Source organism: Rhinolophus hipposideros (assembly GCF_964194185.1).
Source record: "Rhinolophus hipposideros genome assembly, chromosome: 2".
In the NCBI taxonomy this organism is placed as follows: Eukaryota; Metazoa; Chordata; class Mammalia; order Chiroptera; family Rhinolophidae; genus Rhinolophus; species Rhinolophus hipposideros.
In genome coordinates this window covers 8,048,971-8,121,059 of record NC_138048.1, presented here as the reverse complement: position 1 = coordinate 8,121,059, position 72,089 = coordinate 8,048,971, and the positions used below count along the sequence as shown (strand labels likewise).

Sequence of the window (72,089 nt, the reverse complement as noted above, 5' to 3'; positions counted from 1 at the left end):
CAGGGACAATAAAAGTCTGAAGAATGGCAGGACTTGGGAGGAGAGGTTGGATTACAGAAACAGTAAGGAGGAAAAATTAGCTACATGTGGTAGGAGACAAGGAGATAGCTAAATAATTCTCAGGGTTTTGGTTGGCTACAAATGCCATTCACAAAAGTGGGGAAAGAATGAGGGGGAAGAGCTAGTTTGAAGGTAGGGTGGAACATCTAGAAAGTTAGTTTGTTCAGCTGGAAATATGAAGTCAGAGGTATGTTGGAAGTTAGGTCAACTGAGAGCAGCAGTTGGGATTTGAAATCCTGATGATCAGCAAGGTCAGAAGTAAAAAAGTCTAAGTATAATATCCAGGGGGCAGCAACCTTTAAGGTGGCATTTATCAAACTTACTAGCTCACAGAAAACTTTCATAATGATAATGCATCAACAGAACGCACATAGGAGCTCATCACTTCTAATACATGCTAAGGAGACTCTAGAAAGCAATATATGGTTTTTCTGGTAAATTAATTGCTTCAATATATGAAAAAATGGTGTTCATATGCATGTTTTTACTTTGAAACAAGTTACCATAATAAAAACTTAGAGAAATTATTTTATTTTGATGACAGTACAATATGTCAAAATTTTTACAAAATATAAAATATTGGATTTTTATATATTATATAATATATTGGATTTTTTTTACATGGTAGTGATATCTGTATGTGTGTTTTATTTTGTTTTGTTGCTTGTTTAGGTCTCACACACATTATTTGTTAGGGACGTGTTGCTGAGCTGGACTCTCATACCGTGTATCCCAGAAAATAAGACCTAAGCAGACAATCAGCTCTAATGCGTCTTTTGGAGCAAAAACTAACAGAAGACCCAGTCTTATTTTACTATAATATAAGACCAGGTCTTACGTAATATAATATAATGTAATATAATATAACGTAATGTAATGTAATATAATATAATAAATATAAGACCAGATCTTATATTAAGTTTTTGCTCGAAAAGATGCATTAGAGCTGATTGTTCAGCTAGGTCTTATTTTCGGGGAAACACGTTATTAAGTACCCCCTTAAGACTACTTCCATATTGGGCCTTCATGGCAGGGCAGTATGAACACGCTGTTTTATGCAAATTTATTGTGGGAAAGGTAAGAACATACACAGTTTTGAAAATCTTGCTGCTCCTCAATTAGGCTGATTAAGAATTTACTAATTGCTTCTTTTTTGGAAGCTCACTTTCCCAGGTTTTTTTTTTTTTTTTCCCAAGTGAAAAAAGAGTTGTGATTATTTATCTTCATTTTTACTTGTCGAGAAGACATTTTGAAACATAAGGTTTTTCTTTTATTCAAATATTTCTTCTCCCAGCCTGAGTTTGTACAATATGAATATTTCACATATAGGAAACATTGTATGATACTATGAGTTGTATAGTATAAATTTTTAATATAGGATAAAGATTAAATAGTATTTATTCATTTAATAAATATTTATTGCATGCTTACTTTGTCCAAATTCTTTTAGATATTTGATATATATCCATGAATAAAATAAATGAAAATCTGTGTATTTACGAATTTTATATTTTGGCAGGGAGAAACAGAAAACAAATAATTTCTGTACATATTACATTTTTGAGTGTCCGGTTTTGTTGTCGTCCTTTAAAGAATGTTTATGGATCAGCTTCATTTTTTCCAACTTTAGTTTTAAGTTTTGTTAGGGAAGATATAAAGGAACCTTTATTCTTTCTAGAGCTAGTTTCGTCCCACTACCAAAGTGTGGCCCATTTTGGGGTCTCTATTAAATGCATTGGGTGTTCCAGGAAGTCTCCCCACTCTGACTGGTTAAAACTGGAAAGTCCCTGGCCCTGTGCAAGCCTTAGAAACTGTTCACTTTTAACTCTACAGTAACCCTTTGCCTGTCCTTGTGGAGATTCACCCTCTGCCTTCACAGCTTAGTATTCAGATGAAGATTCGAGAAGACTCTTCGGCACGTTTCTAGAGCTCTGTCTCTGCCTAGCTCCCTCATCTGCAGATCCTTGATTTCTCAACTCAAAGAGACTGCTGTGCTTTGCCTGAGGACCCCGTATTTGGGCCACAAATTTCAAAGTGTCTCTAGGCAGAAACCCAGAGCAATGGAGGGTTCACTGAATTTGTTTTCCTTCTCTGAGGTGTCGTTGTCAAATGTTATGTATTTTGTCTAGTTGTCCAGTTTTTTGACGTGGAAGGACAAGTCTGGAGTCTATCACTCTGAAGCAGAAGTCCAACTGGACCCTTGGAATGTCACTTTCCTCACTGCAGTGCAATGGATTTAATTTTTTAATGAAAAACATCAAAAAATAAATAATAAAACCCAACAAAATAACATTTTAAAACAACTTCAACAAATTTTCTGTGCCTCAAAAAACACAAAGCGACACGAAAATTAGCATAAAGGCAATATGGGCTCAGTTCAGAAGGGAAGATGACAACTCCGGAGTGACCTAGGCAGGATCTGCAGAGGAGAAAGGGGCAGAGGCCAGAGACACAAACTTGGGCCAAAACATTTAAAATACAAAGCCAACATCCTGTGTGACTCTGTGTGTGTGTGTGTGTGTGTGTGTGTGTGTGTGTGTGTGTGTGTGTGTGTGTATGTGTGACATGCTCCAAATTGGCTGGAGTGGACTTGCAGGAAAACAGGTAGTGAAAAGTGAGAATTAAAAGTCAGGACAACTGTAGCTGGGTTTGTAGACTGAGTGGAAAGGACATTCTGAGTATTTGCAGAAGCCACCAGTCTAACAGGCTTGGAGAACATGTAAGGCCTTCTCTTGGTCTGTTTGGGCCAGTCAATTCTGGAACACAGGGAGAGATGTTAGTTCCTGAAACATGCTTCCACTGGCAGTGCCATCCTCATCCCTAAGTCTGTTTTGCATTAGTGATGTCAAGCAGTAATAAACATGTCTTAAAATAACATCATGCCTTTTCATACAAAGGTTCTTAGTGTACCCTTTGCTCTCTATTTAAATAAATAGTGTAGGAGCGCTCAATCCATAATATAATGAAAGGCAACCATTTCTGGGAAAGAGAGAGAGACCCAGTAGCTGCTTACAGACTCAAAGTAATAGCAACAAATAGAAAATGTGTCTTGTGACTCTGCTTAGCTTGGGGCTCTCCTTTCTCCACCAATGCCGCCTGTTGCCTATTTCCTGAATCTTCCTATCCAAGAGAATGAGATGACTTTCTATGTCTTAATCTCATTTGGTGTCCTTTATAACATCTTAAGCTGTTTTATTCACATGTATCTTTTTGTTTTTCTATGTAGATCTCACACACACTTCTTATATTTAATCCTGATCATTTTTTTCTTTTTTTGTGGCTGTTGAAAACAGAATTTTAAAAAATGTATTGAGATATACAGTGCATTCAATTCTCTTTTGTACCAATTTAAAATTTACAAATTGATACATTATAACAAGTAAATATGTTGTGTAACAACCAACACAATTATAATATAGTATAGTATATTTCTATCACCCCCAAAATTTCTCATGTGCCCCTTTTCAGTCAATCTTCCCTCACTCTAACCCCTTATCTTGGGCAACTACTCACGGCTTTCTGTCTTTACAACTCTGCCTTTCTAGAATTTAATGTAAAGGAATTATACAGTACATAATCTTTTGTGTCTGTCTTCTTTCACTTAGCAAGCATATTGTTTTTAAGATTCATCCATGTTGCTGTGCAATAGTTATTTACTTTTTATTGCTGAGTATTATTCCATTTTATGGGTGTATACACCACATTTTGTTTATTCATTCACCAGTTAATGGATAATTGGGGTTGCTTCCAGCTTTAAGCTATTAATATATTAATTAAGCTATTCTGCTATGGACATTCAAATACAATTCTTTGTGTAGACATAGGGTTTTATTTTTCTTGGGTAAGAATCTAGAATTGGGATTGTTGGGTTGTATGATAAATGTATATGAGACTTTGATAAAAATTTCTAAAATATTTCCCAAACATGCTTGTATTATTTTGCATTTCACTAGTAAAATATGTCTTCCAGTTATTCTGCATCCTCACCAACACTTGGTGTTTTCAGTCTTTTAAATTTTAGCCAGTCTAGAAAGTGTGTAATGGTATTTCACTGCGGTTCTAATTTGTATTTCCCTAATTAGTAATGATGTTGAGTATCTTTCATCTGCTCATTTCTTCATTGAGTTAATTTATTATTATAAGAGTTTATATATACCGGAGATAGTTCTTTATCAGATATATTTTTTCTAGTCTCTTGCTTCCCTTTTTATTTTCTTAACTGCCTTTCAAAAAGCAGTTTGATGAATCCCAAACTAAGAAATATTTGCCTAACCTAATGTCACAGAGAGTTTTTTACATGTTTTCTTCTAAAAATTTTACACTTTTGGCTTTTATGTTTAGGTCTATGTTTTTTTTTTTTTAAATTATTATTATTATTTCATTTCTTTCATATGATGTAAGGTAAGGGTGAATTTTTGGTTCTTTTGGTAGGGGCACCATGTGTAGATCCAATTGTTCCAGCATTATTTTGGAAAAGACTGTCTATGGGGACAGAGCCAGGAGTGCAGTTTCCAGGCTCTCAGCCTCACGTGGAAAGGTGCTGGCTCAGGTAGTAAATGGCCATCAACTGTGATTGGGTGGCCAGCAGCTATGGCTAGTTGGCTGTCAGCTGTAACCAGTGAGCCATTGGCCACTAATATAACTGCCATGGCTATGCTAGCAGCAAAATGGGAGCTAGCAAGAAGATGGTGGCTGAGCTAGCAAGTGCGGACTGCAAAAAGGCGGATGCTGCCAGTGAGACTATAGTGGTATGACTCCCCTACTTATGGCTCCGTGGGTGTTCCTTTTTGGCCTCACCATGTCCTACTTCCTTTCTGATATACGAGTATATGTCTTTAATTTTCTTTTTTCTTGCCTATTGCACTTGGCTGGACCTAGAGTGCAATGGTGAATAGGTATGGTAAGAATGGACATGCTAGCTTTGTTTCTGAACTAGGTAGAAAACATTCAGTTTATGAGTGAGATAAGATATCAGTTGTGGGTGCTTTGTAGATGTCTCTTATGAAGTTGAGTTTCTATTCCAAATTTACTGACAGTTCTTATCTTGAATGGATATTGAATTTTGTTATATGTTTTTTTCTATTTCTATCAAAATCCTACATTTTTTCTTTTTCTTGTCTTTTAAATTGTAAATTACATTGATTGCCTTTTGAATGTTAAACTAACAGTACATTACTAAAATAAAACCGAATTCAACATAATATATTGTCCTTTGTATTTATTTCTAGATTCTAGTTGCTTCAACTTTTTAAAGAATTTTTGTGTTTATGTTCATGAGGTATACTTGTTCATAGTTTTTTTTGCTTTTAATATCTATTTGCATTTGATATCAAGGTAACAAGTAAGGAAGTTCTCTTTTATTTTGGGGAAGATTTAGTGTAGACTTGGCATTACTCTTACGTAATGTTTGGGAGAATTCGTCAGTTAAACTGTCTGTCTGGGCCCAGATTTAAATTTGTGGAAAGTTTTTAAACTTTGAATTCAATTTTTTAAATAGATACATGGTTCTTCAGGTTATCTGTTTCCTCTTGAATGAGTTTTGGCAGTTTTTATCTTTCAAATGATCAAATTTATTAAAATAGAGTTTTCCCTAATGTTATGTTATCATTTTGATGTTTGTAAGACCTCTGTAGTGAAATCTGTCTTTAATTTCTGATGTCAGAAACTTGTGTCTTTTTTTATCTTTAGTTTGGCTAGAAGTTTATGAATCTTATTTACTTTTTTAAAGATCCAGCTTTTGGTTTCATTGCTTTACCTCTGTTCTTTCTTTTCTAGTTTTTTTTTTTTTTTTTTTTTTTTTTTTTTTTTTTTTTTTTTTACGTATTGACTTATTTTCTTATTACTTTCTTCCTTCTAGTACTTTCACTAGGTTTAATTTATTATTCTATTGGTTTCATAAGGTAGAAGTGTAGGTCATTTATTTTGATCCTCTTTTCATTTAAACACATGTTCAAATATATAAATTTCCTCAAACTACTGCTTTAGCTTAACTTTACGAATTCTGATAGATTACATTTTCATTCATTCAAATGTCAAATATTTTTTAAATTTTCTTGTGAATTCTTCTTTGACTCTTGGGTTATTCATAAGGATCTTGTTTAATTTCTCAATATTTGGAGGATTTTTCTAAATACCTTTCTGTTAATCATAATTTTAATTTAATTCAAGAGTGGCCAAACAACATATTTTGCATGATTCTATACCTTTCAATTAATGAAGACATTTATTCAGTATTCATTAATTGTTATCATCAAACATACAATTTTTATTTTTATTTGTGAATATTTCTGTTTTTATTTGTGAATATTTATTTGTGAATATTTTTCTTTGTGAGTATTTGTGCACTTGGTAAGTATATGTATTCTGCAGTTGTTGGTTTGAGTGTTCTATTTATGGCAGTTACGTCAAGGTGGTTGATAGGAATGGTGGAGTCTTCTATATCCTTATAGATTTTATGTCTGCAGTCTGATAATCTGACACTTTAATTTAAGTGTTTATACCATTTACATTAAAATCATTATCAATATTGTTCTAATTAAATGCACCATTTTGCTATCTATTTTATCTGATATTAATATAGTCACTTTTGCTTTTGATTAGTATTTGTATATCTTTTTTATCCTTTATCTTTTACCCTGTGCCTTTATATTTACTGGAGGAAGTATATATTTGTGTTTAAAAAAAAGTGAAAATCTATGCTTTTAATTGGGCATGTTATCTACATTTGATACAATTTTTACTATCATTGGTTTTAAATCCATTTTGCTTACTTTTCTATTTGTCCCATCTTATTTTTAGTCAATTTCCCTTCTTTTTCTCCCTTAGTTTCTATTATTTGAGAAAGAATTAAGTTTTATTTCTTTTGCAATACAATTTTATCATCACCATTATCTTTTTACCCATACTTCTTAAAAATAATTTGGTGGTTGTCAAAGGTTTATAATATAAAGCTTTAACTTATCACTCTTTACCTTCAAATAATATTATACCACTTCACATATAGTGCAAGAACCTTAAAACAATATATCTCCATACACTGCCTATCCTTTGGGCTTCTGGTGTGATACATTTTTCTTCTCATATCCCTTAAACCCCACAATATATTGATGTTCCTTTTGATCGAACAGTCAGTTATCTTTTAAAGAGATTTAAAAACGAGTAAAAACCTTTTATATGTGACAGCGTAGTTGCCACATATTTGTGACTTCCAGCATCTCCTTCATGACATTTTGTATTAATAGATAAGATTTCCATCTGGTATAATTCATCTGGCATGATGAATTCTTCTTTAAACATCTTTTATGTTCCCTTTCCCAGTTCTCTCCTTCTTATTCTGGGATTCCAATAACACTATTTAATATTTTAATATTTTATATTAAATTAATATAATATAATATAATATTTTATTATATTATATTATATTTTATATTATATATAATATATATATTTATATTATATTATATATATTAAATATATAATATATTTATTATATTATATATAATATTTTATTATTATATTATAATATAATATAATATTTTAATATTTTTTAATATTTTCCCACAGATTACTTGTCATTTTTTTCATTCTTTTTCTCTCTGTGCTTCATTTTCAATAGTTTTATTCATATGACTTCGAGATCTTTTTTCTCCTGTCTTGTCTAATGTGCTATTTATTTTAATTCCATGTATTTAATTTCCGATATTGCATTTGCATTTCTAGGCAATCTACTTGGATCTTTTTTATATCTTGTATTTCTCTCATCATCATGTTATGTTTTTCATTACCTTAAATATTTGGACTGTATATGTAATGGCTTTTGAACATCAGTATCTGCTAATTCTTTCCTCACTATCATTTCTTATTCTTTTTTTATTGATTGCTTTTTATCTTGGTTATGGTTCATATTTTCCAGATTATTCACATGCTGGGTAATTTTGAATTGGACGGTGAGTATTGTGAATTGTTGAGTGCTATATTTTTCTCTTATTCCTTTCATTTATTTTGGATTCTATTACTGAGTGGGGCAGTTTTTTCAAGTGGATTTTCTCAAGGCTTACTTTTAAAGCTCTGATAGGGTGGTTACAAAGCAGCCTTAATCTCAGATTAATTTAGTCCTACTACTATGTCTATATTTTTCTGACTATTCTACCTTATTCCTCGTGTATTAAAAGGTCTTCTCACTCTGACTGGTGTAACACAACTTATACTAGCCCTGTGTCATCTCCAACAATTGTTCTGTTTACTGTTTACTGTTTACTCAGTCATAGACGTGAGAAAACCTTTCGTAATTCCTCATTTTTTTCTTTGTTAGACTCCACTTCTTTGATATTCTGCTTTCCCCCCAGTTTTATTGAGATAGAATTAACATGCATCACCGTATATGTTTAAGGTGTACAGCATAATGGTTTAACTTACATATATAAGTTTAAGTAGCACCTATCATCCCATATAGACACAATAAATGAAAAAGAAAAACACAATTTTTTTCCTTGTGATTATGACTTTCATATGTATCACACAGCAGTGTTAACTGTAGTCATCAGGCTGTACATTACATTTCTAGTACTTATTTATCTTGCAACTGGACGTTTGTGCTTTTGAAAATTGCTGGTGCCTCAGTCTCTCCAAACTCTTATTTCTGACTCTTCAATTAAGTGAAATGAGCAGGATCTGCTCGGGTTGCCCTTCCTTTCACTGCATTTTGGAAAATGCCTCCACACAGTAAGGTGCATTAGTATGGCCCAGCTGAGTCAGCTTCCCTTCTCTCAGGGGTCATGGACTTATGCTCTCTATTGCTCAACATCTGAAAATTATTGTTTCATATATGGTGTGTCATTTTCTGGTTTGAAGGAGCCTAAATCCTATCCCTGTTATTCAATCTCTTCTAGAAGTGGAATTAAATGGACTCTTTTACTTTATTAAGATATCTAAATGATTGTTACTTGTATATATGAATACGTTTGGTATCTGCCTATTAATTTCACACCCATCGATCTCACAGATTTCCTTATGTTGGCAATGGTTGTTAATGAAGCAGAGTTTTCCTAGTGCATTTGTCATTGTATAAAGAATATTGCCTATTTTTTTTTCCAGTTTACTTTTACTTTTCTCTTTTATCCAGTTGCACTGGATAATACTTCCAAAATAGTATTAAATGATAGTAATGATAGTACATAATCTATCTCTTTTCATGTATTTGTAAATCTAATTAGCGTCAAATATTTTGGACACAAATTCTGAACGTATGCAATCTACTAACTAAAATAGTACTTACTTTTATTTTCTTAAAACTACCTTTAAGTTTCAAGCTAACTTATCAAATATATATGAAATTTGTACCTTATCCTGAGCCCTCCTTCCCCCCAAATAGGCTTCATTTTTCCTATCTGAAACATTCCTAATTGTAGTCTTTGCAGAACAGTCCCTATTATTGTGCTTTTTCCTCCAGATAATTTAAAAAATCCAGGATTAAATTAAAATTTGTTTCACGATTTTTCTAATACTGCATAGCTTATTGTTGTTGTTTTAAAACATATTTTCAGAGAACAATTTATAAAAACATGAGATTCCTTTAGGGTGCTGCATTTGGTAGTTCTGAGCCTGTTAAAGGATTTTAAGCAATTTTGCTATTTAGTTCTTTTTTTGTCTTACATCTACTCTTACAGAAAATCACCAGCCTCTTGTTTGCCCATCTTTCCTTTCATCCAGTCTTATAACAGGATGTAATATTTTTACATTTATATTGTGCTTTAATACCCTGGAATATCTTTTCTCTCTGTGGCTGGGTAACTGTTATCCTGAGTCAGCTGGGCTCAAGTAACTTCCTGGCATATACTGTACCTTTAGTAGCCTCCTACCTGACCTCTTCTCCAGGAATTCCTGATGTCCTGGATAAACTTTAAATACCTTGGATCTAGAACAATTTAATTACTATTACAATGTTGTAAATATTTACCTTGGTTTGGAATTTTATTTTACATGCATAACCCATGTCATTTACTTTTCAAATATATTATTTTCTAATTTCATATTAGTAAAAAGTCACAAATTCTGTTCCAAAATACAAAATCTTAATACAGGAAAATTTAGTTTTGTTAATAAAAATAAATCCCAAATGTAACTTTATTAATAAGTACACACAGTAATCTAAATAGTAGCAAACAAGGATTACAACTTGCAGTCTTTGAGGGAGCCAGTTAAGGAAGAGAAAAAATAATTTAACTACTCATTTGTAAGTAGGTTCTACAAAAGTGACTAAAGTCTTTTGCTTTCTTAAGTAGGTCATAGTTACTCAGAAATTTGGTTTTTACATTTTCTTCATTATCAGAATCGTATTTTTATAGAACAAAATTAAACTTGAAAATAATTTTAATGTTATAAATTGTTACATATCTGTCCCTACACATTGTTAAACAAAAAAAGAATGGGGCTTAATGGCATGAATCTATAGTTATACTGTTGACTAAGCCTCCTATGGTGACACAGGCTTCCTCGTGTTTTTTGGTTGGCATATTGATAAATATAATAAAAACATTTTAAGCCCAACAAGTTCTTCTGAAAATAATGTAATCACTCACCAAATACCCATTGTGGAAGAATGCATCATTGGCCTTAATTCTTTCCTCCCTCTGAGTCCATGGCCTTTCTCATGCAGCTTTTTGGCATCCTCCATTTGGACTCTGGATTCAGCAATGTGATTTTCTTTAGCCAATGGATGTTAGAAGATTTGATGCAGCAGAGGATTGAATGGAATGTTCTTATTTCCACTTTTTGGCATTGCTGTAAGAAAATGCTGGGATACACTTCGGAGGATCAGAAAAATGTGTAATAAAGCTCACCCAGAGATAGATAGATAAATAAGCTAGCCAAACTACATAGGTCTGAGTGAGCCTAGCCAGGGCCATCCCGGATAAGCCGACCAACCTAGGCAGCCAACCCCAGATGAATAAGTGAGTTGTTTAGAGCCGATGAGCAGCAGGTACTTATTTTATGTCACTGAGATAGTCTGGTTGTTTGCTATGTAGCATTATTGTAGTGATAGGTAACCAATATGATCATTAAATGAACAAATCTTGTTTGAATTCTTTCATTATTTTACACATACATTTATTGACTTTCTAAATACGTAGAGGAAAATGGAGGTCAAGAATTCTGCTTCTTGAAATCGTATATTTCATCCTATCTTCATCATCCTACTCCATGCTCTGGTGAACTTTCAACAAAATTGTTACCTCCACCTGTCAAACTATTAAATTTGTTTATTTTAAACACGTGGTTTTAAATTTTAATAGTTTCTGAAAGATTCTTTTTGGAGCTCTTGATTCTTACTGCTTCACTGTTGTACCTTTTTGAACAAACTTCTATTAATTAAAAAATGAAATTATATCTTATTTAACATTTCAAGCTATTTAGTCAACAGAAAATTTTAAAATACTTTAAAATTATGCATTTAAGTTTCTATAACTGAAATTAAATTGATATAAAAATATACATACACATGCAAACACAAAACATATATACCGGAGGTGCCAAAAAAATGTGTACATATTTTAAGAGATGTTATCTATGTATTACTTTTCAAAGATGAATTGAATTACATAGCAATGTGTAGTATGACTTTGGTCAAAAGATGGCATTAATCAATGAATGATAGCACCATTCATTGTATTACAATTTTAATACAGTTTTTTCCTTTCTTAAAATGTGTATACATTTTTGGCACCTTCTGTATTAATATAAATAAACAATTAAAATATTGAACTGATTTTATACTTTTTTGCATTAAAAATTGCCACACTTGCCACTTAAATTATTTTATATGAATCCTTCAACCAATAACCAACTTTTGCTAAGAGAATCTCACCTTGCATTTTCTATTTTCCCCTTTAATTCCAAATATGCAATCTCAATATTATATTACCATAGATTTTTGCATTTAATATGCAATAAAGTGAGTTGGTAAACATTAAATTGTAACAGTGATAAGCTTTTAATGTAGTTAAATATGGCAAAACAAATCAGTACTTGGTTCTTAATTGATTTTGATTGTAATGTGTAGAAAATCTCATTGGATTATGTGTTCATTATGGAAAAGAAAGCAAAATCAAAACAAACAAACCAGCCCTCCAGCATTTTCAGCCCTGTCTGCATCCACATGCACTCTCCAGTGTGAATATTAAAGGGAATTAATTTTGAGCCACTGACACTAATAGGTGTCATTTCCTGAAGAATGTGTTTAGTTATCCTGAAATGTAGAAATAATTTGAAAAAATTCTAATGCAGATCAACTAATTACAAAAGGAGATGTCCTAGATTCAAAGGGATGTAGATAAGTACACTAAGACAATATTGAAACACATTTACATTACTGTTCAAATGTTGAATAGCCATATGTATCTCCCCTCCGCTGTATTTTGTGTTACCTAAAAAAGGGTAAGTATCAAGCAATCATGGAAATTCTAAGATATTGGTTCAAAATTATATAGTAATTTTATTGACTTTAAGGGGGTTTAAATATGTCATATTCATATTCTAAATAGTTTTTTTCTGAAAACTGGAATGACTAATTTGATATCAATAATTCTCAAATGTACTTAAGATAGAATTTCACCAGAGCAAAAGTAAAAGTGGAAAATTGAGGAATTACCTGAGTCATTTTATTTTTCTCATTAAACTCTGTTTTAATGGGTCTCAAAATTCTGTGACAGATTTTTGGTCAAGTTGTTTCCATTAAAAAGCACCAATTTTAAAAATTAATAACTAAATTGCCACACACACACACACACACAAAACAAATGGTCCACAAAACATTCTCCTTTTCTTCTGAAGGTTTTATAATGCATTGTCATCATTAACAAGTCTTTCACTATTAAACTTAAATGGCCAACTGAGACAAACAGTTCTGAGAATGTTCTCCTACCACTGATTAACACTGAGGTGGCAGGTATTGGGGATAATACTCATTTAGCCTTCTGAGCTTTCTGGGCAGACGTGGTGACCTTGCCAGCTCCAGCTGCCTTCTTGTCCACTGCTTTGATGATACCAATAGAATTGTCTGTCTCATGTCACGAATAGTAAAACGGCCCAGAGTCAGGGAAGCGCTCAACACACGTGGGCCAAGAACCATGTCAATAATGGCAGCATTATCAGACTTGAAAAACTTCAGGCCATCTTCCAGTTTTTTCCCAGAACGACGATCAATCTTCTCCTTCAGCTCAGCAAATTTGCAAGCAATAGCAGTGTGTATCCAGCACTGATTTGGCCTGGATGGTTCAGGATACTCACCTGAGCTGTGAAGTCAGCTGCCTCCATTGGTGGGTCATTTTTGCTGTCACCAGCCATACTGCCACAATGAACATCTTTCACAGACACATTCTTGACATTGAAGCCCACCCGGACCCCAGGAAGAGCTTCACTCAGAGCCCCATGACGCATTTCAAGTGACTTGACTCCTGTTATGATGTTGATGGAAGCAAAGGTGACCATCATGCCGGGTCTGAGAACACCAGTCTGCACTCAGCCCACAGGGACAGGACCAATACCACCAACTTTGTAGACGTCCTGGAGGGGCAGACGCAAAGGCTTGTCAGCTGGACACGCTGGTCGCAGGATGCAATGCAGAGCTTCAAGCGGCGTGGTTCCGCTGGCTTTGCCATCTTTACGGGTGACTTTCCATCCCTGGAACCAAGGCATGTTAGCACTTGGGTCTAGCATGCTGTCACCATTCCAACCAGAAATCGGCACAAATGGTACTGTTGTCCAGGTTGTAGCCTATTTCCTTAATGTAAGTGTTGACTTCCTTAACGATTTCCTTGTATCTCTTCTGGCTGTAAGGCGGCTCAGTGGAATCCATTTTATCCACACCAACAATTAGTTGTTTTACACCCAGTGTGTAAAACAAGGGCATGCTCATGGCTCTGCCCATTCTTGGAGATACCTGCTTCACATTCACCAACCCCAGCAGCAACAATCAGGACAGCGCAGTCAGCCTGGGAGGTGCCCATAATTGTGTTTTTGATAAAATCTCTGTGTCCTGGGGCATCTGTGATGGTCATATAATACTTGCTGGTCTCAAATTTCCACAGGGAGATATCAGGGGTGATTCCATGCTCACGTTCAGCCTTCAGTTTGTCCAAGACCCAGGCATACTCGAAGGAGCCCTTTCCCAACTCAGCAGCCTCCTCTCAAATTTTCGATGGTTCTTTTGTCGATCCCACCACATTTGTAGACCGATGGCCAGTATTGGTAGACTTGCTGGGATCTATGTGTCCAATGATGACGATGTTGATATGAGTCTTTTCTTTTCCCACTGTGGCTTAGATTTAGCTGTGGTTTTCATAGACACCTGTGTTCTAGCAGCAAACCTGTTGTGAAAAAACCCTGAGTCATTTTATATTTCATGATTCCTTATGCCCAAATATCAGGTTGGTTGATTGTTGCGAGGTCAGTTTCCCTAGACCAGAACCTAAGTTGGAGATTTCTGTGCAGATGGTGATGATGAGGATGATGGTGATGATGATGATTTTGAGAACATGCTCTCAGGAAAAGAAAACTCTAAGGAAGTGACAGAAGATGATAGAGTAGATGAAGAAGCTATAAAAGAAAAGATGTGCTTTCAGCAGAAGTCTAGGCTCAGCCTGATCCCAGGTGGGATGCTGGAGAGCATAAATGGCACCCCAGAGTTGCCCCATTGAGACAAATTAGATTTTGTACTGCTTTATCAATTATTGGTTGTGGGCAAAGCTCCTTCCCGGAGTGAGTAGGACCTTCCATAACCACCAAGAGGCGTCTTCCCTTGGTCCAAGACAATTATTATCTGGAAAAAGGAGCAGCTGTGAGCCGTTGTAATAAAAACTTATAGCAGCTGGGGGAGTGGTACACTGTCAAATAAGGGGGTGTGGGAAAGGCATTAATGCATCTGCTATAGTTGCAATATAGTTCCAAACACTTGGTCAAATAAGTTATTTTGTACATTACCAATGGTCTTTTAGCCCTCTCTGTTTTCTCATATTTCTTATTGCTTAAGACATTTTCCTATTTGTTTATTATTGTTTCAAACTAATTCTAATCTCTTAAAAGATGTCTACATTTTGAGATGACTATATCATGTTTTTGAATATTCAGTTCAGCACTATATCTAGCTGTCAATTCTTTAATCATCTACTATTGCTAATGAAAAGTAAATTTAAGCTTTACCAATGACATTTATTAATTCATCAAAAACATATGGTGAGAGAATCCTTAGTTCTTTCTAAGAAAACATTTTTCTTAATCTAGCTTTATCTATGAGGGCAGAGGTTCCCTTATAAAGGAAATTTGGAATAAGTGCAGAAATAACCTTTTTCACAGAGGATACTCAATGAGCTATATTTGCTAGGAAAACTGGCATATTATGTGACATTTTTTATTATCTTATATATCAAACTGATCATTTAAAAACTACAATGAACTGATATGGTCACATTGAATTTCTATGGAAACAAGCATTTTGTTTTTTGTTAAAGGTTTTTGTTTTTTTTTCCTTTTCCTCTTGCAATTTATGTTCATCCTAGAAGATTTAGGAGAAAAATGTCTATTCTTTAGTGCTCAGGGAATATCAGTGAAAAGGATCTTTATTTGGGGATCTTTATTGGTTAATTTCCTTTTCCGGAGATATTTGGAAACCCTGAAAATATCATAGTGAAATTTGAATCCTTCATACATAATTAAAGCATTGCATGAAATCATACATTGGTCTAACGACTTCTAAATTCACATTCAAGATTGAAAGTGAAACCCATTGAACATTTTCTTGATGAAAGTTCAGAATAAGATTATACATGTTTCCTCATCTTTAAATAGTCAGTTTTTCTCCCTTTTTCCTTTTATATCTTTGTAAGAAAAAGAAACCTTAGCTATAAAGGAGGAAAACAGTGCACTTTAATAGAATGTATACCATTTCGTGATGAACCCAAATTAAGAGTCTTGTATCTTATGAATAACAACATGATTACATTACCAAACCCAGTATTTCCAGGCTGTCGTAGAGCGTGGTAACTCAAATCATTCGCAGAGAATTACACCCTAATTCCAAAAGGAAGTGTTACTGTGCTGCAGCTGGTGGCGCCCACAGTGCCTCCCAAGCCCCTTCTGGAACCTCCGCATCAGGTTGGGGGTGGGGGCGCAGGGGGCAATGCTGCCTGCCCTGCCTGGTGATTGATGGAGTGGGAGGAGGGGCCTCACCAAGGCTGCTGGGAGTGGTTTTGTGGCACTTTCATACATTTCCTTTTCCCGTGGATGGGAATCTCATTGCTCTTGCGGCTAATACAGTGTCATCATTATTGCATACACATATTTTACTGCCAAGCAACCATTAGGAATTCGGAGCCCATGTTCTGCTACGTTTATTTTGCTCATTGTGTATTTACTTTCACCTTCAAGTACTATAGGGCGACTTTGTCTAATCACATGTCACTTATGGAGAAAGAGGCTTTGCATTAGAAGTGACAAAGGAAGTAACCAGCATCAGGCACACATCAATTCACCATGTAAAGCTTTTGTCATCTGGAAGAGACAGATGAACTTCATTGGCACGTGATGACCAAAAGCATGACGTTTCTGACATATAATCTTGATTTAATTTTATAAACACCTGTGCCTATTAACCTGAATATAAACTAACTTTCAGTTTTGATAAAATAAAACTAATTTTGTTTTCTAATATTTATCTGTTTGGCTATCTGGACCTTCTTTAGAGGTAGGTCCAGTGACAATGAACCGGGGGTAAATATCAATGCAAGCCCTTTGACAAAGCAGCAATCTATTTGTACCCCACACTTAGGTGTTTCATATTTTATATTTTCAGTTTGAAAAAGTGTAAACTTTTGAAGGTAGGGGTCTTTTATTTCTTTGTCTCCACTCCAGTATCTGGTATATTGTTAGCTATGTTCACACCAGCTTTTGGTTGAACTGAATTGATTTTGAGAGAAATGTGCTTTATTGCTATATTATAGTTTTTGCAGGATCAGTATGTTGGCATAAGTTAGTTGACATGTATTCAAAGTCAGAACGTAGAGGGTCAAAAATTCCAAACACTCTTGCTAAAGCTGATGGAAGGAACCGTGATTACCAATGTACCCTCTAGCACAGTGGCTGCTGGTGACGGGCTGAGACCACGGCATCATGTAACAAGTACCTTTTGTGTTAATATATCAATTAATAATAGCTATGGTGTGACCTCTGTCAGGCTGAAAAATTAAATTTATGTCTAACGGTGGCATATTTTCTCTGTTATTACGCTCTGTTACAAATGCAGAAATGTCTACTGACACGTAAACATCAAAATATAAACTTTCTACAGCACTGAATTAAAACACTTCTAAGAAACTTTTTGTAAACTGATGTGAAATAGAGTTAATAGTTCTTTCTAAAGGTGAGCTTCATTAAAATTGCAGAAGAGTGAAAATTTTCACACCAGTCAAAGAAGAAGACACAATGGATGAATTTAGTTTTGCCCTCTTGAGGTTAACACCATCATTTTGTTGAACAGTTTCTGACATTTTAGCATTTCTACACTCCTTTGGTGGAAAGAAAGGAAATAACTAATAGCTTAATTACTGGAAGTCAACTGTTTGAGACAAAACAGATCTTTAATGCTTTTTTTTTTTTTCTTTCTTCCTGAATGCATGTCCTAGCCAGTTTCTTCTGAGGAGTGAGAGCATAACCCTACATATCTGGAGATAATGCTGAAATCCACAGTTTACCAATCTGAGAATCCAGGCATATATTAATGTAAACTGACTGGCCTAGCAGTAGTTTCTAAAATAATGTTTCTTTTATTTAAGTAAATTTAATATTTGTTTTCAATCCTTTCTCATTTTAATACAACTAGTTTTTAATGTCTTTAGTTATCATCGTACTGGCCATTTGAACTATGAATTTTAAAGGATATCAGACCTTTTGATTCAAAAATTTTTCTTGTTCTGATTATGTTAAGTGGTGACATCAGAATTTGACCTGGAAACAATGAATGCATAATTGTGTGATCGGGTCAGTGTAAAATTGTCCAAAGCTTTTTTGGTGGTAGAGAAAATGGCCTCCAGCAGGCTGGGATGATAGCTGACGGAGGAACGGAACCCAGTAGCTTGTCATATGCACATGTTCCAGTTATTATTCAACCCACCACGGGGGAGCTTCATGTATCGGTGGTTTTTCGTCCTCGCCTTGCCCACTGGACTCTGCACACAGTGGCCTGCACAACAGTAACAGGGCCCATTTACTTAGCTACTACACACTGAGGGTTTTCTTCTTCAGATGTGTACTTATATGGTCTCTACTTTGAAACCATATGTTGGTCTTAGTTATATATTTTTTTACTTTCTATTTTAAAATAATTATAGATTCTCAGGAAGTGACAAAAATGTATAGAAAGGTCTCATCTACCTCTCGCCCAATTTCCTCTAATGATAACATCTGCCATAACTACAGTATAATATCAAAACCAGGGAGTTAACATTGGTGCAATCCACAGAGCTTGTTCAGATTTCATCTGTTTGACACACTCATTTGTGTGTGTGTGTGTGTGCAGTTCCATGCAATTTTATCTTTTGTAGTTTTATGTAACCACTATGACAACCAAGGCACAAAACTGTTCCATCACCACAAGGTTTGCACATGCCACCATTTATAGGCACATCTCTCCTCCTCCTCCTCACTCCTAACACTTGCCAACCACTAATCCATTTTACATTCTATAGTTATGTTACTTCAAGAATGATATAAATGGAATCATACAGTATGTAATTTTGTGAGATTGGCTTCACTTTAGTGTAAGTCTCTTGAGATCGATCCAAGTTGTTAGTGTTTCAATGATTTTTTTTTTTTTTTAATTATCAAGTAGTAATCTGTGGCATGAAGATGTAGAAATACCACAGTTTGTTTAGCCGTTTATCCATGAAAGGCTATCTGGGTTGTTTCCATTTTTTTAACTATGACAGATAAAGCTGCTTTCAACAGTCATGCATGGGATTTTGTATAACCATGTTTCCCCATTTTGTGGGATAAATGTCCAAGAGCAGGATTACTAGATTGCACAGTAAGCACATGTTCAGTTTGAGAAAAAAAAAAAAATAAAAAACAACTGCTATACTATTTTACATTCCCACTAGCAAAGTATAGGTAATCTAGCTTCTCTGCATCCTCACCAGCATTTGATGTTGTCCCTATTTTTTTTATTTTAGCTGTTCTAATAGTTGTGTAGTGATATCTTATTGTGGCTTAAATTTGTATTTCCCTAATGAAAAATTATGTTGAATATCTTTTCATATATGTATTTGCCACCGGTATATCCTGTTTGGTGAAATGTCATTTGCCCATTAAAAATTTTTCTACTTAATTTTTTTTGTTTTTTTACTGTTGAGTATTGATAGTTCTTTATATATTCTAGATACAAGTCTTTTACAGACAGATTTTCTCCCAGTTTATAGCGTCTCTATGTAACCTCTAACAGGGTCTTTTGCAGAGCACACTTTTTAATTTTGATGTTCAGCATTCAATTTTTCCTTTTTTGATTGTGCTTTCAGTGTCAAGTCTAAGAACTCTTTGCCTGTCTCTAATTTCAAAACAGTTTCTCCTTTGTTGTTTTCTAAGAGTTTTTTTTTAGTGCTATGTTTTACATCTAAGTCAACAATCCATTTGAGTTAATTTTTGTCTAAGGTGTGAGTTTTAAACCAAGATTCTTTCTTTTTTTCTTTCTGCCTATGGGTGTCTAATTGCCCCAGCACCATTTGTTGAAAAGGCTGTATTTATATAATTGAATTGGTTTTTCATCTTTGTCAAAATCACTTGGACAAATTTGTGTGGAAGTAATTCCAGGTCCTCAGTTCTGTTCCATTCATCTATCCTTCTGCCGATACCATAGAGAGTTCTGGAGCCAGGCTTAACATTGGGTAGAGTGAGTCGCCTTATTTTATTCTTCCTTTTAAAAATTGTTTTATCAGTTAGAGGCCCTTTGCCTTACACATATGTTTTAGAACAAGATTATCTGTCTACAAAAAACTTTGCTAGAATTTTGAAAGTAGTTGCATTAAATCTACATATATATATATACACATCATTTCAGGAGGTTAACGCCTTTACTATGTTGTGTCTTCAAATCCATGAACACAGTATGTCGTTCTTTATGTAGGTCTTTGATTTCTTTCATCAGCATTTTGTATTAAGCACACAGATCTTGTACAAGTTTTGTTAGTTTCATATCAAAGTATTTCATTCAACATCATGAATGTATATGACATTTTGTTTCAAATTTTGGTGTCTATATGTTTGTTGTTAGAAATGTGAAGGTTTTTTTGTGTATGTGTTAATCTTGTATCTTGCAACCTTGTTGAATTACCTGCATAGGTCTAGGGGTTTCTGTAGATTCTTTGGAATTTTCTATGCAGAAAATTGTCATCTGCAAGTAGGATAGTCTTAGTTTTAGAGATGATATACCTATGCTTTTACATTTATGGCAAAAAATTATTTTTTTTAAATTTCATTAGGGAATATTGGGGAAGAGTGTGCTTTTCCAGGGCCCATCAGTTCCAAGTCGTTGTCCTTCAATCTAGTTGTGGAGGGCGCAGCTCAGCTCCAAGTCCTGTCGCTGTTTTCAATCTTTAGTTGCAGAGGGCACAGCCCACCATCCCATGCAGGAATTGAACTGGCAACCTTGCTGTTGAGAGCTCGCACTCTAACCAACTTAACCATCTGATGTCCCCTTGTTTTGTTTTGTTTTGTTGTGTTTTTTTTAATTATTGTCCATTATATATTGTTTTCTATAACTTTGAGTAGATTGATGATTTGCCAAAATAACTCAAAGGTCGGTGGTTCTGAAAGTGTGGTTGGGCACCCCAGAGTCCTTTGAAATGCTTTCAGGGAGCCCACAGGATCAACACTTTGTTCAAAATTATACTAAGATATTATTTGCCATTTTTGGTCTTATTTTCTGGTGAGCATTCAGTAGAATTTCCCATAGGCTACATGGCAGGTGATGTCACAGCAGGTTTAGAAATCCAACAGTCCTCTATTACATTACATCTCAAAGAGATTTGCAAAGTTCAAAATAATGCCACTCACTAATGTCTTTGTTTTTAATAGCATAGTTATTTTCATAGAAATGATTTATACATGTTAACATTCAATGCATTTATTATTTTTTAAATGAATTATTAAATAAATATTTAAAAATTTCCTCAGAAATTAAAACAATTCTCATATGAAAAATATCGGTAGGTTTCACCTAACCCTCATAAAGAGAATCTTTTTGAGGTTTTTAAGAATTTTCAAGGGTTTGAAGGGGTTCTGAAATGAAAAAGTTTGAGAATGTCTAATTTAATTCAATCCTATTTAAATGAATTCTCTGGGTTATCAGTTTATTGCCTAACATATTGCCTGGTATTAAATAAATATAGGTTGATTTTATGAAAGTATCTTTTTTATTTTGCTAGTTAGTTTATGGCAGAGGAGAAGGTTTCTGTCAGCTTTACAACTCTTTCTTTAAATGAAATCTTACACGAAAGTCCAATATGTGAAAGTAAGAACAACAGGGATAAGCTTGCAGTTTATGCTGTTTGAAATTTTGTACTTACATCACATGGGCCACAGTAGGACAAACCCTAGGGATTTTCAATGTAATTTGAAAATTATGATTGTAGAGAATTAGTTGCATAACTATGTAAACAAATCCAGAATCTTGCTTAGTGGCTGACACAGACTAGGGCTCAATAAACATGTTACATGAATGGTGATCTGAGATGTGTACATAGCTTCAGATAATTTTTGAAATAGTATTTATTGAAGTGAAACTTTATCAGCAGAAAAAGAAACAAGTTTTATTACAATGGGGCCATAATCACATCTAAGTACATTAGGATAAATATCTGAGCTCCAAATAATTGAAAAATGAATACATGAGATAATTTAGTTAGGCAAGAAGACACTGTCAATTCTGTGTTCCTGGGGAAAAGGAGAATTTATGAAAGGTAAGAGATAGGTGCTTTAGTTGTAGAAGGTAAGAAAAATGACCCATTAAGAGCAATTTTTAATAACATTCTCTTTATCGCATGAATTATACCAAATTATTATCACTTTAAATTTTCTCACTTAACACAATTAAGCACATCCAAGTGCTTAGTGATGATATTTGCAGAGTAAGGGAGTGTTATAAACATAAGACCCATCCACCAGACTAGATTATCAGTGGAAGAAATCACATGTGTTTTTCCTGAGGCTGTTCTAGAAATGAAAAAGAAAAGGGTGATTATATTAATGAATGCACAAAAAATTAAAAAAAGAAAAAAAACACAATTTGCTGTGGTATTTTAAGTCAGTTGCTTATTAAACCAGGAAGCCTTCAGCACACTCGCAATTGCCACATTGTCTATTTTCATGGGGTTCCCATGTGCTGTGATGTTGGCCCTGGTTGGCTGCAGCAGGAGTGATTTCCAGCACCTTCCATATCTCAAGATACAGCTAAATGCAAACAAGCTAAAGCCACCATACCACCTAGGACACTGTTTCTCACAGTCAGCAGGAAACACATTCTTCATAAGATTGCTATTTTTATTTACAAAAAAATGTAGGGCTGTTTGTTGTATCATCGTTAAAATAGTCAGAGGATAAGGAAAAGTTGATGGATAACTTCCTGATATAAATTAATCTTTTTTTTTTTTCAACTCCCCTAAGAGTAGAGGTCAGTAACACACTCGAATGCAGTAATGCAAACTTTAGGACTTATAAGAAACCTTGACAATAATGTCCCAAGCTTGGTAATAGTTCCATGCAAGGCAACACAAAGGAAAAAGGATTAAGGAAAAGTGAAGTCAAGAACTTTCATCAGTGATAAGCTACATGTTCTCATTAATATTTGTACTCTATCAGTAGAAATGTCCTTTATTTTTGTCTATAATTCCAAAAGACACTTTCTTAGGCCAGGACTTCTTAGTCCTGGAGCAAGAAAGGCCCCAACTGGCTACAGATTTTCATGGCTCCCTGCCCTGAGTGTACATGGTATATTATTATCTGCTTATCTTCCTTTTCCTGCAACTAGAAGACAAGGTCTGTGAAAGCAAAGTTTTCTGTCTGTTTTCCTTACCACTATAAATCCAGTGCACAAAACATTCAATATTTGCTGAATGTGTATATAACTATGTAAAGTTTCCAGAAGTGAATTTTTGGTTTTGGTAATGTTGCCTTTTATTAGCTGAAAGAGAATATTTCTAGTCAACATCACAGACATTTTAAAAAAGTTGAGAAGCATATAACAAGTCCCTGTAACTGTGACTCATATACATATTTATAGAAATTATGTCTCCAGTAACATTTCCATTATGCAAGACAAATACCAGAAATTAAACACCAACTTTAGTAAAATTTAAAGATTTCTGTCAGCTTATAGCAATGGTTCTCCAACTTTTTAGTATCAGAACCACTTTACACTTTTAAAATTGAGGACCCTAAAGTGTTTGGTATTTTTGTGGGTTATTCTATAGATATTTGCCATATCAGAAATTAAAACTGATAAAATTTAAAACATTGATTAACTCACTTAAAAATAACATAGCTTGTTTTTATAAATAATCACTATAATTTCCAAAACAAAAGAGTAAAAACGCATTTTTTTACAATTTTGCAAATATTTTAACATCTCTTTTATATCTAGCTAGCTTAATAAAAAGCATCTAGATTCTCATACCTGTTCCTATGTTCAATTGGTTATAATCTCTTATCAGGAGATTGAAAAATGGCTTTTGTTCAAATAAGAAGATCCACAAAATACCTATAGTTAACAATGTAGTTAATGATTAAAGACTTCCCCTAAGATGAGGAAAAAGGCAAGTATGTTCGTTCATGCTTCTCTCATTCAGCATAGTACTGGAAGTGATAGCCAGTGCAATAAGGAAAGAAAAATAAATAAAAGTCATACAGATTGGAAAACAAGACATATTTCTATTTGCAGATGACATAATTATTTACAAAGAAAGCCTAAGTAATTTACAAAACCAATCCAAAACCAAACCAAGCAACAAAAGAACCCTAAAAATTGCTAGAACTAATGAATAAATTCAGTAAGATAATAGGATACTAGATCAACATTAAACATTTACAAAATTTCTATATGCTAGCAACAAAAATGTGGACATAAAAATTAAGAAATGTGGCATGATTCATAATCACTCAAAAAATGAAATACATAGGTATACATAAAATAAAACATGTAACACAGGTCTTTTAGGCTTAAAACTATGACATAACAATATAAATAAAAATATTCTAAATAAATGTTCATTGTTGCCACGCAGCAGCCTACTCATCTGTCTCCTTGTACCTGCCCCTAAAGAAGGGAAAGTCTGTGAGACAGATCCTTTCAGGGACTTTGCTTTGTTAAGGTCTAGAATCGACCACCCCTCAATTGGACAGAGGTCACACGCGATAATGCAAGTCACACAGCGAGGTTTATTTCCAGCTAGCTGGGGTCCGAGTATCTGCCCGACACAGCGGGTTTCAACAAGGACCCCGAACACTCAAAGCCAAGGGTTTATATAGCATCTTTAAAGCATCCAGTAATTTTCCATAGCTTCAAAGAGTATACATATCATGGGCTTGTTCCACATTCTGGGGATTTGACAAGATAAGCTGGCGTGTACCCCACCCAGTCGGTAGTTAACAAGATAAGCTCTTTCAAACAGGACATCTGGTCCACACCCTGTTAAGGTCATCCAGAAAATGGTTTTCTTTCTTATGCTAACCTACTCTTACAGCTTCACCTTTGTGCTTACACCTTATGTCTCTCTGTTTGGCCCCAGAAAGATGGCTGGTCAGCCAATGACGGGTATGACTCCCCATGGGGGGGCAACCTAAGCCAGGCGGAGCCACGTGGGGACCAACAGGAGAACCCACGGGGTTCATAGAGGTGGGCACAGCCCCCCACCTTCCCCTGGCTAAGGAGAGCCTCTGCCTCTGTGGCTGCATTCCTTCCCACAACCTGCTGGGGAAGAGATTCAATGGTGTGCTCTCCATCTATTCATATGCATATAGGTTTTGTCCCTTGGGGAAATACTTACATCTTGAGACTTACTGGTTCAGCTGCATCAGGGAAGGGTGTTTGTCTTGAATCAGTTTCCTATTATAATGTATGAGATTCACAGATCTTGAGATTGACAAGCTTCATCTCCTTTACTTCCCCACCTAACTAATAAAAGCTAATGTGTAGGCCTGATTTGGCATGTCCAGACCTTGAGGCTGGAATCCCTTGGCCCCACTTGCACTCTGTTCTTGGCTACTGTCTGACCCTGTGCCGCCCTCCTCGCTCCCCACAACTCTCGTTGCGCAGGATGCGATAGTTCATGAATTTGAATACTCAACATAATAAAGATGTCAATTCTCCCCAAATTATTGTATAGATATAACACAATTCCCATCAAAACACCAACAAGATTTTTTTTCTAGATATACACAGCATTCTTTTAAAACTTATATGGAATTGAAAAGGACTTATACAACAACTAAATTTTCTAAAACAGAAGAAAAAAGTGGGAGGAATCTTACTGCATAGGTTCAATAATCAAGACTGTGTAGTGTTGGCAGAAGAATAGATTTTTGAAACAGGATAGATAACCTAGAAATAGACCCACACAAGTATGCACATGAGATATTTGACAAAGTTGAAAAAACAATTCAGTGAATAAAAGACAGCTTTTTCAATAAATGATGGTGGAACAATTAGATATTTAGAGACAAAAATACTTGAATCTTAATCTAAACCTCATACCTTATACACAAATTAAGTTAAAATGGATCATAAGCTGAAAATTATAATATAAAATTTTTAGAAAAAAATATGAGGTAATCGAGTTAGCACTAGGCCAAGAGTTCTTGGCCTTTTGATTTGACATAAAAAATATAATCCATTAAAGGAAAACTTGATATGCTCTGTCAGGACGGTTTTTTTCCTGCGGACACCGCTAGGAGCTCCATCCCCCTCCTCCTTCCATACTAATGGGAGCAGTCTCCTGTGGGCCCCATAGTTAGAGGCCTCCCTGTCAAAACAATGTTGAGCCATCAAAGCTGCTAGGGATGGACGTCCCCGACACCCCGGCCAGATTTCCCCCCAACCCGGAGACCTAACCCTATAAAACAAAGCGCCCGACCCCAGTTAGTGCTCAGCCTTTGGGAAGAGTCCCGCTGAGTCCACCAGCGTAATAAAGCTGTGTTCTCCCTGATCTCTGTGCCACTTGAGTCTCTTGGTCCTCTCCGCTTTTCCGCAACACCTCAACCTCGTCAAAATTAAACATTTCGCTCTGTGAAAGATCCTGTTAAGAAGATAAAAAGACAGGCTACATACTTGGAAAAAAATATTTGCAAGTGATGTATCTGACAAATGACATATCTAACATAACAAATTGCAAACTCAAAGCTCAACAGTAAAAAAAAGAAACCATTCAATTAGAAATGAGCAAAAGAAATGAAGACACTTCACTGAAGAGGATATGGAGATGGGAAATAAGCACATAAAATGTTGTTCAATACCATTAGCCATCAGGGAAATGCAAATTTAAGCCATGAAAGATATTACCACACAGTTATCAGAATGGATAAAATAAAGATAGTGACAACAATCAATGCTGGTGAGGATGTGGAGAAACTGGTTTACTTATACGTGGTTGCTAGAAATGCAACCAACCACATTAGACAGTTTAACTCTGGTAGACGTTTAACAGTATGTTTAAAAACTGAACATGCAATTACCATATAAGCTGGCAATGGCACTCCTAGCACTCCTAGACATTTATCTCAGAGAAATGAAAGCATGTTCACACAAAAGCCTCTACACAAATGTTTATAGCAGTTTTATTGATAATAGCCCTAAATTGTAATTGTCCAAATGTCCTTCTAGAGTGAATAGCTAAATATACTGCAGTGCATCCATATCATGGAATATTAGGAAGAACCAAAAATTTGGTAGGTATTCAAACACCAAAAGATAACACACTGTATGATTTCATTTGTCTATCATCCTTTCAATGTCAAAATCATAGAAGTAGAGAACGAATTATTGGTTGCCAGCTGTTAAGGACAGCAGGCAGGGTGGATGGGGGAAATCATTGCTGCTATAAAAGAGTAACAGGAAGAATTCTCATTATACATGGATTTGTTATACATGGAATTGTTCTGTGTCTTGATTGTATCAATGTCAATATCCTTGTCTTGATATTATGTTGCAGTTTTAAAGATGCTAAGTCACTTTTGGGGGAAATTGGGTAAAGTGTACATGGGATCTTTGTATGATTTCTTTCAATTGCATTTGAAGCTACAATTACTTCTCAAAATAAAAAGGATAGATAGATAGATGATAGATAGATAGATAGATAGATAGATAGATAGATAGATAGATAGATAGATATAGAGATAGATAAAGTTTAATTTGTAAACTGGAGATAATTTCATTGACTTTGGAAGGGTAGTATCTAGAATGGCATAGAGTTAGTTAAAATTCGGAAACTAATTACTTTTTGATTTTTAAAAATTGAAAGACATCATGACTAGCACTAAGAATTTAAGTAAATACTTTTCATAATAATGGAGGAAGGGTGTTTACTGAGAGTGTTAAAAATTTTCTTCTAAATATGGTTTAACTGATATAACTTAACTAGTATATTCTCACTATTCTAAAGATATAACAGAAGCTCTTAAAGACTGTACATACCTCATAAGCACTAAAATATTGTTGCCAAGGAAAGCTGCTCACTTTCAGTTGTGTTGTCATTGTCTTGAAGGACTTATTTAGGTGTTCTAGTTTGCAATGATAATGGGAGGAAATGTAAAGTAATAGATAATCTAAATGAATGTACTGAGAAATGGTAGTTTTATATGTATAATCCAATTTTCCTTCAAATAATCAGACGTGTAACTTAAGTGTGGTCAACATCAAGGGAGTTTTGGTGCACTGGTTTTTAAAAACCTCGGGATAAATCAATTTGCTTATAATGATGCAGTCTCTTCAAATTATGTTGACACAGAAATTTTTATACAGCATTAATAGAAAGAGCAGAATAGATGTTAAGAACTAAATGTTTGTAGTTCCCCCTCCCCAAGATTCTTATGCTGAAATCTTAACCCCCCAATGTGATGCTATTAGATAGGGAAGCCTTTGGGTCATACTATTAGATAGGGTTAAGAGTGGAGACCTCATGAATGGGATTAGTGCCCTTATAAGAAGAAGCATGAAGGAGATCTCTGCTGTCTGCCCTGGGAGGATACAGTGAGAAGAGGGATATCTGCAAATCACGAAGAGCGCTCTCACTAGACGCTAGATATCCCGCCATCTTAATCTTAGATTTCTGACCTTCAGAACTGTAAGAAGTATCAGAAATAAATGTTGGTTGCTTAAGCCATCCAGCCTCTGGTACTCAGTTATAGCAGCCAAAGTTGACTAAGCAGATGCTATAATATTTTAGGAATGCATAAGGGTGACGATAAGAAAGGATGAAACATTGGAGTTATCATAGAAGCCCACCTTTCAGAGCTCAGGGCCCACTTATGACCTGTCCACTGCCCTGGCCTCCCGAACACCATGACATTCCATAGAAATGCTTCCCTTGAGCATCTCTATGTCTGCTGTGGGAGTTTAGGAGATAGGTAGATAGATGAAAAGGGCTGATTATTTCCAGAGGGCCTTGGAGAAACTGGGGAGGAAGACACATAACAGATTTTTCAAGGGCTCCTATTTAGTTAAGCTATTGAGTCTAGAAACCTTTTGAGCATGGGAAAACAGGTTGCTTGTTCTTATCTGCCTCTACAGACAGCCCGATTAGAATTAACTGGAATGACATTGTTTTCATAAAAATACTAAGAGCCTGTGTATCACTTTGAATCAAATATAAAAAGTTATTTATGCCAGGGACAATAATGTAGACACTAGCATATCATAAATATAATACTTCCTCAGCAAATGCCGAGTCTAATCTCCTCATTTTGTACATGCAGGAGACTAACGTTCTGTAAAGTGAATGGATGTACCCAAGTCCAAAAGCTAATTAGTGACAGAGCAAGCCCTATACTGCAGGTCTTTGACTTCAAATTCATGGTTGTTAATTGTACTACTTTATTAACACAGAGGATATATTCTGGTGGCAATTTCTTTATTCCTCCTCTACAACAACAGATAACTATAGAATGCATGGTGAAATGTTCTATAATGTTTGTGGCAGATACTTAGTTTGATCTAACTTCCATAGATTCCAGGTCTTGTCTAGTGTTCTTCATGTTTTGCAGAGGCTGGAAGGCAAGAAAAAAAATTGCATTTCCAGATTCCCTATGGGAAGATTTTTTAATGTTTTAGGTTCTGCTAATCATGTGAATACTGGGGAGACTTGGATTTAGATCTGAGTTATGAAGGGAAGAAGGCTAAAGCCAGGCATCCGTTTCATGGCTCGGTTGGGGTAGAGGGAGCTGACTTCTGCAGCTGTCCTTTTCTGCTGCACCAAGTGGGAATTTGTTCCCATTCACAGAAGATGCGGTATGACCCTGAGGGCTGGAAGTTGCCTTCAGGGTAACCCCAAAGCTCACTGCATATCCCCACCAGGGCCTGATGATAAATCCCTTTCTGCTTAACCTAATGAGACTGATTTCTGTTATCTTCAACTGAAACCTAACCAACACAGGATTACCAGATGAAAAGCAAAGATTATAAAATATGCTAAAATGCTGAAACAGAAATTTGAAGGTCTTGAGCTAAGAAATGAAAGCATGGTTTGAGCTGAGATTAGGAGATGGGGCCTGCTTCAGGGAAGGGAAAGAAAGCTAGGAAAGGGCACAGGATTCCAAGTCGGAGAAGAAATCAGTGACAATAGAGTCACTATTTTGATTACATTCTAGATATTAACCTCCAATAAGCACTTGGGTCCCATCTGAGTATCTCCATTACCATTTAAAGGAAATAAAGTACGATTTCAGAAGTCGCTTTCTAGGAGAACTTGCTTCTTTGCAGAGACGTCCTAATCAGCTTGCTGATGCCTGCAGTTTCTTTAACAGGGAACAAACTATATATAATTAGAAATAAAAGTGTCAAAATGCAAATGCTGATTGAGCTGATGTACAAAGCTCATCAATAGTAAAGGGTAATTACTTAATTAAATTAAAGTTAATGATGATTTTAGGACCTTTATTGTTTCAGTGATGGCACTGATTAACATTTACAAAGGACCCACTAGGAACCTGGGACAAGGCCTCTTGTTTTGGCACACTCCACTTCACTTGGTGTCTCTAGAACTCTTTAGTTCTGTACAGTATTTTTATTCCATGTTCCAGGTATAGAGACTGAGGTTCAAAAAGATAAAAAATTGCCTGAGTCATGAAGACAAGGCCTGGGACAGAGGCTTCTTCAATTTCATAATATTGAATTGGGTCACGTCTATTTGCCTTTACGTGGTTAGGGATAAATTGCAACTGTACTCAGATACAGTTTTCTCATGGGAAGGGAGGCAGGAAGTTGTGTTCTACATGATTTATGCCTTTTTTCCTTTTAAGATGGCTTACTTTTTTATAAAGGGTTTATTTGACCCAGAGGATTTATTAATAACAATGACAACAAATAACATTTGTTTATAAGTTTATAGTCTACTCTATTTTCCTACGATGCATTCTTTTTAATACATTGTCTCATTTTATCTTCACAACTATCCAGTAGAGACAGGTACTAGTCCCACGTAATTTTAAGATATAAATTGAGCCCCAAAAGGTGAAGTGACTGCCTCAAAGCACACCGTAAGTGGAGAGTCTGGATCCTAAAGGCAGGGATTCAGTCCCCAGTCCTCACTGGAATCTGTTATTGCTTCTGAGAGGAAAGTACTGACCTGGAAAACTGCAAAGACATCCTGAACTACACAGAGGACTATGGCTACAGACAAAATGGTGCTGTTTAATACTTTATCCATTTCATGCTCAGAAGCCTCCTGCATTATTGAACACATTGTGTATTAACTATTCACGTCTGTCTTCTCAATATTCTGTATAGTACAGACTATGAGGACTGGCATTATACCTTATCCATTTTAACATTTCCAGAACCTAACGCAGTGCCTTGCATAGAGGATGCATTCAATATATTTTGATTATACCTCCAAAATATTTAACTTTCTAAAGCAGAGTAAAAAAGAATGAATTTTTCACTCCAGTGTTTTAACTGATTTTTCCCCTTTGTCACCATGATAGATTTGGTGTATAGTGACCAGCATGATGCATAAGAAATATTGGTACTGAAGTCATTCGTGCATTTTAGGAACACCCTATTTTTATTACCAGCTATACCTGGTCAAATATTTTACCAAATAGTTTACTGCTAATTTGAAAATGCTGATAGAAGCACTTTTTTGAAGAGTACACTGTTATGTTTCCCTTCCCTCCTCCGCATAAAATGATACAAATCACATTGGAATAGCAATTCTTTTCAGTGCCAAAACTAAATGGCAGTGGTACCTGATAAATGAAGTTGCCCCAAAGTGAAATTGAATCTGGTTCTCGAGTCATATTGCCAGGTGCTGGCCAATGAAAACAACCATTAAGAGAAAGAATCCTGATTTATTTCTTCAATTTTCTCATGCAGACAGAGCATTTGTGGTCAAATGGCACCTAAATTAAATAAAAACATTGCAATTTTAAGTCTTTATTTTTTGGTCTTTGTATATGATGGAAGACTATTGCCTATCTGCTTTGGACATCTCCCAGATTTGAATGGGTGTTTGCACCACAGAATGTCCTAGGTTTTGTTGTGTGCCCTCAAGGTGGTGGTTACTGTATGAAGATTTTTTCAGCTTTTTTTTTTTTTTTTTTTTTTTTTTAACTGCAGGAAACATTTAGCTCTGTTGAAAATGTCCATATAGTTTTCAGGTCATTTTGCAGCCCCGGATACATAAATGCTTCAAAGAGTTGTTGACTCTGAGATATTACAGGTGTTGCCTACAAGGTTTACAATGTTTGAAAGGCAGAAATAAATAGAGCAGAAGTCTGATGACCCCAACCGTACTAAACCACCTTGCTGCCAGGAAATTTGCTTTTCTTGTCAGTTGTTGTCTATCTGAACTAAGAATAGTCGCTTCTGTTTGGAGATGTTTATTTAAAAGAGTTCTGATTAATTTACATACACTGGATTTACTTAAGAGTCAATAAGTAGTAGTTAATAGAGATAACGGCCTCTGTAGGATCAGAAAGAATCACATAGGATTCGAATATGAAATGAAATTATATTGAGATTGGCTCAAACCAATGAGCTTTCCATTTCATATATTGATTTTAGCTCTATTCACATTACATTAAAGTTAGCCCTTTCTTTGTCTGACATATCCACTGATTTATCCATTTACAATCTTATCAATGTTAGAGGCTGAATTTTATTTACCTTTGCAAACTCAAAATGTTACCTGTGTAATCTATTACCGTTATCAAACCAGTTAATAGCACATAATAAATACTTAGTAAATAGTTGTTGATTCTTCAAATATTCTGTATGTATGTTGTATGAACATTGTCCTTTAGTTGTATTGTATGATGAACATATGTACCAACTAGGTTTAAATTATTAACTTTAATACAAAATAAATTCTATAATATATTAATGACTAACAGTTCAGATTATAGGATTTATTTAAACTAGGTCTTTTGGGACTAATGCTGCTAAAATTTTAAATGTTTTCATGTTCGGAGAGAGAGAGATTCTTGAAATAAATTATGCAAATAAAAATTTGGTGATACAGTTTTTTATGACTTGCATGGAAATGCAATATATATCTTTTGTTCCTCCAACCAATACTGTGAGGTAGAAACTTTAGGTGTTTTATTATTATTTTTAACTCCACTTTACAAAAGATAAAAGCAAATTACAGAAAATTTATGTGAACTTTCTTAAATTTTAATAGTTATTGGGCAAACGACTGGGACACAGATTTTCTGATTTCAAATACTCTGAGTTTTTTTACTACATGCTGTTTTTTATTTTAATCTACAGTGGATAAAGTTAAATTTTGTTGATTTGAAGTGGTTGGTAGTCAAATTTAGAAAATTAGATGTTCTTTCTGGTTTATTTCAAAAATATGAAACTGTTCTTGGAAGCTGAGGGGTGTGGTAAAAAACACCTGAATTTGAAGCCAAAGTTTGAATCTCAGCTGGGCCACATAGATGTGACTTTAATTACAAATCTCTATAGAATGCCTCAGTAAAATACACATAAACAAAATAAATAAGAAAAAAGCAAATGAGACTCCAGAAAAAAATCTGTGTGAATTTGAAATATTATTTAACTGTTTGGTAACAAGACTTTCTCACTTGTAAAATGGAGCTGATGATACTTATTGCACAGGGTTGGATAAAGAACTAAGTGAAAAGCACCCACAATTGAACCTAGATATTGTATTGACTATAACGCAACTGGTGGCTGAATCCTGCCAGAAAGGCAGATAATTCATTTGGCCTCCTGTATTTACCTGTGAATATACCTATATTCTGAATATACCTATGTCTAAACACAATTTGTAATTTCAAAATAACTGATAAAATGTCCCATTTATATTGTCATCCTTTCTAAAAAAAGTATATATATTTATATAATCTTTCCATTTTGTAACATTTGTAATTCTATGTTCTAGATAAATTTTGAATACTGTCAGATAACTTTGTAAAACATTAGACATATTTATTGAAATGTTATACTATCATTTATGCTATTAGTATTTGGATAGAAATTTTAAAATCTTTTTCTCATTCAAAAGAGTTTATGAAATTGTATAACTAAGAAGATATACTTTATTCTTCAAAGCCCATTCAAGATGGGCATCAAAGCCATTTCTGGCTTAATTCATAAATCAGATTAATGTGGTGGGGAAATTATATTTTATTGGGTCACGTATTTTGATAATTTTCAGTATAAATAGCAATTTATTTTCTTACTCAGTGTTTGAACTTTGGCTTCTTTCTGGAAGTTATAACTAAAAATTGCAAAAAAACAACAAAAAAACCCCAAAAACGAACAAACAAAAAAAAAACAATCCAGCAGTCTTTTAAGTATAATATGTTTGATATTAATTAGTTTCCATTCTTGGATACTGGTATGAAAAGAATAAATTTATGTGTTGGACTCAGGAGACTGCTCTTAATAAATGGATGGATATTTAAAAAAACAAAACCAAAACAGCATTGCATGTAAAATGCTCTGGCTATGTAGAAGTCTATGTGAAGAGAAAAGAATAGAAAGCCTTTCCTATGTACTAGACATTCAGAATAAAGATTTAGAAAATGTCAAATGGTCTTATATTAAATATTCCCATTTTGGGTCATTTTACATTAATGTCTTTAGTATATATATTGAAAACACTAACCACATGTATTTATGACCCTGAAAGTAATTATCAAGAATGAATGACAATCACTTTTTAATATTCACATTATTAATGAAATTAATATGGCTGGTAGGGCATTCTTATTGTGTATAGAAGACCCTTCACATTTGATAGTAATACTTGAAACATTTCCATAAACAGTTACTTCCACTTTCTTGTGTTTTTTCAACATTCCTAAAAGAGAGATTGATCTCGCTCAGTGGCCTTTTCCCTCACAACAATGCAGGTATGATACTTCCCAAGGATTCCAAGGCCATGGCCTTTTGTAGAGAACAGCGTGCATTGCTACACAGAAGCTGGGCCAGGAGGCTCAATTAGATGGTGGGTTAATGGCCTGACCATGACTCTGGGGGTTAGGGTGAGGCTAAAATACAGATTTTGCCAGTCATGAGTGAGATAAAATGAAGAAAGACTATCTGTTTTAGAGATTATGCCCTTCCCAATTCAGATGCTTTGTGGCCATTCAGTTTGAAAATATGGAGGTGATACATGGCAGTTACCTTTTTTATAAAGGTGATTATTTAGCAGAATACGAGTTGCCCTTGGCATATTTAGTCTCCCAATTAAAAAAAAAAAAAAAGCTGATCTGTAAAATCCTGACGGTTAGGAACCATGAAGTTAAGCTGAATTAAGAGGTTCACTCACACACACTACCATCCCTGAGTGGGTGATTAAATTTATGGCTTAGCAAAGCAAAACAAAACAAAAACAAAATAGCCACTTGTCATAACTCACGAAGATCACTTTCAATAGTCAAAAGAGTTAACAGGAAATATCTGAACCCAAATTATTTCGCATCCTTATATAAAAACTACTTGTATTTTTTGAAGGTTTATCTATTAAAATGTTATCATGTTTTGGCTTTGTTTGGTTTCTTTTTAAAGACATTTCGTTTATATGTAAGGGGTTAAAAAGCCACTATTAAAATATAGCTGACCTGCTCTTATAGGAAGGCCACAATGCAAGGTGGAAATGTAGATGATGAGGGATTTGTGGAGAACACAGAGACTCAGAATGAGGAGACTCAGACCTTTCTCTGTCAACACTTTTCTAATGATCAGGAACAGCTATGCCTATTGCCATGTTGGATGAGACAATTGAGGAGTCGGCAGTAGAAAGCAGCCAAAGGGCAGGGAAGCAGTGTTCTTTAGAGGCCTCTCAGGAAAGACAGGAAAGCTTCTCTCCACCCCCTTTCTTGTGGGAAGGGCTCCTTATTATAATTGACCCAATAATATGTGGAATTCCCAGCACTCTTGGTCAGCACCAGAAGGAATAGATAAGTGTGATGTCCTGGGTAAGAGCACACCAGTGGCCTGGGGAAAACTTTCGGGAAATGAGACATCTTGATGCTTAGACACTAAATCAAAATCATTCTTTAAACTACGTTTCTATCTTTAATTATATTTCTATATGTCATACGGTCCACAGATGTGCTTTAGGGGCATTGGAACTTTACACAACATTTCATTTTCAGGTATAGTTTTGGGAAGATAATGTCCACAACGTTATTTTAATTACTTTATGTTTCTGCTCTGTATTTAAAAATATTTCTTCTGTGTAATTTCCTGCGCTCCCACTTTTGGTTCTCGATAAGTGGTTATCCTTACTTTTAGTTGATATATTAACTTTGGTGTGGGTGGAGGGAGGAATACTAGAAATACATTTTCTGTGCTACAATAAATCACCTTGAATGTTTGTTCCTATTATTGTTGTTTTTATTAAAGTTGTCATCTGTGTCTTCTAAAAGTTTTATTTCCCTAATAACTAACTACTGTGGTGTGTTCTTGATTGTCTTCTGGCTGCTGGTTCTCCTTAAGTATATTCTTTCCTTACTACTCATGACTCTTTTTACCCTGATCGGTAAAGATCAAGCTTTTGGTTTTTCCAGCTGAAAGGAAGGAATGAGAAATCTCTGCACCGGTGGAACAACGGTAGGAAATTTTCCTTCTTATCATGAGGGCATTATGTGCTTCTACATCTTCCCAGCAGTAAATGTTGTCCATGAGCTGTTGTTTCATCAAGGATGAGAAGGAATTCAGTCTTTGTGTAGCGCTCTCCCAGTTTCTCCAGGGCCAAAGCAGGACCTGCAAGAACATCATCCTCTCAACACACACACACACACACACACACACACAAACAGCTCTTCCTTAAGAGAGACAAAGGACTTTTTAGGCCAATCTTTCTGGAAAACAGAGTCCCAGACCCTGCCCCAGGCTTTTTCCTCTGACTGGCTCTCAGAGGTAACAAAATTCTGAGCTTGTTTTGTCATCCAGAAATTCCGGCTAACTTCTCTGCCCTGAAGAGGTAGTTACATGGTGCTACAAAGTGAAAATGAGTTATCAAAATGCTACCAACTCCCATCATTTTCTCAAAGACGTCTGTTTAACACCAAGAATATTAAAATTTACTGCTTTGTGGTATATATGTTTTATGTTCACTGCCCTCTGGTGTATTTGTGTTTTGTATATGCATATATATATATATATATATATATATATATATATATATATATATATAAGTGCATATACATAGCACATTCTTACTGATGGCAAGGATGTGTTTTTATCCTTATTTTATCCCAAGAGCCTGGGGAATCCTGGGAGAATATCTAGGATGAGGCAGTAACCCATTTGCTAGATTTGTATGTGTTCTCTTCAAAGTGAGGTATGCTGTTTTAAAATAACTGATTTGAAAAGCAATTGTATAAAACAATATGTATATAATTGTATAGTTGAGCCTATACCATTCAGAAATGTAATATATTTGATAATACAAGACAAAGGTGGTGGATAGAAACAGAGCTGTATTAGAGTAAGGAAATGACAGATGGTACCTCAATACACAGGAAGAAATGAAGATAACTGGTAAGGGTAAACAAGAAAATTAATATAACAAAACTGTATAACTATAGACTTGTTCTTTTTTCTCTTAACTTCTTTAAAACGACTTAAAATTATATAAAGCAATAATTATAACAATTATTGCTGTGTTACATAATAATAACATAGGGAGGGAGAAGGAATCAAACTATGTAAGAGTAATATTTTCATATTTCACTGCACCTAAGACATTATAAATACAAGTAGATTCTGATAAGTTGACTTTGGCAAGTCCTAGAGCAACTACTAAGAAAATAAGTTAAAATATATAGTGAAAAAAAATCATTAGGGGAAATAAAATGTTACACTAGCAAGTACTCAATGCAAAAGAAGGCAGTAAAGGTGAAACAGAGGAAAAAAACACATGTAAGTGTAGAAAAGAAAATGTAAAATGGCAGCTGTAGATTCAATGCTCAATAATAAAATTAAAGATATGAATAGATTAAACAATTCAGTCAAAAAGCAGAGATTGTCAGACAATGTAAAAGTCCAATAACCCATAAATCCATAACCTATAAATCCATAATCGCCAAACAATGTGCTGTCTATAGGAAACGCACTCTATATTCAAAGACACAAATAGGTTGAAAATAGAAGCATGAAAAAAGATATATCATATAAACCGTAACCATAAAAAAATCTGGTATGGTTATATTAATATCACATGAAAATTACTGTAAAACAAATATTACTGGAGATATAGAAGGATATTTTGTAATTACAAAAAGATAAATCCATCAGGAACATATAGCATTCATAACATATATGTGCCTAACAACAGAACCCCAAAATATTTGAAGCAAACTTGCTGAATTGAAGGAAGTAATAGATGATCCAACAATAAGAGTTGGAGGCTTCAAAATCTTACTTTCAATAACGTATAACTAGGCAGAATATCAAGAATATATGACTTAGACAACACTATAAACCTTCTAGATCTAATAGATAGTGGGAGAACATTCCACCCCAAAATAGCAGAATACACATTTTCCCCAATTACACATGGAAAATTCTCTAGGATAGACCATATGCTAGGCCATAAAATAAGCTTCAATAAATTTTAAAAGATTGAAATTATACTGAGTGTGTTTGATGATCACAATGGAATGAAGTTAGTAATTAATAACAGAGGAATATCAGGGGAAATAATAAATATGTGGAAATTAAACAACATACTCCTAAGTAACAAATGGGTCAAGAATAAATCACAAAGGAAGTTAGAAAACACTTTCACATGTATGAAAAGGAAACTAGACATCCAGAAACTTAAGGGAGGCAATGAAAGCAGTTATTGGAGGGAAATTTATTGATGTAAACACTTTAACTTTAAAAAAAGGAAAGATCCAGTATTAAAAACCTAAACTTCCACCTTAAAATACTGGGAAAAGAAGAGCAAACTAAACCTAATGAAGCAGAATGAAAGGAATAATAAAAATTAGAGTGGAAAAAATAATGAAATAGAGGATAGAAAACAAAGAGAAAATAAAAGTAAAATTTGATTGTCTGTAATGATCAACAAAACTAACAAATCTTTAGCTGGATTGATGAAGCAAAATATAGCAAAGACTCAAATTACAAAAACCATAAATGAAAGTGAGATCATTACTATAAATCTTACAGATATAAAAATGATTACAAGGGAATACTATGAAAAACTGTGTGCCAAAAAGTTAGATAGCTTAGATAAAGTGAATAAATTACTAGGAAGACACAAACTACCAAAATTGACTCAAGAAAAAATAAAACACCTGAATAGACCTATAACAAGTAAAGATTGAATTAACAATTTAAAACTTCCCCCAAAAAGAAAAGTCCAGAATCAGATAGCTTCATTGGTAAATTCCACCAAATATTTAAATGATAAAATTGATACCACTTCTTTACAAACTCTTTTAAAAATAGAAGAGGAGGGGACATTTCTCAATTTAGTCTATGAGGCCAGGATTACCTTAATACCAAACCACACAAATATATCCAAGACAAGAGAATGACAGACCATTATCTCATATAAATATAGACCTGAAAATCTCCAGAAAAATACTAGGAAACAGAATCCAGAAACATATGGAAAGGATTATATACTATGACCAAGTGGGATTTATTCAAGGAATGCAAGTTTGGTTCAACATATGAAATCAATCAATGTAATACATCATATCAATGGAATATTTTGTTGGCAATCGATTTCCAATTATCCCAAGACAACTCAATGGAAGAAAGAATTATCTTTTCAACAAATGGGGCTGGGACAAACAGATATCCACATGCAAAAGAATGATGTGGGACCCTTCTTTATATCAAACACAAAAACTATTCTGTGCACAAAACCTCTCTCTTAGAAAAAATATAGGAAAAAATCTTCATGACTTCGGGTTAGGCAACGCTTTCTTTGATATGAAACCAAAAACACAAGCAGCAGAAGAAAAACAGATAAATTGGATTCCATCAAATTTAAAATTTTTGCGCTTCAAAGGATACCATCAAATAAAAAGACAACTCAGAATTAGAGAAAATATTTGCAAATCATATGTCTGATAAGAGATTTGAATATGGAATGCGTAAAGAGCTCTTACAGCTTGATAATATAAATATAAATGATCCAACTTAAAAAGAAGCAAAGGAATTGAACAGCTATTTCTCCAAAGAATGGCTAATAGGCACATAAAAGAGATGCTTGACATCACTACTCATCAAAGAAATGTAAATCAAAACTATAATTCATTATAACTTCACAACCACTAGGATGACTATAGCAAAAAGATAACAGAAAGTGTTGGTAAGGATATAAGTAGATTACAACCCTGCTACACTGCTGGTGGGGATATCAAATGGTACAGCCACTTTGGAAAACAATCTGGAATTCCCTCAGAAATTTAAACATAGAGTTGTCACATGACCCAGCAATTCTGCTCCTAGGTTTATGCCCAAGAGAAATAAAACCATATCCCCATACATAAAATTGTACATAAAATTTCATAGCAGCATTATGCATCATACGCAAAATGATAAAAACAACCCAAATGTTCATAAACTGAGAAATAGATAAACAATTATGTTACAGCCATACAGTGGCATATTATTCATGATATAAAGGAATGAAATACTGAGGTATGCCACATAGATGCACCTTATGTTATTGATAGAAGTCAAGGACAAAAGTCAACATTGTGTAAGAATCTATTTACATAAAAGATCCAATCAGAATAGGCAACTCTATAGAGACAGAGTATATGGGTGGTTGCCTATGGTTGGGGAGGGAGTAGATGGGGTAATGACGGCTAGTGGATGCTGGCTTTCTGTTTTGAGTGACAAAAATGTTCTAAAATTATATCATGGTGATTGTTATACAACTCTGAATTTTAAATGCGCTTATCTACACTTTAAATGGGTGAATTTTATGGTGTTTGAATTATATTTCAGTGAAGCTGTTTTATATATATATGTATGATATATATGTGTGTGTCTGTGTGTGTGTGTGTGTGTGTGTGTGTGTGTATGTATGTATGTATGTATGTATGTATGGTGCATCAATTATTTTCCAGACATTATTCAAGGGACTGAAGATACACTGGTGAAAAAGATGTATACATCTTACTATATTACGTCTTACTATTTATGTACAATAATCAAGATGATGTGGTATTGGTGGAGAAATAGACATATAGGTAAATAAAATAAAAACGAACCCATAGTTATACCCACAGAAATACATTCAACTGTTATATTGACAGTTACAAAAAAAAATTCAATGGATGAAGAAAGCCTTTTCATTGAATGGTGCTGAAGCAATTGCACATTTGCAATTCAAAAAACAAAAGCAAAAAACACCTTAACTTAAACCTTCCACATCATACAAAAATCAACCCAAAATGGATCTTAGACTTACATGCAAAACATAAAACAATAAAACTTTCAGGAAAAAGAATAATACACAATCTTTAGGATTAAGGGAGAGGCAAAGATTTTTAGAGTTGACACTAAAAACACTAAACATAAAAGTAAAGACTGATAACTTGGGCCTCATCAAAACCAAAAACTTAAAAAAAACAAACAAAAAACAAAAAAACTTTTGTTTTTTGCAAGGGTCTGTGTGATGGTTAATTTTATGTGTCAACCTGAGTAGGCCAAGGGGTACCCAAACATTTGGTCAAACAGAATTCTGATGTGTCTCTGAAAGTGTTTCTGGATATGCTAAAAACTTGAATTGGCAGACCTAGTAAAAGAGATTGCACTCCCTTATATGGGTGGGCCCATCCAATCAATTCAACTGAATTGATAAAAAAGGCTGAGTAAGCGGAATCTCCCTCTGCCTGACTGCCTTGAGCAAGCATTGGATTTTTTTCTACCTTTGGACTTGAACTACAAAATTGGTTCTTTTTGGGTCTTGAGCCTCCCAGCTTTCAGACTGGAACACCATTGGCTCTCCTGTTCTCAGTCTTCAGATGTGGACTGGAATTGTACCTTTGGCTCTCACCTGTGTTACCAGCTTATTGACTCTAAATCTTGGGAATTCTCAACCTCCATAATCATGTGAGCCAATTCTTTATAATAAAACACACACACACACACACACATATATGTATGTATATAGATGTATATGTATATATATATACAAGCACATATGTATATATATGTATATGTATATATGTGTATATGTATATGTATATATGTATATGTACTCATATATATATGTGTGTATATATATATGTGTGTGTGTGTGTATATATATATATATATATATATATATATACACACACACATTTCTGGAGAACCCTGACTAATACACCTTGTTAAAAGGATTGAGAGAGAGAAAAGTACAGACCATTGAAAAATATTTGCATAGCACAAACTTATCAAATGACTCAATCTAAAACATACACCGAAAACTTTTAAAACTCAAAACTAAAAACTACCCCCAAAAATCCAAACAGAAAATAGATAAAAGGCTTAATTGGATACTTCACTGAATATATATAGATAGCAAATAAGTACATGAAAAGACATTCAAAATCATTAGCCATTAGGGAAATGTTAATTTAAATCACAATGAGATATCACTGCATGGTTATCAGAATGTCTAAAATAAAAATAGGGACAACAGCAAATGCTAGGTTGGATATAGAGAAACTGGATCAATCCATTCATACATTGCTGGGGGGAATGGAAAAAAAGGTACAAGCTCTTCTGGATCACAGTTTAGCAGTTTCTTACAAAGCTAAATAAGCAACTACCTTACAACCCATCAATTGCACTCCTGGATATTTTTCCCACAAAAATCTAAATTTATGTTCACACCAGAACCTATACACAAATGTTCTTATCAGTTCACCTGTAATATCCCCAAACTGGAAACAACTCAGATGCCCTTCACTAGATAATGGTTCAATAAACTGTGGTACATACATACTACGGATGACTACTCAGCAATAGAAAAGAATGGGCTATGCATACATGCAACAACCTGGATGAAGCTCTAGAGAATTCTGCTCAGTAAAAAAAAGGCAAACCCAAAAGATTACAAATTGCTTCCATTTATATGACATTCTTGAATGGACAGAATTTTAGAAATAAGGACAGATAAGTGGTTTCCAAGTGTTAGGTACTGGTGGTCGGTGGGTGTGGCTACAAAGGGGAACATAAGGTTTCCATAAGTGAGGAATTGATCTGTACCGTGACTGACTTGTATCAATGTCAATTGTTGGATATTTTCTTGTGCTGTGGTTTTGCAAGATGTTACCAATGAGGGAAAATTTGTGGATACATGTGATCTCTAAATTATGTCTTACAACTACATGTGAATATACAGTTGAACCTTGAACAACACAGTTTTGAATAAGTTTATTATAAAGATTAACCAACTTTAGAGGTCCAAATAACACAATTATAACAACAAAAGGAATTATCCCTGAATTGTCCCCTAAGAGCAATCAAATAACATTATCCTATTTCAAGACATTCACAAGTTTGACGGAAGGAGTCATCTTTGAAGGCGAATGTGCTTTTAAAAAGTTTATAGACACAAAAATGCTGCTGACCTCTAGAAAGACATTTAATGGGGAATAAGAAACAACCACAAAAATCTTGAAGCCTGTTTTTCTTTCATAAATGCGTATGATCCTTTAGTGATCAAATGTCTCACAAAACACAGATTAAGATACTTAGATTTCTTTTGAGGTATTGGCTGTTTCCTCCATTCTTGGAACTAGGATAAGGAGGGCCCAGTTAACTTTGTAGCTGATGTTAATCCTTGCAGTATCTTTCCCATAAAGTCCAAGATGTTTTGTAAGCAGTTTTCCATCTGCCCTCGTTTCCTGACCCATTAATCTGAGCATCACTTTGAGTCTTCAGCAATCTCCTTATTTCACCTTAAGTATAAATAATGATGGTACTTACCTGATGATGTTGCTCTAAGGATAAATTGAGTTAATTCATTTAAAGTGCCTAGAACTGTGCCTGGAACATGGTGTTGGGGTTGGGAGTTAGTTGCTGTTATCATTATTGTCTCTGTTAAATTTCGAAAATTAAAGGAACACATTACATTAAGCAGTATTCACCGAAAAACACTTAATCCAAATATTACCGAGGCAAAAATGGATCGAGTGGCCTGTATCTCATCTTGATTCCAATCTCAAAAATAGATTACTATTTATATACTATTTGTTTTCATTTTGGTTTCCAGGAAAGACTTTGAATCAGAACAATCTGTTTTGAATCTTGTCACTTCTATTTACTAGTTACATGACCCTAATAAAGTTAATCTTTCTAACTTTCCTTTTATTCAGCTGTGAAGTAAGAATAATCCTCATGGGGTTGTTGGTAAAAATCAAAGAAAATAATGTGTGTAAATATCTAACACATAACTTGGCCCATAGTAGTACTCGGTAACTAATTATTCTTTTTTCCATTTCTGTTTCATTGTTTCCAAAGTGATGGTCTGAAAACAATGGTGACAGATAAGAGAAAAGCAATGTTAGCTCAATGCAACAGGCTAATTTTAATCTATTACCCATTGCTTAAACTAAAGAAAATCTTACAGTGATGAATCAATTACTGAGTTTTCTAGTAGCTCAGAGAGAATTAGGTATGAAATTATGAGAATAAGGAAGAATTTTTAACTTTTTACTAAATTTGTTCTTTATATAATACATATAGAACAAACTTGTGCTAGTTCTTTTCAGCAAATGTTATACAAAATAGCTTGTCTTATCTTTCCTCTGTGAAACACGTGTTGATCTTTTTTACCAAGGTCAGAGTATTATTATATATATCATAACTACAAACATTTAGATTTGTCCAGGAAATCATTCTTAAGGTTTTGGTAACTCCATTTTTTAATGTTATCCAGGAAATGAATACTTACATGATTATGTGTCAGCAATTTAGAGTAATGATAAGTAGCAGAACATGGATCACCCATAATCTCATACTCAGAAAGAACCCCTGTTTAACACACTTCCATTCTTTCTTTCTTTTTTTTTTTTTTTTTTTTGCAGAAAATCCAATTCATTTAAAAATATTCCATAAACTTATCTCACATTGGAAAGACAATGGAAAACTTCACAAAAGTAAAGATTTGGTGGTGAGCTGGAATATATAGGATGGGAGTCTTGATGAAGGACAGAGTAGGCTTCTCAGTGCTGTCCCAGGCAGCAGAACCATCCAGAGTCCTCAGTGAGCTGGAGGGAGAGGAAATGAAATGCTATGGAGGAGTCTATCACTTCCTTGGGTTGGAAAGGCAGGTGGAGCCTCTGAGCTACATTAAGTCATTCTCTCTTCCTGCTTCCTTTCCCCTCTTCTGCATAGACCACAGACCTGAATTCTGAGAAGTTAAATGTTTATTTGAAATAACTTTACTACTTTGTACTTATTTTTCTAGTAGCTTTAGCTTTAAACATGTCCAATATAAGTGTAAAGGAGTTTACAATTAGAATTAAGGCAGATCCTATGATTATATTACTACAGATATAATTACATATAAATCCTAGAAGGTCCTCCTTCAACCTTTTGTTGGCACGCCATTTAGAAAAATATGCTTAGGGTTTATCTATTTGTTAGTCTCTTCTATTCTTGTCTTCCAGAGTTTGTATGAGTTTGGAAGGTGATGTTGGATAGCAAGGGGCTTTTCACCACCTCAGCAAAAATAGGAGTAAAACATACTGGGAATTAAAAAGTCACAACTGGACTTAAAATCTTACACGTTCTCTAGTACAAATGTGGATCCACAAAGAGCGGGAGGTAGGTATTCCTTCAGGTAGGATTACTTGAAATTCTTCCCACAACTCCCTTCTCCCACTTTTTTAGTCAATGCAAGACACCTGGTGGACCAGAGAGACACGTTCTGAGTTTGGACCATTTGCCTGGATGGCCCAGGAAGAAATATCTTCATGAAATATGGCAGCACTTTGTACTAAAGCTAAGGGTAGAAAAAAAGCATAACAAGGCCAGGGTTTTATTTCATGTAGAACAAGATCAAGGTCATTCATTAATTATAGAAAAATACAAGGTTAAAACTAAAGATGTTGTTGCAAGGAAATTAATCTCCCTGGTGCTAAACTGTGTTTGATTTCAGACACTTTATGAGACAGTCAGCCATGGTCTGGAGTGAAAGCACACCACCATGTTTCTCTTCTCTCCCCCAACACAGAGCTCTCTCCTCTCCTACTGAGAGAAGAGAGTTATAGACATCTGGAAAACACATCGGGTGTAAAACGTATTTGCAAGACCCATGTCATAACTGGGGGATGGATGCTCATTATCTCGTGGGAAAGGGTGGTGCATCAGAAGAAAGAAAGGGCTGAGAGGAGGAAACAAACAAGTTACGTGGGATAAGCAGTCAAGCCTTGGTCCCCGCAGGGCTCAGAGGAGTTTATTGGCTAAAGTAGAGGCGTGGTATACCCTCCATCAAGTCTACAAGTTTATGATTCTTGCTCAATATTTTAGTTAAGAAAGGATTATATCTCCCTTGGGGTCCAGGGTGTTATGAACTAGATAAAGAGCCATAATGTAGAATTTGGGACAGAGAAAAAGTACTTTGTCCTGATTTGCCTCTCTACTAAGACAGGTAGGGAAAAGAAGGAGGGCAAGTTCCTGTCCCCTAAATCATAGAAGAAAGGGACAGAGGCCAGCAATAAAGCTGGGTTAGGCATTATCATATCAGTAAATCTCTCTGCTTTATTTCCCTGATGACCTCTGAGAGAAGAGATGAATTGACAGCTATTTTTTTCAGCTTTATTGAGGTATTCTTGACAACAAAATTGTAATATATTTAAAGTGTACAGCATGACGATTTGATATACATATACATTGTGAAAGGATTCCCACAATCAAGCTAATTAACAAATCCATCACCTCACATATTTACTCTTTCTTTCTTTTTTTCTTTCTTTCTTTCTTTCTTTCTTTCTTTCTTTCTTTCTTTCTTTCTTTCTTTCTTTCTTTCTTTCTTTCTTTCTTTCTTTCTTTCTTTCTTTCTTTCTTTCTTTTTTGGTGAGAACACCTAAGATCTACTCTCTTAGCAAATTTCAATTATTCAGTACAGTACCATCAACTATAGCAACCATGCTATGCATTAGATCCTCAGACTTTATTCGCCCTATAATTGAAAGTTTGCGCCCTCTCGCCATTTTTCTCACGCCTCCACTGCCCCTCCCCCAGCCTCTGACAACTATTAATTATTAAACAGTGTTCAGGTGATCTACAAGTTAATTTTGACAGAGAGAAAAGAGAAGAGGGGGCTGAAGTATGTTTAACAACAACAGCAAAAATCCCCTGTTTTATAAATGTGTTATGTGTGTGACAGACAAAGCTTCCAGAACCCCATGGACAAAGCGGAAACTGAAATGTAAATACCCTTTTAAGGCAGAGAGTTTGGTAGACGGCTTAAGTGGAGGTAGGTGGGGGTTTGCCTTCTTAATTACAACTCCTCTGGGAGAAGGTTGAGCAAGTGTATGTTGATCTTATCGGAAATATTTTTATTTCAAACATAAGAAATAAGAGATTATATTCCTGCTGGCTCACGCTAGCTTGATAATTTAAGGTTAATTCACAGATGAGAAGTTTTAACAAGATAAACATTAGGCAGAGATGTTTTGCATGGGGAGGAAGTACTGTGCAGCAAATTGCACAAAGTTCCTTATTTGGAGCAAAAGCAGATTCCAGTTCGTGTGTGTCTGCGTGCAAACTCTTTGGAACATAGCCATGTGGAATTCCTTTTAAGCAACCTCTTAGCTCTTTTAAGATACACCCGAGACAGTGCAATATTACCTTTTTATTCCATTAGGTGATGATTTCAGGCTGCACTGGTTCTCTCTAATGGGCACCGACAGGGCCCATTTTGGGTTCTGACCAAGTCTGGCTTTAATATTGGTGCGAACAAAATCATCAAAGCCAGCTGCCTCCACATGGCCGGGGATGGGATACAGCGCCATGTGTTATTTTAATATTATGGGGAGTGTCTCAAGTTCCCACCTTCACAATTTAAACATCTATGAAAAATGTTGCTCTGGACTTAATTGTGAAGAATCAGTTACCCAAACTCATTTTTGGGGAGTCTAGTTTGATCTTTGCTTAAATCTATTTCAAGATTTTGAGAAAACAGATTCCAAGATGAATGTCATGCTATCATAGCTCAGAGAATACTTGGATGCACTTCTAAAACTCAACCTATTCTAGCATAGTTGCAGGCATAGGTCATATAATTGACAAGTGGCTGTTGATAGATAATACAGCTCCGGAGCTTCAGTGTAATACAGCCCAAGTAACTATGTAGGAAGTTTTAACTATATACAGGACTCACTGTATTTGGGCTGGCTAAATGGGTAGAATTGGGTGTACTGACTCATATTTATACCGGCACTTTTTCCTTAACAGCTTCCATAAGGGCCTCCACTAGCACATATAGTGTGCTTTTGTAAAAATTAAAAAAGACATCTTTCTGGGTAGACAAATTACCACTGCCCCATCCCCCAAAAAAGCCTCTTTATACGTATCCCTGGTGAGCATGTATCATACCCCACTCATCTTTAACCTTTGATGTGGTTTTCCAAGCTGGCTCTGCTGATGTGCTCACTTCTGTTCCTTGGAGTCAGACGTATTGTCTTCACTTTACCAATGAGGAAACTGAAGCTCAGTGAATGCCTTGCTCAAGCACACCCCTTTGTAGGTGATGCACCAGGACTGAAGAAAAATAAGCGTGGTTCACGCCAATCTGTGCTAGGCAATGCTACTTTTAGAAAGCTGACATGTGAATTTAACTGGGGTTTATGCCTGCAGCTGAGATACCTGGGACATCAATATTCACTATCATTTTCAGAACAGCACAAAATTATTATCTCTTGTGACATGAAGGGAAAGTTTGCCTGGGATCTCAGTGGAAAGACTAATGAGATTAATTCAAATTCAGGTTCAGTAAACATTTGTTGCGTGCTAAGTGTGGTAAGTGCTAATTGATATGAGAGATGAAAAGGCAATCCAGCCAAGCAAGATCCCTTCATTAAAGCAAGTGCCACTCACACAGAGACAGACCTAGGGGACTGAATCTATTTGTGGCTGACTTCTGTTACCCAGATGGCCATACCATAGCTTCTGCTTGCACATGCTCTTCTATAAGGCAAGCTTGTCAGTCCTGCTTCAAAACTTAGACTCGTATCCCCCTCCCCTTGGCCCTGGGTGGGCTTTGAGCCTGCTCGGACTGAGAATACAGCAGAAGTGAGGCTAAGTTGGAAAAGGCTGAGCAGCTTTCCTTGTGTTCACTGAAGCACTATCTATTGGAGCTCTGAGCCTCCAGATAAGAGATCCAGCAACCTGACTGTTAGGTGGCCCTGTGGTGTGTGGGTGCTCTGGGTGACAGCTATAGTCTAGAAGTTATCCTCACTCAGGCGCCAGCCCTGTTGAGACAAGGACTCTAGGTGATTTCACGAGTCCTTGTCTCAGCCATCGTGAGTCCCTGGCATTGGGTTCCAGACATGGAGCAGAGATAAGCCATCCTTGGGGTACCCTGTTCCGTTCCCATGCGATCCATGAGCATAATAAAATGCCATTGACTTTGAGGGTGGTTTGCCATGCAGCAATAGTAACGGGACCATCCTTCTCCCAAGATAAGTCTGTAGTTGTGAGAGATAGGGGCATCTAGTCAGGGGCTGCATAACATGCATCTTTTCCCCTCTTGCTTTATCTAGCACTTTTCATAAAAAGGAAACAAAAAGACTGGAAGATTAGTAAACCAATCTACCTAAACGTCATATTTCCCAAGTGGTTTCTAACTTTAGAAATACTGTAACAGTATTTTCTCAAATTGAGCAAAAATATATATAAAATGTTCCAAAGGAAAGAGTACAATATGTTTCAAGACAAATGAACATTAAAAAAATATTCCCAAGACACTGACTCCTTGATGTCATTTTAAACACTAACAGGAGATGAGGAAGCGTTGTCATTACTTCTATTATATATTATTTGGTGCCTGAGTTATATTTTATCCAAGATAGGAAAACCTCCATTTCTGCCCTCAGGGTGTACAATTTAAATCAGAGAAACATTTTAAGTGTCTCTGACAGAACACAGTGTTCTGGTTTTTATGCTGATTTGGAAGTTTTCAAACAATCTAATCACCACAAAGTAAAGATATCAAGTGAAACGGAAAGCAATGACAAAACACTCTCCAGAGTTTCAAGTCTTTATTTCAAAAGGATAACTCTCTATTTTCAGTTCTTCATAAACGAAGCCAATTGCCTTCTCCATAATAGTTATAAGAATTACAAGATGCTGAGTTCAGTGATGCGCAGAGAATAGTTTAAATGAATGTTAAAAAAAAAAAAAGACATCTTTGGAACTTGGCTGTACATATGTTAAAAAAATAAAAACATAAAATCTACTAATTAGGTACAAGGACAATCTGGATTAGTAATAAGTCTGAATCACACATTATGATAAGGAAATGTGATTTTATTACTTTACAATGAAATAAAATGATTTCTAAATTAGAAAACTCTTTCTAAAAACACTCATGTTTGCATGAGTATTTTTTTAATTAAATGGATAATTTACAACTTGCATCGTTGATCACCTGACCCCCCTGCCCTTCCGCACACCTTGGCCCCTTGTGTGCTGAGAACTTCCTTTTGCTAAGAACTCAACAAGCAGCAAATGTCAATCTTGTGACTTGTTACTAGCCTAGGGGGTGTGGGGAAGTGTAGTCTAGTGGAGACTGCGATACCATCCTTGTGCTCCAGGAGCTTAAATTCTGATTGAGAAGTTATTTATAAGAAATAATTATCTAAGACTACAAAGTGAGTTAGAATTCAACTTTGTGCGTTAGGAATTCTGAGAGACATCAGATCCAAGGAATTGCTCAAAGCTTCTTGGATGACATTGCCTTGATGGCAGTAGAAAAGCAGACACCATTTAAATATCTGAGGACATGGAACTCTATTTGGACAATAAGACATAAAAAATCATATTTAAATTACCTTCTACATTATAATCGTTTGATTAAGAAAAACTTTTCAGGTATAACAAAAGTCCAGACTAGCATCTAGATACAAGATGATTTAACTGAAGCCACCTGAATTAATGAGATCTAAAAATTTCAACTTGTAAAATCATCACACACACACACACACACATGCGCGCGCGCACACACACACACACACACACTATATAGTATGGATGGTTCAAGTATCAATGTTAAGTATCATCAATTATTGATTATGGGGGTGAGTTGAGAATTTCATGGCTTTCTCTGGGACACAATACTGGAGAAAAATAACAGCCTTAACCTCAAAAGACATGATTTTGCATCATCTTGATGCTACTTTCCTAGTTTTGTGGTTGAGGAAGCCATTTAAACCTCTGTAAATCAATTTACGTTAACAGTGAGTCTCAAACACCTATTAAGACAGGGAAATGCATTTTTAAAACTTTATAGTCAAATAAAATAATTTTAGCCATTAGAAAATGATTTTCAAGTACAAGTTGGAAGACCTCTAAAGTTTTCATATCTGTGAAACAGACATGATGACGCCCCCCTCGTGGAGTTTTTGTGAGCACTAAATAAGATGAAGTAAGTGAAAGAATTTTAAAAGGACATTTGATACATAGATTATAAGATTTTATTATGATCCTATAATTTTGCTTTCCAGAGGCATTGAGAAAAAAAAAGAAACCATCTTATTCTGGAAATAAGGATTCTATTCTGGAAATAGTATCAAACCAATAGAGACATTTTGATCATCTGCTATGCTGCCCTCTTTTCCTGGTTTGGAGAATTTTATGAGGATGATAGCATATCTTGATGCTAAAAAATAATTAAATAATTTTGAGCAGTTGACTTCAGATGGGCTTTAAGTTGGAATAAAATGTAGAGTATTTGTTTGATTATCTAACGTGATTCCTAACCCCGTAATTTAGCAGCCCTTTTTCTCAAAGAACTACTAAAGGGTTCAGTTTCCATACTGATTGCTAGTGTGTGTACAGGAAGAGAAGAGAAAAAAAAAACAACAACAAAGAACAAACTTAATGCTTAAGGAAAAAGTCAATCACTCTTTTTTTTGGAACATTTACAAAAGTAAAGCAACTGAGTTTCCTTCCAGGCCCACTGGGGTCAAATAGTTGACTTTGGCCTCTGTCATCATAAATGGCTTGTAACTCCATTTGTATTTCCCTTTGTACTTCCCTTGGTGCTCCCCAAAGGGGACACACCACACTCTGGGGGCTGTTTTGTTTTCTTAGTCGTCTTGAAGCCAACTCCATGCAAAGGCTATGGAACTCCCAACGGTGGCCCTGGGCTTCCACACTGATATTTACATCAGAGTTTTACCCAGGATATTCTAAAAAGTGCATAGAGTTTTGAGGTTCTTCCGTGGAACTTTACAATCTTGAAGAGCATATTTGATGTTCTTGTTTTGATAGCTTCCCAGAGTGTGCAAGAGAAAGTTCAATGTACTTTATAACTTGGAGCCAATCTACCTTTTAGTGTTGTCTCTTGCCACTCTCTTACCGCCTCCACAGTTTCCCCACACACAACTGTCTGCTTCACCCACTTCTGCCATATTTTGCTTTCATGCTTGTCTCAGGTTAAGCTCTCCGCCTGGAATGCCTTTTTTTTTCTATTCTCTGCACAGCAAAAGTCTCATCCTCTCTGTGTTCCAAAGCTGTGCCCCCTCTACTCACCTTTATAAAGTCTTCTTCACTGCCTTCACTTAAGGCAGGATTAATTATAAGCATGTCACATATTATATAGGCTTCTGTAGAACAATTATCACAATACCTATTAATTTATGTGTTAATGTTTCTAGTTTATGCAATAGAATGTAAGCATCTTGAAGACAGAAACTTGCTTCACAAATTCTTATCTCTTTTCCTTCAGAGACTGGCTTGGTACCAGTGATGTACTAGATATTTCCGAAACATTAAATGAAGATATTTTAAACTGTATACCAAATTTGTCAAAAGGAGAAAATATACTCTTCTCTTCACTAGTAATATGACAAAGGCACTGCACTTCATCTGTAGAGCATATGGGATCATGTATATGAACAGATTTTGAAAAGCATAAGTCATTGCATAGATGTCAGATATTTTGGGTTCATTCACCTGATTCATTCGTTCCTGGACAGGCAGTAGAGCTTAGAGGTGAAGAGCATGGAGCTCTCTGCTGAGTGCCTGGGTTGGAATCCCGACTGCATCACTTACTGTGTCCTTTCGGATAAGACAATTAGTATCTCTATGCCTCCATTTTCTTGACTATAAAATGGGATTCATTTCTTTGCTAATTGCTAGTGTGCATGTAGAAAAAGAAAAGGTGACAAAGCTTAATATTTAAATTACAAATCTATCTCACAGAGTTGTTATGAGGCTCTAAAGGGGTTAACATATATGCAAAACATACTTAAATAGGCCTGCCATCTATAAGGATAGACATACGGCAGTTAGCTGACATTGTGGAGTCTTCATTAACAAAAAATATTTATAGAGCGTACCCACTATGTGATAGGCACTGTTCTATGTAAAACAAATCAATAAACAAATAAAATATGACTTATGTGCTGTGGAGAAAATTAGAGTGGGGAAGGAGGAGAGGAAGGAAGGGATTGCCATTTTAACAGGGTGGTCAGGGAAAGCCTCTGTTGAAAATCACAGGTGTCGCCGAGGAAAGATTGTTCTAGATGGAGGAACAGTAAGTGCACAGACTTCAGGCAGGAACGTGGGTGAAGTATCTGGGGAAGAGCTATGGCTGGTGTGGCTGGGAAGCAGTGAGCCAGACGGGAGGAATAAGGGACTAGGTCCCGAGGGCCAGAGGCTGGATCCTGAAGGGCATGGAGACCTGGCCTTTGATGCTGGCTGTCAGTTTTTGAGGAGAGGAATGTGATCTCCTAAATTTAATAGGCTCCACAGATTTAAGGACAGGTAGCCATTGGAGCAGGAAGACTAAGTAGGCAGCTATTGTAATACTCTGGTGCTAGTAATCATTTTCTGCTGATTTCAAACAAAAACGTCTAAGGAACAAACACTGTATGTGCCTGTATTAGTGCTTGTTCACATTTTTTTTCACTGTTTTCTCCCTGGAAACAATATGTTAGAATCTAATTTAGTTATTAAAATCCTCATTCATTTTATTTCTAGTCCTGGCAATTGAGACTTGTTTAGTGGTCTTACTTTCACATTTTGTGATCTCTTACTATAATATGCTGCATGAAATTTAAATAAGAAACCAAATGCGATTAACAGCTCTCTCATCATACCACACTCCCTTTGTACTTACCTCTGCATTCAGTCATCAAATAACAGGAATATTCTGAGTGGCTTAGGGTAGCGGCAGGTTTTACTATAAGTCTAGGTGGGAATAGAAATCTGTTTTTATGTGATTCATATATTATACCTTTTATCTTGTCCATTTTGTATTACCTTTGATAATGTAACTCATTTTTCCTTCTACAATAAAGCTATCAGCTTTTAATATCTTTTATTCTTTTTTCTCTTTTATTCACACTCTCTTGCCACCTGCTTTGCCCTCTTTTTGTCTCCTTTTCTCTATTTCCCCTATCGTGATTATCCCCCACCCCTGAATGTAATTGTTAGTGATGATTACTATTTCAATTTTTAAAATATATTTTCATAAATTTTCTACATTGACAAGTTACCATTCTTTATATTCATATTTTACTTTTTTATTTCCTAAAACTAGTTTAGATGTTAAGTGCCAAGGTAATTTCTTGATAAGCTCTATATAAATATTCACAAGTATGTTTATCTGTCCTGCAGTGCATACTGTAAAGTAACAGTATATATTAGATGATGATTACTCTGCTGAGTGTTGACCTTCCAAATGATCGGTGACAAATAACTCAACGAACTTTGTACTACACTGTTTATTTGGACTGCAAATTGTAGTTCAATCATGAGAAATGTTTATTTTCCCACCCATTGGTATATTTAGTTATGCTAAAATATTTCATTACTATTTTTTTAACCTGAGAGGCTGATAGAGGGCGTAAAAGAGAAAATAGATGTACACTTATTGTTACAAAGCCTCTGGAAAAAGTAACATGGAGACAAACATTAAAAAGAAAAACAAAGGTCAGCATGAGTTGCCCCAATTTTATGAACTGAGACTGAGAGTTCACAGATGACTAATTCAGGGACAGATATTTACAAAAGCCTGCTGGGTTGGGTTAAATGTCCAAGCAGAACTCAAGAGAGATGTGCACACCATTTTGCTGACTTTCATGCCCGATTACCACAGACAGCCACACCTCAGATACCTGTACAGGATGGCGCTGGTTTCAGATGCCTACAATCCTGAGTAGCAATCACAGCAACTGAAGTACAATATGCCATCATAGAATGGTCTTTTGTTGCACAGGAAGAATCCTGTAAGAACCCAATTAGGTACGTGACGTTTGATGAGGGAGGTGGAGGTTAAAGACAGAAGAATGGACAGGCTGACAAAGCACCACTCTCTTAGTGTGGTCAAGATAAATTCACTTCATCTGTTTTTCCAAATTGATATACCTGTTTACTTGCTTTTGTGCAATAGTTTCTTGAGAAAGTCTTGTTCAGATACAACTTATCCTACTCCCACCTGAGGGAAGCTTAGTCTCATTTTCAATTTTCCAATTCAAAACAACTGTTCTAAAGTGTAAGAGTTGACAAAGGTGTTTTAATTAGAAATGATTTTGTGGGTTCCAAGATATTTGAGGTAAAATTATTAAAATATTTGGAAGAGCGGTTGGGCAATTGGAAGCAGGTTGTGTTAATATTAGTTGTATTTGTTTTCAAAGCACAGATACAATACGATGCCAATGGCTCAGTTAATTTCTAGTGCTATTTCTGCTTCCCATCACTTTGGATAAAGCAGCAAATTTCAATAAGGTTGTTAAGTGGCTTCAGGCAAGAATTTTTTCATTAAAATATTTTCTATTGGTATATTTGTGAGGATGGGGGGAGTAAATGGATGGGCAATAGTCGAGTCTGCTAAAACTTAAACCAAAATAAATAAATAAATAAATAAAACTTTCAAAATAATAAACCCCCAAACTACTGACAATTCCCTGTGAGCCATGGGGAACATTCTCCCTGAACAAGAAAGGCAGACATTTTGATTTTACACCAGAGAATGTCCTCTTCTCTAACATCCAGAATTATGGATCTGGGACCCTGAAGCAATTACTGGACATTTATGCATATATATCATTAGCCCAGACTTCTTCACTCCAGAGGCATATTTTCCACTTTCCTGGGAGTCCTTCCCCCGGATATCCCACTGGCATTCCAAACTCAGTCTGTCAAAAATGGAACCACTCTTTGATGCCTCACATTGTATTCTATGTTATTTCCGATCCCAATTATGGTATTACTAGTCACCCAAGCCAGTGTACTTAACATCTTTGGTTCATGCTTTTATGTTCAACTGACCACTGAGTCCTATAGATGCTTACTTTTACTGTCTGTAAAAACTGTCTATTCCTCTGCATTGCCCTTATTTTCCTGCTCACATAGCTCAATTATAGACAAATGTGTTGTGTGTTTTTGTTTTTGTTTTGAGTATGTTCTATGTATGTGTTAAGCATATTGGAGGGCACTGGGGATACAGGGCAAAGAAGACAAAGTCTGGATTCACTCACCTGAGCCAAATTTTTCACCTTTCTCCCTTCCAAACAGACGTCCTGCCATGAAGATCACTCTAAAATGTGGATGCATTACTCTATGGTTTGAAATTGGCTCTTCATTATCTATAAAATAAAACCCAATTCTACACAAAGCTCTATAAGACCAGGTTCCTGCTCACATTTCTAGTCTCACCTCCTCTTATTGGCCTCTCCTCCTCTCTCACAATTTATGTCCTAGTCGTGTTGAAATGGCTTCATACTTTTCACACATCCATGCCTTTTTACAATGCTGCCCATGTCTGGAATATTTTTTCTTTACAACTTCATTTAAAACTCCATCCATGCTGCATTAGATCTATTGTACAATGAGAAATAAAAGGAGTGACAATGAACTGTCTTACCCTTTTCTTTACTTTAAAGATAATCTCCCATGGTGGCTACACTAATGTACATTCCCAATTACCAGTGTACAAGGGTTCCCTTTTCTCCATGTCTTCTCCAACAATCGTTATTTCGTGTCTTGTTGATAACAGCCATTCTACCAGGTGTGAGGTGGAATTTCATTGTGCTTTTGATTTGCATTTCCTTAATAACTAGTGAAGTTGAACTTCTTTTCATATTTCTGTTGGCCATATATATGTCTTCCTTGGAAAAGTATCTATCGCAGTTATCTGCCCGTTTTGTAATTGGATTGTTTGCTTTTCTGTTGCTGAGTTGTGTGAGTTCTTTACATATTTTGAATATTAACCTCTTCTTGAAGTATCATTTGCAAATATTTTCTCCCATTTTGTTGGTTGCCTTTTTGTTTTGTTGATGGTTTCTGTTGCTGTGCAGAAGCTTTACAAGTTGACATAGTCCCATTCTTTTTTTTTTTTTTTTTTTTTTTTTTTTTTTGCTTTTGTTTTCCTTGCCTTGGGGATCAAGTTCACAAAAACACCTCTGAGACCAAGGTCCATGGTTTAGAGGCCTATGTTTTCTTCTATCTATTTTATTGTTTCAGATCTTACAGTCAAGTCTTTAAGCTATTTTGAGTTGATTTTTATGTTTGATATAAGATAGTAGTCTAGTTTTATTCTTTGGCATATGGCTGTCCAGTTTTTCCACCACCATTTATTGAAGAGGATTTCCTTTCTCCAATATATATTTTAAGTATTCATTCATGGATAATTAGATAAAGAAGATATATATATATATACAATGGAATACTATTCAGCCACGAAAAGGATGAAATGCCCTTTTTGACAACATGGATTGATCTTGAGAGTACTATACTAAGTGAAATAAGTCAGATGGAAAAGGACAAAGCTGTATGATTTCACTCACATGTGTAATATAAAACAAAAAGTAACAAATGAACTAACAAAACAAGCAAAAACTCATAAATACAGAGAACAGAATGGCAGTTACCAGAGAGGAAAGGGGGTGGGTGGAAGGTAAAGTTGGTAAAGAAGATCAAATATACAAGGTCTGATAACTAAGTTAGTGAACTTGTTTCAATGATGCTGCCAACCTTTTTTTTGGTATTAGAGGGATTATTCATTATAAATTTGTACCAACCGGACAAACAGTTAACCAAGTTGACTATTTGGAAGTGCTGAAAAGGCTGCGTGAAAAAGTTAGATGAAAACAACCTGAACTTATCGCCAACAATTCATGGCTCTTGCATCACGACAATGCACCAGCTCACACGGCACTGTCTGTGAGGGAGTTTTTAGCCAGTAAACAAATAACTGTATTGGAACATCCTCCAAACTCACCTGATCTGGTCCCCAATGACTTCTTTCTTTACCTGAAGATAAAGGAAATATTGAAAGGAAGACATTTTGATAACATTCAGGACATCAAGGATAATACGATGACAGCTCTGATGGCCATGCCAGAAAAAGAGTTCCAAAATTGCTTTGAAGGGTGGACTAGGCACTGGCATCTGTGCATAGCTTCCCTAGGGGAGTACTTCAAAGGTGACCATAGTGATATTCAGCAATGAGGTATGTAGCATTTTTTTCTAGGATGACTTCTTGAACTTAATTGTCCAACGTCATATATGGTGATAGAAGGAAACTAAACTTTAGATGGTGGGCACACAGCAGAGTGCATTCAATAGATGTTGAATTGTAATCTGTACACCTGATAGTTATATGTTGTTACCCAATGTGACCCCAATAAAGTTAATTTAAAAACAAAGAGAATGCTCCCAATATATTATCATCAAGCATAAATTTTGCCATAGATTTTTGGATGGTTACTTTTTTAATCCTTGCTTGCCAATTATTAAACATGATATATAGATGCTGAATTTTATTAAATTTTTTTCTAAAAATATTAAAATATTTTTTCCTTTTAAAATGTATTAATGTGATAATTCATTAATAATTTTTTAAATGATCAAACCATTTTTTTATTCCTGGGATGAACCTAATTGGGATATGGGATAATACTTTTTACATCCATGACTGGGCTTCGTTTGTTAACTTGGATTTAGGACACTGGCATCCTTGTCAATTAGTGAGATTGGTCTATTTTATTATTATTATTATTATTATTATTATTATTAATTTATCCTATAGCTATCTAGCTTGGTATCTAGATTCTATCAACTTTATAAAATGATTGAGGGAGATATCTCTATCTTTCAATTAACTGGAATTAGTTAATTGAATTGGGATTATCTATTTCTTTAATGTTTGGCAGAACTCACCTCTAAATCTGTCTAGGTATAGGGTTTTCTTTTGAGGAGAAGTTTTTATCTACTGATTTAAACAGCTTCATCTGGAGCATAAATACTAAATTGCATCTTTCTAGAAAATTGTCCATTCATGTAAGCTTTTTCATTGAGATAAGACTGACATAAAATTACAGGTGTATAACATAACAATTGCTTATACGTATATTATTGCAAAATAACCACTACAATAAGTTTAGTTAACATTCATCACTACACAGTTACAAATTCTTTTCTTGTCATGATAACTTTTATGATCTACTCTCAGCAACTTTCAAATATACCATACAGTATTATTAACTACAGTTATGCTGTGCATTCCATCCTTAGGACCTATTTATTTTATAAGAGGAAGTTTGTAGCTTTTGACCTCCTTCACCCATTTCACACACCCCTTCACCCCTGCCTCTGGCAACCTACCAATCTGTTCTCTCTGAGCTTTAAATATGTTGACAAAAAGTTTTCAGATGCTACTTTTTTTCTGCTTTATCTATAATTACTTCCTCTTCCATTTTCCAGTGTTACTTATCTTTGCCTTCTATCTTTTTTTTAAAAATCTTGCCTTGTCTCAATTTTTTTCTAATTAGAGTTTTCAGTGAACTAGATTTGGATTATATTAATTTTTTTATTGTCTCCTTTTCTCTTTCTTCCTTGCATTTTATCCCCAATTTATGTACCATATTTTGCCATGTATACTAATGCGCACCCACGTTTTTGGCCCAAACTTTCTGGGGAAAAAAATCTTTCGTTTTAATTTTTTAATTCAAATTTTTATTTGTTTACATTTAGGTAGTTATTTTGTATTATAAAGGAAGTTTAGCATTTCTTTTTTATCATATTATGGTACAAGAAATTTTATGTAACAAATAATTACAAAACACAAGAACAGATACAAGGTCAAAGAAATTTTATGTATCAGTAACAAATTTACGATATTTACGCATCATAGAAGGCGCAAAACTGTTCGTCGTTATAAGTTCGTTGTAAGTTCAACAACACCGATTATCATATTCCAGGGTATTATGTTGCAAACGGATATCGTTCTTGATTTCTAGAGTTACACTTTTAACTCATAAGCATAAATAAAAGAATTAAAAACATTTATATAGATATGGAATTAGTACTACCCATGTATAATGCTCATCCTTATTTTTCCCTCACAAATTTGCCCAAAAAAGTGCACATTATACATGGCAAAATACGGTATTTATTTTACTCTATTTTTTCTTTTGTATTTTACATAATGCATCCTTGTTACATTTTATGCTTTTAAACATCATTAATATTAACTATTTACTGCATATTACCACACAGTTATAAGGTTTAAAATGTGATATAAGAAGCACTGAAGTAACCACTTTCAATCCAAGGAAGAACGTTACCATTCCCTGGTAATGTTTTCCGTCTGTTCTCCCCCTTTCATATCAAGCGCTTCCCTTGAATTAAGTAATATTTGGAAGTTTATGTTTTTCATTTCCTTGGCTTTCTCTACAGGTTCCATATACCTTTTCATCTTTATATAGATTAAACCATACTATGTATCCTCTGGCAAGGAGGTGGTGGTGCAATTTAGTACGTTTTACAATTGCCCGGATTGTTGCAAATAGCTGTATAATGTTCATTGTAGGATTATGCCACAGTTTAACAGTCAACTGCTAATAAATAGTTTGTTCTTCACAACTGTGCCACTATGAACATTTGTGTGTGTTTCCTTGCACACCTGGGCAAGTTTCTCCAGACCCTGAGTTCATACCAAGCTGTAGAATTGCTGAATCATAGGAGATGCACATTTTATACTTGGTTAGATAATCCTAAATTGTTTCCGAAATTTCTTTCATCAATTTTACATTCCTTTGAACAGTACATAATTTCCCCAGTTTTTCGTTATTCTCACCAAGAGTTGATGTTGTTAACCTTTAAATTATTGCGAAACTCCTCTGTGGGAGAAGACCTTTTATTTTTCTTATTTATTTATTTATTTATTTATTTATTTATTTATTTATTTATTTATTTATTTATTTTAAGGAGGGCACAGTTCACAGTGGCCAATATTGGGACCCAACCGGCAACCTTGGTGTAATTAACATCAGCCTCTAACCTGCTGAGCTAACCAGCCACCACCAAAATCTTTTATTTTTGTTTTAATTTGCATTTCTCTGATGACTTCTGAGATAGAGAATTTTTACAGATTTATAAACTTTTTTCTTTCATGTGAAATATCTGTTCAAGCTTTTCACCTGCTTTTATCAATTTCTTTCTTACTGATTTGTACTGATGTCACGCTTATATACTAGATACTAAAATTTTATAAGTTATGTTTTGAAAATGGATTGTCCCATTTTTTCACTTCTTTTACCCTTCTCATGGTGTCTTTTGAATAGCATAAATTCATAATTTTAATGGAACCAAATTTATCAATAATTTTTTCTGTGATTTTCACTTTTTACATCCCCATCCAGAGGTCAGACCAATACCATTCTATCCTATCTTCTAAGCATATTATAATTTTAATTTGCAGATTTATGTTTCCTGTCTTATGCAAATATTTGCTAACTTGGCATTTTCCCTTGAAATTAATAAGCACGAAATTTAAAAATTAAAAATAATTTATAATTTTTATGTGGTGATTCCAACAGCATCAGCTTTTGTTGTCTGCTGTGTCTGCTTTTTTCTCATTCATTGCCCTTTGTTTCCTTGGGTCTTTGTTATCCATGGCTCGGGAGCTGCTATTTTTCTTGGATATTTTATTGCAGGAGTTGTTGAAGTCCTAGGAACAAGATTTCCTCGTTAGCACTGGCTGGTTTGTGGTTGTAAACTCTCAGGGGTGTTTTCCCTTTTACCTTGTTTGCTCAGTGCCAACATTACTTTCTTGGATGTCAGCTGTAGGTAAGGGTTTATTTAGGATAATTTACACTCATATTGAGAGTTTAATCCTTTAAGGTCCCAACTTTATGGGGGAGGAGGGCCTCCTATTACACTTTCCCATCTTCTGAGACTGTGCCATGGTTTCCTCATCAGTGAAGTGGAGATAATATTAATAGAACTGAAAGTATTGGGTTTTGGTGAAGATTATAAAAGTTAATATAGATAATGTGTTCAGAACAGTGCGTCACATTTAGGAAGTGCTGTGTGTTTAGTATTATATTATACTTTATTTATTTATCTGTTTATTTTAGAATTTATGTTTCTTTATTTGTTTGCCTTGTTCCTTTGTTGGTTCACTTTTACACTTGAAACCTATGAAATTTTACTAACCATTTTCACCCAAATAAATAATAAAAAAATGTAGAATTTATGGAAGGATTAGCCAGTAAAAACAGAAGGGTATCAATACCCCAAAAAAGGGCAGTAAAACAGTAACCAAATGACAAGAGATCTTTTCAGATGTACTCCTTATGTTTTAATTATAAGAAGACTAGAAATAATTTTATTAAGTCTAATAGTTACTAAGTATAACTAATAAATTATATTCAGTATTGTGGGCTGTAACATTTTGACAATCAGAGCACTGCACTCATCTTATTTCATTTCTGCTTTTGTATCCACCCATCTGTTTTTGTGTTCTTGGGAGTGGGGCAGAGACTCTGTGAAAGACCTTGCTATGAGGCCATATTCAGAGACCTAAGCTGTCTGACTACCTCAATTTATATTTTCACTGTGCCTTATTTATTTATTTATTTATTTATTTATTATTCCTAGGGGCCCTGAGTTTTGTGTTACGTTTCCTGCCCCATGAAGCCACCAATGTATGGCTTGATTCCATCTAGGTGAGCAAAAGCCCTCAGGGCAAAAGTGAGTTAGGCTTGCTTTCCTCTACAGGTCTTGGCCTGGGGATTCCTTATTAGAATTTGATGATTTTAAGAAATGGAATTATCATGATTTTAAGAAATGGAATTATCTATCTCTCTGTCATTTATCTATGATCTTCTATCTATGTGTGTAGTCACTTTTTAGTTATTTTCAACAGCAATGTTGAGCCTGCCATATAACCCGAAACAGAACTCTTCTTAGTTTTATGTTTTTATCCCTTTCCTCAGATTTCCTTTGACTCACTGTATAGTCTTTCTAACTCTTGAAGATTACACGTTTCCAGCTTTTCATCTTTTTTTAATATAAATGTTAAGTCTATAAATTTTTCACTATGTAGCACTGTAGAGTTTTGAAAGCTTAATGCTTTCATTACTGTCCACTTAGACTTTTTTGCAATTTGTTATGATTTATTCTTGACCCCTCGGTGATTTAGAAGTACATTTTAAAATTCCAAAATGTGTTTTTATTTGTTATATTTTTCTTACATATTTCTGTTTTAATTGAACTTGTCTACAGAATGTGGTCTGTATTTTTTGATACTTATTGATGCCTAATAAGTCTTCTTTTTCATTTCTTTACTTATAACTTTCTAATGTCTTTACCTCTTTATATTTAAATATATTTTATACGTTACATATAGCTTACTATATTTGATCTAACCAATAATCTCTTTTAATTAGCAAGTTTTACCTATTAATGTCCATTGTGATTATTTATATATCACTAATTTCTACCATCTTTTAGTTTTCTATCTAATTGCTTTTTCCATGCTGCTTTTTTCTTCATTTTTATTGCTTTTTTCTTTATTTCTTTTTCCATTTTAATAGTTTCACTTAGAATTCAACCTAAATACTTAAAATTTAAAGTTAGTATCATTACCCTCCTTTTAAAAAAGTTGTTTTCAGAAATCCTAATTTCTGCGTCTCTCTCTTTTATCATACATGCTATTTTCCAACATTTTATCTCTACTTTGTTCTTAATCCCCAAATTAGAGTTTATTATCAGTTAATGCTTGTGTAGCTTTCTCCACAAATTTGACTGTTTCTTTATTGAAATCTGGACTTGACTGGCTTATTTTTATGAATGTTATAAAAGCCTTTTTAGAGCCTGGAGCCTAGGCAAAGGAAAACAAGCCTCCTTCTCATCAATCTGTGTAGGCAGACTTCTCATTCATTCATTCATTTATGTGTTTTCAGTTTTCACTGAGTCTAACGCTCTTGGAGGGCCCTCGCTTTTCAGGGACTTGAGCTCTAATTCTCAGTATTCCTTGGATTTGAGACTTCATCCCCTCCTTAAGTCCTTTCTTGCTGAGATCAGCCTCTCTCCAGGATATTCCCAGAGTCAGTGTGTTCTCATTTCTTTGAAGTTCAAATATCCTCCTTGATATCCTCCTTGATATCAGCTCCTGGTGATTTTCCTGACTCTCCTATAGATCAGCCTTTCCTTTAACAGGAATTATTTTATGCTTTTCCAGGATTTCTCGATGCTTCATTGTTTGAGTTTTCAGATTATTTAGTCTACCATATTGCCATAAACCAAAGTTATAATTTTGTTTTCTTTTCTTCCTTCTCCTTTTCTTCTTTTTATGACCACAACTTGATCCTCTAAATAGATACAGGTGACTTGAACGTGCAGAAGTATTTGTCAAGTATGTGTAAAGCTGGGCTTTCGGTTTGCTGTTCACTCAAAGGAACTAAATGGGAAGCCGGTAACTCTACTACTGTTATGAAAATAGTCCTTGAACAGGCATGTGCCTCCAGCTCACTATAGCCACCGAAGCTCCACAATTTAAAGTGTACAATGATAACCCATTTCAAGTTTGTTTTTGCCTGTTTTTCCCATTGCTTCTTCCTCTTTATTTTTCCCGTGCTTATCCAGTTTCTGGTAATTGGTGCTAACTTTGCTGAACTAGTGCATGGATATACACTCCCAATATAAATACATCAACTCACATAAACTGTACTAAGGAAGTAAGGGGATTAAGTTTTTTTTATTTTCTATCTCACTATTGAAGTAGTGAATTGTTTAAACAAATCATCCTAGATCACTAGATTTGAAACTCTAATAGGATAATGCATAGAACATTGCACCCAGCGTGAATCATACCTCAGCTATCAGAGAATCTCAAACCTCAGAATTTTATTTCCTTTATTAACTCATTTTTAAACTTCAGACCTACATAATAATTTCCACTGATTTAGCTCTGATAAAATAGTAAAGTAGAAATAACTCATGAGCTAGACTGATTCACTTTTTGTTAACTCAGATCCTTTAACAGAATATTATATTTCAAATCATTACAAAATATTTCAGAGTCTGTCTTGGTCAGGTGGATAATCAATGAATATTTGCTGTGCCTGATGATTCAAAGCAATAAATGTGAGAAAATAATTACTCTGATTGTAAGCAAAGGGGGATGTAATTTATAAAAACACATTTTAGAGAAACTAAGTTGAATTTAAAATGGACAGTTCTCAAAGGGATCGTTTTAAGGACATTTACATTTAATTCCTACTCCTGATGCTTGACATTAAAAATGCAAATATTTCAGACATCAAATATAGTTTTTTTCTACAGCAATGTTCACTTCAAGAATTAATTATTACTTATTATACTATTTGTAAAACAAAAGATCCTGAAACATTAATATTCAATGCTTAAAATGGAGCAAGAAGCAAATGTATTAACACGAAATGTATGTCAAATGTGATTAGAATAAATGCAATTTAAATCAAAATCCCAATCTGAAATATATTTCAGAGTCTCCAATTTGTGTCCCTCTTTGAAAATTCCTTCACAGTAACTAATGTGGACTGTCCTTGTCAATTGCCATAATGAAACATAACCTCAATTTTTCTTACATCATTTGTTTGTTTACTAAGAGGCTTTGATTTGACATTGAACCTGATGTTTTTGAGACAAAAAAACCTGACCACATTAAGTATTTCTGAAATAGGAATATGTCTCTGTGAGTCCCCAAATGACGTAGGAAATTCTGGAGTGAGTGAGTGAATGCTGGGATCGTGTCTCATGAGACTGAAGAATGGAAACACGGACCCAGGAGAGGCAAAGAGAAGATAGTTTATTGAAAGCAAAGGTCAGAGCTCCTGAGCGGGAGGGTGTCCCGCATGGGGGTGCCCAGGGACTGAGACAAAAGCTCTTACTTTTATACCTTCCCTTGCCTGTTTGGGGAAGGGGAGTTGGAGCCTTCTATTGAAATTTATCTACCAGGTTTGTTCTGCTTGCCCATCCTGAAGGAATTAGAAAAACAACCCACTCTTATCTATCAGATCTGCTCCGTTTGTCAGGCCAAAAAGAATTTTATGATTAACCTCAAGGCCTTGTTACATTATGTCCTGGAGCGAAGGAGTGATTTCAAAACCTGGAGTTTTTAGAATTTGGCTGTCTTTGTTTATTCCATCAGGGACCTCTCTACCTACCTATCGACTTGCTAGCTAACTGTCTCACTTCAACACACAACTTTGCCATCTACAAAGCTCTTTCCTGTAGAGAATAAATTCCCATCTGACTCCTCACTAAAATCTCCTGAGGAACAATACCAATTCCACAGCTCCACCCTGGTTCAATTAAATTGACTTTTATTCTCATAAACATTCTGAGCTGGCAAGATTCTCATAAAAAGAATGCACACTGCGTCGGCAAGATTTTTTTAAACAATTAGTACCTGAAAGAGAATGAAATGAAACTAAGTCAGATGTAACTCTGAGCAGGATGCCTGGAGCAGGTGGGGGCAATTCCTGCGCATAGAGTAAGTATTTTTAAAACACTAATTCATTATCCAAGTAGTTTGATTTATTATTATTTTTCTGTCTCCTTCTCCCTCTTTTTTGACTAAAACGGGAAAAGATTGAGATACAGGTTTTCTAAATTGAGGTAGGCAGTGCACCATAAGTGGATTTGTTAAAGTTGTTACAAGTTTAGGGTTTGTTCGTTTGTTTTTCTTTTTTATGGGGAGAAGAAAGTTTTTTGATTAAAAATAGAAAAGCACAAGAAGATATTCTAAATAAGATACTGTCAGGTCCTGGATAGATAAGAGAGATAAAAAGAAAACATTGTAATATAATAAACCAGTTAGATGCAGGACTAAATTAATATTGAAGATTAAGTAAATAATAAAAAAATAACATTTTACAAAAATACAATAGAGAAAGGAAATTGCCCATTCCTTAACATTTCGTTTCTTCTCCATTTGAAAATATGCTGCTCCCATTATTGGATTGTTCTTGGATACAACCACTCAAGTCCTGGAAAATAATCGGCATGTTACAGTGTTTATTCATTGCCTTTACTTTCTGGAATGTTTCCTAACTATTTTCCCTGAGAAAATCCTCATACTATTATAATATTTATGATGGACCTGAGATGTAGAGTTATGAGAACTTGTATGTTTTTCCATTTTCCCCTGAGGCTAATGTGATGAAAAAACACATAAAATATAGATTCCCTCTCCTTCAAATATGGACCAATAAGACAATTCCTTGGTAATCACTCAACACACGTTTCACTAAGAATGATTTTCCAGCTAAGGCCTTGCAAAACTATGTACATTTATATTATTGGCTACCATTTGTCTCAATTGGAATGAAAAGATATGGACTGTGACCATGCATGAAAAGTCAGTATGATGCTATTGTTATCGAATATTCAAAATTCGTTTGTTATGTTGGATCCCTTTTAAACATAATTTTTAATTGAACCCTCCTCCTGGGAATTGTAGTTTATTTAAAAAGCTCATTGCCATCTTACTGTGCGTAACTATATAGTGGCTGCTTCTTCGTATTATAGGTATAGTCCTCAAAGCCAGAAGGCTTGCTTCACTGATTCCACTATTTTAGTGATGGCAAAAATTATAGTCTTCATGGTTTGTAGCAAGACCTGCTGAAAGCAATTTTCCTCTTTTTGGTAACTGGTAACTGGCTCCAAAGTTCTAAATATAAGTTACCTATGTGTTTATTTTCATATTGGAATGGACTTTCAAGTTGGGTGAGGAATCAGGAAATTTTCCTTCCTAGCAAGCACTGTGCCAGATGACAAAGGCACAATTCCTGTGCATAAGGAGCTCGTGGTCTACAGGTCGAATCAGGGGAAAGTACTGATAAGTCAACGTGCTACAATATATGCACAAAGGAAGCAGCCTTTGCTTGGGATTCTGAGGAAGATGTCCCAAAGAAGGTGATGATTAAACTTTGCCTTGAGGTCTGAGTTTCCCAGGTGCTTAAGGGACTCAAGAAGATTCCATGCACAAGTGAGAGTCTGGCGTGTTGTGCAATAATAGGCAGTAACTTGTATTTGGATCATAGAGCAGACCGATGTAGTGAAATGAAAATGAAATGAAATAAGGCATGACAGGAGTCTGGATTTTATTTCCCCCATGGAATTAATGGTAATACCATCACATTTTATCATTAAAAAATTAACTCTAGTAGATTGTAAAATATGGATTGATGAAGTGAGAAAATAGCCATTGCTCTAATCCCAGATAAAGGTAATAAAAATGCAATCTGAGGCAGTTGCCATGAGAACACAGAGGCCATGGGACCTAGGAGACACCGGTGAGCAATGGTATGTGGGAAGTAGCTGTAGAGAAGGAAACTCAGGTACTGTGTTTGGTTTGGGTAAATGTATGAATGGTGATTTCCTGATTAACATAGAGACTATGTGAGCAAGGGCAGATGTGTTTAGACTTGATGAAGGCAACTTCTCATCTCCCTGAGTGAAAGACAATGTGCTCGAAAGTCAGGGCCTCTTCCAAGAGCTTGTTTTCAAGCAAATTTCTTTACTTGATTAGGTGAGAGAAGAAATAGAAGTGATATTTGAAAAGACATATAAAGACATAAATAAGAGAAGTCATGTTGTTCAATTTCATTAAGCCCTACTCCAAGAATTCAGTGGTTTGGTAGTTTCAGGAGGTACAGATTATCTCGCTATGAATAATGAGTTCATTAAAACTTCACAAATGTATATAAGAATGGTGTAGATCCTTATTTGTTGAAGAGAGTCCATTTTCAAGCACTCTTCCCTGGGATCCTCTATCACTTTATAAATAAATCCTAATGTAGTTTTAATCACATGGCTATTGATATTGAGAACATGGACTGAGTTTCATAAATCTTTGTATTCCTAAGACCTAATTATAGTTATACACCTACTATATAATTAGAACATAATAGGACCCTAAAATATGTTGTGAATTGATGTATCCATTAAATAATTGCTGTATTAATTACAAATAATTTAATCAATTCCTTTAAAGGAGATTTTTATTTTTCAATTTAAAAAATTTACATTTTTCATTTTGTGAAATAAACATTTATATCACATTTGAAATAAAATAGCACATATATTATGAACACTTTTAAACTGTTCATATGGAACTTCCAAATGCATAACTGCTATACATTACTGAGTTACTGTTACATTACAATGTCTATTTCAATTTTATAATCTGTAATTATTTTTATTATTTCCTTGTTTTATTATGTATTCTTATTAAAATGTAAGCTCCACCAGAAAAGAGAGCCCACCTGTTGAATTTACCTGTTGAATTTACATTGAGGATATAGCTCAATGCAAAGCATAGCATAGCACCTGGCTTATAGGTGGTACCCAGTAATGTATCTTGAGTGAAAGAGTTAATGGATTTTTAAAATCAAATTATAGAGCTTTTTGGGAATAAATAGGGGATGCCTTGTTTGTAATAATAATATAATATGTAATAATAAATATATATATATAGTAATATATTGTAATAATATATATATATATATATATGTATATATATATATATATATACATATAGTAGAATAGTTGTGAATAAAGCCTGATCTATTTCCTACTTATAACAAAATAGTATTTAGAATATTATGGTTGGAGGCACAGTATTAGATCTTTTAGTCCCATTTATGTTTTGCAATAATGCAAATGGTTTCTGAAGTTAGCATTATTTTATAGATGAGGAACTTGAGGCTCAGATTGGTTACATATCTTGCCCAAAGTCACATAGTTGAGTTAGGATTTCAATCCAAGTCTGTAAAGTGACAAACTGATGGCCTTATCATTAAGCCACAAAATGCTATTCTTCATTGCAATTAAATTTAGTTTTTTCAAAGATCTAAAGTATCACAAAATTTCAAAGCTGTTTGCAAAGTAAGCATATGTAATCCTAATGAAAATTAGAAAATAAAGGTATTCTTACTTGCCCTCAGAACAAGATGTGTTGAATGATAAGATGTCCTTTGTACAGGTATTTGGCCAAGTGTCTCAGGCTGAAATAGATCCTAAATGTGTATTACGATGACTTACAGTAAACTGTGGCAGACCACAAAAAAGGATATTAGATAATATACATGTTAATTATGAAATTAAGGAAAAATACAACATTTTCTTCCACTATATCCTCATTATTGACTCCAAAACATTGTGAAAAATTGTTCTCTTGGGACACAAGGAGAGTAATAAAACTAAATATTTTCCTTTTTGTTTTCTATGGAAACTTAACCTTCTGTTTTCTATGTGTACACAGAGAATAAATGTCACATTGCAGGAAGTATTCCAAAGATTTATATTATATTTCATACTTCAAATAAAGACATTTCCCTGTAGGCCTGTTTATATGAGTTTTTCCAGTGAGCATTAAAAAATAAAACAGAAAAACTAAAACTGAGGTCAACATTACCTTCCTGAAAAATGTGTGTAATAAAAATGCTCTTTCACTATAGATCCTACAGAAATGTCAAGAGGACTTTGTTCATGAGTGAATAAAATGATCTTGAATTTCATATAGAATAATACAGCCACCAATAACCAAGAAGTTTGTGAAAAAGGTAAAGAGTAAGGGAAATCTTTCTTTGTAGATCCAGAGCATATTATTAAGCCATTATAATCAAACAATGGTGGTCTATCAGAATAAGAAAATAGATTGGTGGAATGAAATAGAGAATCCAGAAATAGATCTAGTCATTATTTAAAATCCAAATGTGACAATGGTAGACTTTCCATTGAGTGGAATGACACAAGCACAAATGATATGGCAAAAGTGGCTTCCATATTAAAAAAAAAATGTAAATTGTGCCCATTTCATGTCATTGCCAAAATACATTCCAGATAGATTCATACTGGGGGAAAAATTTTGCAAAATAGATGACAGTTAAAGGATTAAAATGTATACATGATTCTAAGAATTCTTTAAAAAAATTATACAAACCAATAGGAAAATTGTCAAAGAATATAAAGAGGCAATTCAGAAAAGGGCAAATCTAACTGGCTCTCAAACATGAAAAAAATGGTTAGCTTTACTAGTAGTTAAGGAAATGAAAGTTAAATTAAAAATGAGATAGTCTTGAAACTTTATCAGACTGGAAAATATTTTAAAGCGCTAGTACCCATTGTTCATCATACCAAAAAAAGATCAGAATGTAAAAATTTCCAATTTTGGGTGGAAAGCAATTTGTCAATATATATAAAAATGAAAAATATACATAACTCTGTGAGCAAGCAGTCTTAATCTTGGGAATCTGACTTTCTAGAAATAGAAGAAACAAACATAAGAATATATATGTTCAGGGGCGACCGGATGGCTCAGTTTGTTAGGGCATGAGCTCTCAAAAACGAGGTTGCCGGTTCAATTCCCTCATGGAATGGTGGGCTGTGCCCCCTGCAACTAAGGTTGAAAACGGCAACTGGACTTGGAGCTGAGCTGCGCCCTCCACAGCTAGATTGAAGGACAACGGCTTGGAGCTGATGGGCCCTGGAGAAACACACTGTTCCCCAATATTTCCCTATTTAAAATTAAAAAATATTTTTAAAAAGAATATATATGTTCAAAGATGAGTGTTTTCAGCATTGTTAATATTGGCAAAATCTGGAAAATGAAGTCAATTCCCAGAACAAAGCAAGGAGCAAAATTTTGTACAAAATGAGGATAAATACATACATGCATATCTATATCTGTGTGAAAGTTCTGTGTGTTCAAATGTATGCAAATTTACTTATGTTCATATGCATATATGTTTATATGAACATTTAAAAAGTAAAAACAAAAAGGAACATATACACAATAGCAACATGTATCGCTTCAATGGGATAGGTC

The 72,089-nt window shown here is 34.8% G+C and overlaps 1 pseudogene across 1 annotated transcript; it reads right to left on the bottom strand.

The window, feature by feature from the left end:
- Positions 1-13,019: 13,019 nt before the first annotated feature.
- Positions 13,020-47,769, bottom strand: LOC308506432 (elongation factor 1-alpha 1-like; annotated as a pseudogene). The gene is made up of 3 exons: positions 47,606-47,769; positions 43,736-43,749; positions 13,020-14,368 (listed from the first exon to the last, which is right to left on the bottom strand). The product of its transcript is annotated as an elongation factor 1-alpha 1-like (transcript).
- Between the last annotated feature and the right edge of the window lie 24,320 nt (positions 47,770-72,089).